Source organism: Micropterus salmoides, unplaced genomic scaffold (genome assembly GCF_014851395.1).
Source record: "Micropterus salmoides isolate LMB-PRFRI ecotype aquatic unplaced genomic scaffold, ASM1485139v1 Ms_hic_scaffold_21, whole genome shotgun sequence".
Lineage (NCBI taxonomy): Eukaryota > Metazoa > Chordata > Actinopteri > Centrarchiformes > Centrarchidae > Micropterus > Micropterus salmoides.
The window spans coordinates 22035243-22107331 of NW_024041262.1; the positions used below are offsets into that span (position 1 = coordinate 22035243).

Below are 72089 nucleotides of genomic sequence, written 5' to 3' on the forward strand. Positions count from 1 at the left end.
TGCATTAGGAATTATTTTTCAGTTGGCATGGCACGTGAGAGAGGCTGTTCTTCCTCGGAAGCCCGTTCCACACTCCAAACAAACCAGGGCTCCCTGGCGGTCTCCAGCCTCAGTGTAAGTCCTGTTTGTTTTAATGGTCGTGTGATGCCCAGCGTTCATAATGAGAATTAATGTCATTCATGTACAGTGAATGTCCTGTGATAGATGCTAGTTATATATATATATATTATTTGTTTGTTTGTTTGTTTTTTTGTTTTTAGGTATGCGGAAAGTTTTAGTAAGTTAGTACAGAATATAGTTTTAAATTAGCTGGTGAAGATAGTGGAGCATTTAGAAACTAAACATCTCAAGAATTGGCTATTTCATTTTGAAATATCTTAAAGAATGACACTTCAATCTCAGAACAATAAATAAATGCACGTAGGACTATATTTAAGGATTTTTGTGAGTGAACTTTTTAATGATTTAATGTGGAGATTAAAATTCTACTACTTGTGGATGAAGTAAATACACCAGAAAGAATGAACAAAGACAAATAAATAAAAATGTTTTTTGTAAGGAGGAATTTATATGTTAGCACACATGGATTGAGCACTTATGGCTTGGTTTTGGTTTTGGTATTGCTTAGCAAATCAGAGCAATGATTCTTATGGAAACCCATTACATTCCCAGTAGCGGCACACTATGGGCCGCTGCTTGTTGAAGATGGGCTAGTTTATGAAAGAAAGTGAGATATTATCATTGAAGTGGCAGGTAAACACAAACACAGACTTCAACCTTGGAGCCTGCCTACTATTTTGACAGAAAAGTAAAGATACATTAAATGTACATCATTCATATCAAAGGGAGCACTCTCAGACCGAGTGAGATAGCCGAACCTTTTTCACAGACTTTGATGAACATGTATTTTTTTTATTTATGCATGCTTATGGTTGGTCATCATGTAGTAAAGACACAACATGAACTCGTCCATGTTGGCTTAACTCAACTTTTAATAATAAAGAAGTCTTTAAAAGTGCTCATAAAAAAAGAAAATGTGAACATCTACAGTGAAAACTAGACACACTTCATGTGCTGATAAAGATCATGTGATATAATTGGAAGCTTGTTGTGTTTCCTGTTGATGGAACAAGAAAAAAAAAACCTTGGTGTGATTAGATGTTATGATCATGCATCATGCTTCCAGTAAGTCTCTGTGTGATGTCCCCGTTTTATCACAGATCTTCATTTGTTTATCAGTCACCATCAGCCTTATCAGGAGCAAGGGAGGTGTAGGAGGGAGGAGAGAGGAAGATGAAGCTCCACAAAGAGGAATGAGAGGAAAGATGGAGAAGTGTTGTCGACAAGCCTAAACAACATCATCCCCACAGATGCCTCAGCCTCTGGCTTCTGGCTTCTTCTCTCCACATCCTCTTTTTTTTCATTCTCTCCATTTCTTATGCTTTCATTCCATTCATGCTTTTTGTTTTCTCCATTGCTTTGCTTCTTTTAATCTCTCTCTTGAAAGAATTTCACTCTCTGAATATTTCTGTCTGTCTACCTAAATCTCAACACATCTCACTCTGTTTCTTAACAACTAGAACAGCTGAAGCTATAATAACATTTCACCCATCCATCAAGCACAGCCAGCTTTGATCAATAAGCACTTTGAGTCCACTCCACAGCACCGCACTGAACTTAAAATGTCTCCCCTCTGTCTCTGTCAGTACTTATCTCTCTGCTGACAAAGCTATATTAGACTCAGGGGTGGATGACTATTACAATAGATTTCACAATGCATTTCAGTACAGTGTAGTGTGTATGTGTGTGTGAATGTAAAGTTATCAATGGCAACTGCCTATGTTCTCTGCAGGCTGTAACAACATGACCGTCTCAGCACAATAGTAAATGTAGGCGTATTACCTTGTAAGTATTTAACATGGCTGTTTCTGCCCCATTCATTTTTTTTTTTAATTTAAAGATGTCAACCACATGTGAATTAAAAACACATGTGCTTTCCAAACACGTGCCACATTTCAAAAGTTTTTTTCCCACATTGTATTCTGTCTGAAATCACATGTGACAGTTACCTCTTTAGATGTAAAAAACATTTGCCTCACGGGTGGGAGGTGAGAGTGAGCCAAGGGAGAGGGTTTATTTAATTCATTTGAAATCATATCAATATTTGTCACATGTGAGAAGTTTATGTACGAAGAGAGAGAGAGAGATGATTTGCACAAAAAAAACCACCATTTTCAAATAGAAAGAGGGGGATTTCGTGTCCAAAAAGCTCACATGATGTCACATATCACATGCAACATTTTGCAAGTCCAGGAATTTACCAATAATGTGTGGTAACAGCTTATTAATGTTGAGTGCATGCTTTAATATCTGGGACAAAGGAGTTTGTGGAAATTAAATACAGGGGATTCCATCATTACCTTCAGCACAAAATCAGCACTTTCCATTTGTCTTCCAGTTTAAATGAGGTCTTAGAAGAGTAAACCTCAACCTTCACTGCTGTCCCCTCATCACAATATGCCTTTAGTGTGGACATAGTGTAAACCAAATAGTCATTTTTCTTTCTATACCTGTATCATTTGAAATATTTGAGAGGTCTAAAAAGCTAAACAATATCTAGTATGAGAAACAAGTGCTACAGCTACACCAGCAGCTCTGTGAGGCTGTTCTCAGCAAAGCAGAGCTTTGGGCTACTACTACGTTACTTTTTCTTCTCCATATGTATTCAACGTAGTGACGAAACATGCTCTGTACAGCCATTTGTCTCTTTGGGCAACTGTAGAAACATGGGGGTCCAACATGCCAACATCCATGTAAGGGGTATGTAGATAGAAATGGCTCATTCTATAAGGCAATAAAAACATAATGCTTCATTATGTAAGAATATAATGTTGCATTTCTGTTAATAGATCCTCCTAAATATTATACACTGAGCCTTTAAAAAATGGGAAATTTCATGTCCAGTGTTCATATGATGTGAAGTCATGGTGGCCATTGGTGAAAACAGAATAATGTTTAATTGTGCTGGGATTAAATGAGGTTACTGTGATGGATAACAGAAGAATTCAAGCATTAGCACAAACCCTTTCATTGGAAGTCCAGTTCAACTTTTCTAGCCTGTTACGTTATATCACAAGTTATTGCCTTAGTGTGGAGTTCAACCAAAAAGTGATTTTTCCACACTCTTATTGTTTCATTTGAAGGATTTTTAGAGGTCAAATATGCCTAGGGCAAACTATCCCCCCACAAAAGATAAGAAAAGTTTTGTGTGACCCAATTTTCTTTTCCCATCCTTTTTCCCTTGAATCCTCTTGTGAACCCTTTAGATTTATTGTGACTTTTGTAATTTCCTTGAGCTCTGTGGTAAAACTGCTCAGTGCTGGCTGTACAGAGAAGGGCTGATGTAATATTTATAGCCTATTGTGTACATCTAAACAGGCATCTAGGTATCATTAAGCAGGAAATAACATGTACAGTATCACTTGTTATGGAGATTACATTTGAGATATCAAATCAGGGGAGAGAGGAGGAAGAGGAGTGTACATGCTCAAATCCATTCAGAACTTTGTTTCCTGTCTCCTGGCGTCAGACTCCTCTTTATAAAAAATATGTTGTGGCTTTAGTTAGGCAGCGTAGTTTCAATAAGCAGCAGGGTAGCATTTCGCCATTCTGTTGGTTTTGGTCTTATGCACAAAGCTTTGTGGAGACCTTTAAATCCTGTGGTTTTCGTGCGGTGTAGATTTAAAACCACAAGAATGCATATTCATTTTACATCACTTTTAAGGTACAGGGCTCTTGCAGAGGTAGTGCCACTTTTCCCTGTCTTGTTGTGATCACTGCTTATCATAAGTAGAGGGGTAGAGACATAAAATGAGGTAAACAAAGTGAAGTTCTTTGAGTTTGTCCGGGCAGAAAAAGAAAAACATGTCAGGTCTTTCATGCCAGGACAAGTTTTTATGAATGGGAGTGTTTTTCTAACTTTCCCTCTCTCTTTTTGTGAATGAAAAACAACTGGAAAATCCAGTATAAAAGCCCGCAGTCTGCCGGCAGATGATTGGCTGTTTTGGCGCAAGCTCCGCCCACGGTTGCTAGGATCCCGACTGCTAGGCTTCTGATTGGCTCATAGAGAGAACCGAGACTTCATTCATAAGTCAGTGTATTCATACGGACAAAGGCAAGAAATTCGAGCCCTTGAAAGAGGAAATCCACCAATCAGGAACCTCGTCTGGCGCGAGCAAGAAAAGCAAGTCTCCCTATTCTGCCCAAATCATGTCTGTTACAGAAATGACAGCACAGCTGGCGCTCAAAAGTCACCCACTTCAATATAAAGCCATTAAAACTCACTCTAACTGCAGGTGTCTGTTATTTTTCGTCGAAATATGGGTTGGTTCTGTTGCTGTGACTCTGCTAAAACACAACATCTGTTTCCCGTCACAGTTTCAGCGCTGGACTGTTTCCTAAAGAAAGTGGAGCCTGGCAATCCGGGTAGACGTGGCAAAAAGCCCAAGAAACAGGCAACTAAATAACGCTCATAACTCATACAGGCTTTATGACCGGTCTGACATGTTTTTAGATCAGAGAGCACGACTTAACCTGCACCACAAATAAACCCAGCAAAACGACATTATTCTGCCAAAAACATTGGGAGAAATAGTTGCGTGAGGTGCATTAGTTTTACCTGAAACTTGTAGGTAGCCTAATGTGACAAGCTGTCTGTCACGCACGCATACACACACATGTAAAAAGAGAGATTTGTAAAGAGGGCAGCAGCCCGCTGGGTAATCACTCGCCATCACTTCCCCTCGGCATTTTTTGTGAATGGAGCTCATTATGCATGCAGCTTCCACGCAGCTCCATTCACAAGCAGCGCTCCCTCCTCTCCCTGCAGGCTGCGTGGATCTCACTCAACTCAGCCTAAATGACCACAAACGGTTAACGGATGGATTATAAGATGGATGGATATTTGGACCAGCAAGTGCCTTACACGTTAGCAAATGTACGTATGGATGAACTCTCCTGTTACTTCAATGCTTTTTGCCTGGTTTTTTAATGACTCGGCTACTGGGCTTTATCGCTCTCCGTCTCGCGTCTGCACGAGTTTTGGCCGAAGCAGCTGTGTGTTCGCGATAGAAAACTATTTCTCACCCCGCTTAAAACTTACACAAAAAAACCACAAACTAAAGCACAGCAAGTGCTGCATTTAATAATGTTTGTCAGCGGGTTTCTTCTGTGGGATACTTTGGTTGGAGAACGTGTCAATATGTGCCAAATGGTCACTTTCTTCAGACGCAAACAGCGCGTTTGTTTTTCCCCCGATTGCCTCCACAACTGAGAAATGTGTTGTTTTTGAGGAGCTTGATGTTCACCTATAGCAGCAGTATGCTATCATTTGTAGCGCATTACAAAACACTGCTATTATTATTATTATTATTATTATAACTTCTTGTTGTTGTTTTACCAAATATTTCCAAGTAGTGGCTTCACACACACATTAAACATGGCATTCGCTATTTTGAGACTGATGTGCTGGAAATGCCATGTTGGAGTCTGTTTCTCACGTCTCATCTGTTAACATCTATGGGTTTTGCAGAAGTCGCATGGTAATGGGCCCCTAAATAGACTGTTGATGGCAGCGAAAAGGAAATACATGGACACAGAATTACCCCCTCAGGAATCTGAAGGTAAAGTAGTTGAAGTTCACAATCTGGTCTCTTTACATGAGGCATGTTTACAACATGGTCTATACACCCCATAGGCAATGTCAGTCTGATGGTTACTGCATTTAAATGTCATGGGAATAAGGCACATATTAGTAACCAGTGGTCTAACATTCTGCAGTGTGCTCATTATACACTCTTTTTCTATTCAGACCTTTTCCAGGATTTAAGCCAACTCCAAGAGACATGGCTGACAGAAGGTGAGATTTGCCTGCAGGCTTTCCTCTTAATTTGTGCTTTACTGTGATGATTTCTCCATTATTGACAATCATGAAGCTTGGTGACGTGTTTGCCTGGAAAGATTGGTGAACACAGAAACCAAAATATACAACAAATACATTATATTATTTTCTATTTTATTCAGCTCTTGAAGTATTACATGCAAATACTGTTTGTGATTACCATGAATGCTCATTGCTTCTGTTTTTTCTGGGTCAGTCCAACAGCTTTACAACAAAATCTTAGTAATGCACTTTTATTTAAATGCTTTCATAGATCTTTGGTGTAAAGTTTCTTAGTTTTATTTGAATCTTAGTGGAGAGCCCAAACTTTCTGATGCAACACACATGCTCATAAACCATTCAAGACCAAAAAAAAGGACAGGGAGAACACAGACGGGACATTATTAGCTTTGAGCATGTCCTATTTTGGCCATGTTGGCATGTAGCATGCGTGCAAGCCAGCAGCCAATTCAAACAAGCAGGCTATTTGGCTTGTGTCACTCAAAGGCACATAGCGATGAAATGAGGCCCAGTCAGAGGCAATTGCAGCTAGTAGACTTAATAAGTGCAATGATGATGTGAGCCCTAATAGAGTAATTATACTGTATGTCAAGAGGCGAGGGAAACAACACCAGCGTGAGTCATTGTGCCTGTTATTGGTGGTAACCTGGAGCAAAACAGTGGCATGACAGTGGGTCGAAATGTGCTTAAAGCTGCAAGTAAAAATGAGAACTGCACCACGAGGTGTGAATTTTGTTGTGTCTGTTGCTTTGATGTGCTTTGATGTAGAGGTTTAAAGGGAAGTGCCACACATTTTTGACATTTAATGTGAACCACATCAACCTGATAGATCCTGTTAAAAGTCCTCCACTGAAAAACGTGATTTGCTGATTGTGACTTCACTTGTATGTTTGAGCTTCACCGTGCAGAATGATATGTGTGTAGAGTTTGACAGTTGAAGCCTGCTTTCACATTTATCTGGTGAAGGAGGAAAGTTGTTCTGTACTCACTTTTTTCTGATCTGAGTTTACAAGCGTTTTTGTGAAAAGTGCACATACACTTCAGTGAAGTGGTAGACATCTTGCGTCTTGTAGTTAAACTTTTGAAATGAACACTATTTGCGTATTCATTTTAGATTATTTTAATAAAGGCAAAGGTTACATAAGTAATTAAACTTTTTGTGGGAAAAGTATTTTTTATGTCTTAAAACATGTAAGTGAGTCTGGAAGTTATGGCAGAAGTGTCATTGTATATTCTATGTAAATGCTATTCTTATGAAGTGATTATCGTGCATGGGTGATGGTCTGTTTTTACGGGTAAAGCGGAATTTCCGAAGAAATTTCTCATACTCGCACAATATTATATCAACTTAACAGTACAAGTCCGAGTCATACACACTATCTAGCTGATCAGCAAACAAGGGAAGTGAGGAAATTACAATCTGTGGAAGCGGTTGTGTCTGCCTGAAGACCAGACATTTAAACAGAGCCCACTAACTGGCCAACACTGCTGTATGCATGTTGACTTACTCACCTTTTCTCATGCAGCGTCAAAAACCAGCAAGTTCACTTCACACCAGCATCTCACACAGACAAAGACAGGAGCCAATAAAACGGCAACAATGGGTGTTGCTTCAAAGTTAAAGCCTATTTGTATTTAGATTTCACTGTATTGCCCCCCCTTTAAAGGTCCAGTTCTCCCAAAAAACACTTTTCTCACTGAGCTCTAGTGATACAGTCTTAGAATTTTGCCCAGGCTGTGATATGAGCCTGTGAGATTTATGCCACCTACAATAGCTTTGAAATTGCATTACAATGTATGTCCTGGTCACTCCAGACGTTACTGTGGTCAGATTTCTATGGAATTACTTTCAACCAAAGAAATAGTCACCGTCTTATTTAAAGTAGCACGGTCACTGTTTCTGGAAAGAGACCTTACTGTTGATTTTTTCCCATATAATTATGAAATATTTCAAAGGTATCACAAACTACATTCCGGCGGCAGAAATCACAAAGACAGATAACTTAAAACCTGAGCAAATAACACCAAAACTATCTGCAAGGCCAGATACCAAAGTAAATGAGAAAGTATGTGTGTTTGTCATTTTGGTGAACTGACTAATTTAAAAGGAGACATTATTTTATATTCAGGATTTAGATATTGGGATGTAGCTTACTGTTAAGTCAGGCAAAAAAAGAAGCAGGACAGAAAGATGGAAGTGTAACTTTATCAAAGTGTTATTTAACCCTAAGTACTGGCTTGTTTTCAGCTTCCACAGCTAAGACCTCTCCTTTCCTGTTGCATTAATTAAAGACCTTATCATGACTGATTGCAGTTGTGAGGGATTCACCAAGATTGTAAAAGCTGGGTAGCTGGAGGGTTTTTTTTCTGCCAAAGGAGAGCGGAAGCAAGAGAGAGACAGAAAGGGCGACGTTCTGAATGGCAAGGGTTCAGGAGCTTGTCACATCTTGTCTCATTTTGGCCTTTAGGTTTATATGACTGAGGTTGCTTAGCTCCTCCCAGGATCTCCCACTGAGAGAAAAAAAAAAGTCATTCAAGGTGCCTGGAAGCATCGGGGAGAACATGCGTCTGCTCTCATATAAACACACTTTCCTACTTGTGCTGACTTGCATCTCAAAGCCCCTGACGAGGTGTTCCTGGAAACAAATCAGATACACATGCAAGCGCTCATGCACACACAGGAAAGTGCACAGACACAAACATCCACACCGGGGTTTGCGATTATGTCTGATGCTCATCATTCGCGTTTCTTTTCTGCTGCCTCTTTATGAGGTCCAGCATGTTCCGTTTTGGACATGTTGAAACTAGTGGAAATGATTGATTGTTGGATCTGCAGAACTAAATATTGGCCCCTGCTCTATCTCATACAACAGCTTTATTTCTCCCCCTGAGGGCAAAAGACTGAAAAGTTAAAAGGGAGTAATATTATTATGGTATAGTAAGCCACAGGACGCGCCGTTATGTAAGAAATCGATTTCATTTATCTGAATATGCTCCAAAACGCCTTCATCCGGTTTCCTCTGTACAGGAAGGAGGAGTGTGACGACAAGAAAGTGGATTTGAATTTCTTATTTCCTCTTTTTGTCCTCTTTGCTCTCTCTCTCTCTCTCTTGAGTTTTGGTTTCTGTGTTTTGTATCACTGACTGGAAACTGTAATGTAGATAAAATGAAAGAGAAGTGGCTGTTGAGGTTGAATGCTGGGTCAGATTTAGGTTCTTGGGTGAGGTTACAATCCTATCCTTTTGGTGCAGAGTCATGGCGGATGTTAGATTTTTAGTGCGAGAATGGAGTTTAAGTATCTGCACCATGGTGCCACTTTATTTTGTAGCCCATTATGCCCCTGATTGAGTTCATGGTATTTAATGATACCTATCAACTTTTCCCTACGATGACGTAAGTGTGAGTCCCAGGCAATGGAAACACTTTTAAAAAACCCAGAAACTTGTGGAGCTGGAGTGGTGCCAGATTAAAAGGCTGCAAGTCCTACTCTATGTTTAGGGTTAGGTAATTAATTCAAGGATAGACTAACAAAATGCCAGTGCGCTCTGTGGGTGAATTTGACCTTGTAGGGTGTTGGCAGTCAAATGACTTGGGATTTTCTAACCTGTTTGACTCAGTGTCCAAAGTTCCAAATGGACAATTGTGAATGGGTTTGGATTCCTAAAAAACAGAGCTGTACAATAGTATAGTGTCTGTCCAGCTCTGCTGCACCTGGTCTTGGTATCTGTGCTTTTCATTTAGATCCTAGATGAGTTTCATTGTGAGAGTGTCTAATCAGGGCCATTGAAATTGTACACCACTGCAAGTAATTCTAGATCAGATCAAGATATTACACACACCATATCACTATTGACTCATCTATTTTTACAAATCATTGTAAGCTGTATATTGTCTCTGACACTTACATTTATGCATCACTGAACTGTTCCTTAACAGGAAAAGTAGTGCGATCAAATCTTAGTGTAGCTGCAGAAAACACACTACAGATGGCATACAGAGGATCAAAGAAGTGCTTTAACCTTAACTTCACTCCCCCATTTCTCCTCTAGCTTTAAGTCTGGTTTCCTTGTTTTCTACCAGCTTCTAGTTTGACCATAAGAGTGATTACTCATCATCTAGATTGTTACCCAACACTTTGGGACAGAGAGGAGTTCATTCTGAATAGTCCGGTTCACACCATTTGACGGATTTCCTCACTTCTTTAGCTAGAACAGCCTGTTTTGTGTCTCTGGATTTCTAAGATGGAAATGGAAAATAACTGGTTAACAGTTGGTAGTACAAACTTGATCATTGGTGTACAGATGTCTGACTAGTTTCAATAGTCAAGAAAGTAGTTACATGTCTCGATTAGGATGTATTAATTCAGACCGAAGCAAAAACATTCTGTGATGAAAAAGGGTATTGTCATAGGGGAAAATGGGGTTGTGAAATATAAATAGACTTTGGAAAAAGGACATTTTGACTTACCTGCAATAAACTTTATGGTAAAAAGAAGCATTTCATTATAATGAGCAGAGCATTTAAAATACTTTGATTATTTCAGTTTCATGGTTATTATTTATGATTATTTACTACATATGGAACCCCCTTTGTCTCCATACAGAAGACACAAAAGTTTGATTTTATTTTAGTGGTTATAGTCAATATGTTGGTGTCTGAAATCTCTAGGCTTACGCTAAAGGTTGACACTACTGAGAAAAATTAAATGCTACACAAAATCAGGTTGGCAGGTTAACATCTGCTATGCCATTCAGGAGCTCCATGTTCTTGTGTATTGATTTGTGGATGAGCAAAGTGCCGGCATGCTGCAAAAATCATGAAGTGAAGGTCAACTGAGTGAAGCCCAGCCTGGCTCTCACTCAGATTTCAAAGAAGAGAAAAAGTAATACAGAATGAGGGAGGGGATGAGAGCCAGAGAAAGGTCAGATTTGTTCTAAATATAATAATAAAGTTAAAGTTGCTGTTTTTTTCCCTTCTAATTTCAGCTCAGGTTCCTGACAGCGACGAGCAATTTGTTCCTGATTTCCATTCTGAGAACTGTGAGTACTTTCAATTTCTGTGCCCTCTCAGTGCATCTGTGTAAATTTACTGCGTGTGTCTGTCACTAAGTGATGCGCAACAAATAAGATGTTCTAACCATATACTGCACAGATCAGGTATTGATCAATGCAACATACAGAGCCTCACCCATCTTTCAGATTTGGTCAGTTGACCTGCTCATGTAATTCCAGCTAATTTATGCATGTCATGAGAGAGTGAGGACTTAACCAGTGGTCAAATCTGAGCTGTGAAACCGCCAGAGGCTTAGATGGGGAACTGTAACTCGCTGATGTTACAGTAATCTCTTTGGCTGACAAAGCTATGCAGAAACAGAAGGCCTAATGAGCCAGTCATCATGAAGTGAATTTGGATGCCGGCGTTATGTGCTGCCGTCATCCATTTGCATGCCTTTGAAAAGCTGAATGGGTCCAGTGCAGGAAACCAGTAAAAAATTATTCAGGGCCCAGGTACAAAGATGGCCCTTTGTGTACATCGGAAGGTGTAAAATAGAAAAGCAAATTCCTGGGCTGCACAACTGAGAAGCTATTTGAATGAGTTTCCCTTTCTTGTTGTGTGTCTTAACAATGGCGATTCAGGATCTGGGTGGGAGTACGTGTCGCTCTACAAACAGTCCATTTAACACACGGCAGGGTTCTCCATCTTTAGCAATGACACTGAAATGGTTAGCAACTTAAAGAGACCCTGAAATACCTCAAGAATAATCTCATCCCCAAAGTAAAACTGACAGCTTTCAGTCCCAATCAAAGGCACTTCGCCCTCACTGAAACCCATGTGTCTTTTGTGTGTAAATAACATGTGATTTAACCGCCTCCAAGTCACAACTGGTCAGCCTCTCGGTGACACATGCCCTGCGCCACATTGTCGCTTTCTGTTGGCCAACAATGTGGAGGAGGAAGTGCAGATGAACCCCGGGGCAAGCGGAGGTCATGTCTACTTAACCCCCTGACCTGTCAACCAATCAGCTGTCAGGCCTCTGCTAACGGTTGACCGGGGTATGATTTGCAGGGTCACAGGGGCTTCAGTTTGACAGGCAGCTCACTTATACACGACAGAGACACTCCCGCGTTGAGAGACGATATCCCTGCTGGTCACAGTCAATAGCTACAGAGTCCAGTTAGAGCGTCTCTATTCAGCTTTGATTTATGGAAAATTTAAGCTGAAAGTGACTATAAATATTTTCATACTTGTGTTTGTTCTAGATCCTGAATGTGGTCTATTAAAAGCATACAAAGGCTTATCTTTTCCCATTCTGAGCTGAAGGCATTCTCCGTGTCTCCATACTTTTAAAAACAGGTGACTCACATGTTTTGGAAACTCTAGCAAGTAGAGAAAAAAAAAGCATAAAGCAAAGCCCTAATCCCAGGTGACCGGAATATAATTGAGGCTTGCATTGAAAAATTAAACATTGATGTTTACTGAGTCGGGTTGTTACCTGCATGGGTGTGGTGTTGACGGAGAGTGAAGAATAGGAAAGAGGGAGCCTGTGTACTAAAAGAAGAGACGCAAAAACAGTGGGACATGTTGGAATGCTAGATTAGGAAAGAGGAGGGGGCAAAAGAGGGATTGTGCAATACCTGCACATCTGGTAAATCTATCTCATCTGGTCCATTCTCCCTCAGTTCACAGCTAACAAGCATGCTCTGTCTGCAGGCTACCATTGAGGGAAGGTTATGCAAACATGCAACTTTTATGTACTTGCTGACCTGCCTGTGTGTGTTTAAGGGTAATTGAGCCATTGGTGATAACAGCGCACCATATTTTATTTTCCATTTAACTAATATAATTGGCTCTGCATGGAAGTTTTAAAAGAGGGGTGTGATTTTAATCTCATGCTTATCAATAGGAGAGGAGGATTAATGTTTGGTTTTCATAGCTGACAGCACCTTCAGGGGTTATGCCGTCTTGGCGCTAGGCTGTTGGACTGATTCCTTTGTCTGATATCTGCCTGCGGGAAAGAAACACATGGAGGTGTCAGTCAAATTTATGTTGCACATAGTTAATTAAAATAGTTTGAACAAGTCACTACTTTACTTTTTGTGTCAAAAACACCAAAAGGCCTCAGCTGGAGCGTTTACCGAGGCATTGCCTATGCTGAGAGCTCGTTCTTCTTTGTCCAAGTATGTTGTTTACACTTGGAGCAGCTCAAGAGATGTGACCCATTCATAAATTTTCTTCCCTGTGTGCGTAAGAGGAAGTGTGCCTCTCCCTCCCCCCTCTCTCAGTCCTCCGCTGCGCTCTCTCTCTTTCGGTCTTCATTCATAAAAAAGCCCTACAGTACTACAGATCCCCTCCTCTCTGACACCCCCCTCCTCTCCAAGTGGATACTCCAAACCCCTCCTTCCCTTCCTGTTTCTGTACAAGCTAAGTCGAATTTAAAAATCTGGACACCCCCCTCCCCTTTCCCTTTTTCTCTCTACCTCTCTCTGTCTCTCTATACACACACACACACACACACACACACACACACACACACACACACACACACACACACACACACACACACACACACACACACACACACACACACACACACACACACTGAGTGTTCCAATATGTGAACTAATCCAGCGATTTCTGAGCTGTGTGGGATGATTGTTTAGTTTTGTGCCTTGCAGTAATTATATAGGAAGTTGTGGCTATAGAATGCCATTACAGTGCTTTTCAGAGAGCAAGTTTAAGTTTAGCAAAGGAGAAAAAGCAAGCAAAAAGGGACGAGAATTGAGGAAAGGCGAGAAAGTAGAGAAGAAAAAGAGAAATATGAGGACTCTGCATCCTCTTTTCTTTTTTTTTTTTTTTTTTTTTATTCAACCTTTTTCAGACTTCTCAAAAATTCATTCAGCTGTAACATCGAATCATATAAATTCCATGTTTTATTATTGCACACTATGCAGTCAGGCAGCACAGTTTTGCATGAAAAAATACTTAAATGGTTAATCAGTAGTCAAAAAAGTTGAAAATTCATTGTGAAAGAACAATAAAGGAATAAGGAAAGACAGAAAGTAACAAGAGAAAGGAAAGGTTCCTGTAACCCAGCTCTAACAAAATCCTCCCAGCAGTATGTCTCTCTGGCTCTGTGTGTTCTGCTTTGTCATGAATTCACAGCCTTCCTCTTGTTTGGGTTGTTTTTCTGGATCAGAACTGGCCCAATCAGGCCCTATTTGGAATATGGGGCGATGGGTGAATTGAGCCCCTCCCTCTCCAGCTCCCCCTCTACCCAAAAAGAGAAACATGCAGCTCTGTGTTCTCCACTTTCCAAAATACAGCTGCTATGCAACAAAGTACGCAAAAACAGCCAGGTGTCTGCCAGATATGCATGGATACCGCTCTGAGGAGGCAAGGCTTGTGTTTGTTGCTGTGTTTTGTTTTGCTTACGAGTAAAATGGTTGAATTCTCTTACGTGAACAGATGAGTTCTTTTGACAGGCTCATTTGCGCACATAAACACACTTGGCCTGGTGACACACACACACACACACACACACACACACACACACACACACACACACACACACACACACACACACACGAACCTCAGCCCTGCAGTTTTATGAATGGGTTGGTTGTGAAAGACTGGCTGAGGCAGCACATTGAGTTAAGGGGAGTGAACCTTCATTCATGACATTCGAGGACGTTACTCCACCACTAACAACACCTATGAGAGGTGCAGACCTATTTTTCTGTCAGCCTTCATCTGACTGCAACATTTTTAAAGATCTAAGCTTTGCACTTACTTTCTTTGTTGCAATCACATCGCTGGTCACCCCACATTTTAGGACACATTTGAATTTGTTTATAGGATAAGATCCTAAAAAAGACTTTCAAAACTTTCAAAAGTTAATACTAGTTTACAATGTTATGTCATCAGTCAACTATATCCAATGAAAATGCATTTGTAAAGGCCAGGCATGTAGAGTAATAGGCATTTAACAGCTTCCAATGGGGAAGTAAAAGCTGTACTTCTGCGTGTTGATTCAGAACAGCCCTGTCAAAGCCAGGGGGCCACGGGGATTTGAGCCAGGCAGCACAGCCCAAGTGTCAGCAGCATAGCTTTGTGAATGGACGGCAGTGTGTGTTTTATTGCAGGAGAGTTGTGTGTAGAAGGAAAAGAGAGAGTGTGTGTGTGTGTGTGTTAGTACATCCCTATGATGCTTATATTCGTGCCTGTACATTTCTGTATCCATGTTGGTGCGTTTATTCCAGCAGGATGGCCTTGCTCTCTGCAGCTTGACTGTTTTCTCTTTCCAAAGCAAAACAGTCCAAAAACGGGAACAGATACTGTGGAAGAGAGGGGGCAAACAGTATTTGAAGAATGAGCAATCATTAATTAGAAAATGCTGGGGTGCATATATGACAGTGATGAAGTCAAGTTTGGAGATCTTGCTTGCTGACAAACAAATTAATGCAATATATTACAACATTGGACTTAGTCTAAATTTGGCCGTTGGAAATGAGATTGCACTCTGAAAGTTAGGTTGTGAGATCTGGGAATGCAGCGGCTTGGATAAAAAGAAGTCAGACAAAGCAAGAAAGGTCAAATCAATAAACCCCCAGGTTAGCCAAATATATTTGGAAAAGAAAAAAAAGGGTGAGTTATTACCCAAACTGACAGTTGGCAAACATTTTCACTTTTGGTTTTACCTACAAAAAATGGGGTTTAGATGGCAAAATTTTATCTAAAGAGGTCAGTCTACAATGCCTGAAACTTCCTTCTTCCCTTTCACTTTTGGCTTCAGTAGTTTCAACCCTGGCCTTAAACCTTTCTGATCATCACACTGCTCTGGTTTGTTGTCACCATGTTCCCAGATCTCAGCAATTACTTTTAGTGAGTCCAATGTTGTATAAACTGTTAAAAAGGATGGCCAAAACAATGAAAATAAATCCACTATCTATGCCACTATAGTTTTTGCTGTCCTTTTTTGGCTAAAATTCATACTCAGAGTTCACTCAATTTTCCACTTTTCACAGGCGCACACACACAGATATCAACACACAAACCACACACTGCAGGCGGGAGAGGGTGGCCCTATAGTAACCTGCTGACACAGACCAGTAGGTGTGTAGAGCGAGCTGAGAGCCAGCATACGGCTGTATCGATCCTCGCTGATTCAGGAGAGGAGAAGGAGGAGATGTAGAGGGTTGATAGATGACTTGATAAAGATAAAGCACAGATAAATCAACATGAAGGCAGATAGGGGAAGGAGAGGGGTAAGAGCGGGTCAAACGTGCCGTGAAGCATTACGAGCAAGATCCTGATCAAGAAACGGAGAGAGGGCGAGGGGGGTTGCGAGAAGAGCAGGAAGAACTGTGGATGTGGCATGTGCGCTGATAATTTCAAACAAGGTGTCCCGACCTTTTGGTTTATCTCCTTCTGATAAGGCAGATTTTGTCTAGAAACACAAACATGTACGCACATGTATTGCCACATAGCCGAACAAACAAAGGAAACACTGCACATACACACTCCTCCCTCACATCCATGATACCCTGGTGGGCAGTGCGAGTTCATTATATCATTTCAGTAACAGTGTGGGGATGGATCGATCGTTACATTAAACATTAAGAGGGGACAGCTATATTGGGGGCTGAGGGATTGAGAGTGAGGAGTCAATATTGTGCCAGATTAATTACATCCACCCCTCGCCTGTGACGGGCTGTCCCTCTCGCTGCACATGTCCCGGGACAGGGATGTATTGTATATGGTCCACTAAACGGCAATGGAGCAGAGAGATTTATGACTGGTCAATGGCCATTTATAAAAAGCCAACGCGGCACAATTGAAAGTGAATTGGACAATAGGGAAAACGTGAGATGTCAGAACAATTACTGATTAAAATTGTGATCCTTTGATGCTAACGGGGCAATGAAAATATGAAGTTTATTATATTTTGTGGGTTTTTTAATATTTTACAATGTCAGGGTTGTGTAATATACTGTAAACCCGCAACTGTACTTAATATTTCTGTTTCAATTCCCTCAAACACATTTTTTTTTTTAAAATATTCTCCTCAATCATATCCTTACTCAGGCTGAATATCATGGATAGCAAGAGTAAATTAGGATTTTATGTGGCTGATATCCCATGCCAGATGACTGATATCAAGTCATTCATTGAACATTTAAAGCTAGAAGTGCATTTTTAATTCTGAGAAAAGGCTGAGTGTACTTGTTCAGACAAGAACATTTCCATCACTTCAGACAAATAATGCAATCTATTTCCAGTTGATAAAAGGGAAGTGAAACTTTGATGTGTGCAGAAATTTACTGTGATACTGCCTTTCCCCATGATGGGTGTCATTCAGATCTATATCCTGTTAGCCAACACAACATGACACAAAAAACCCAACATTTTAACGGCCAACAAAAAGAGATTTCAATTTGTGAGAAAGTGCACAGTGCTGTCCCAGCCAATCATCTGTCTCTCTGATACCATTGTACTTTGCATCAATCTCGTTAGGCTTGTTTGGCAGGTATCTGACAACCATTCTTTAAATATTCAAGGAGCTTGAACCATTATCAGATGAGAGAGGACGACCTGTAAATCAGATAGAGCAGACACTAATGGATCCAACACTCCTGGGCTCCCTGAGCAGACAGATACTGAAGCCACTCATGGGCCTGTTGGCTCTCAGAGATGAGTTTGTCAGTGTTGGCCAGTCTACTTTTCTCTCTGTGTCTTCCTGATTGTGCGGTGACCCGAGAAGCGCACACACACACATGTCCAGCACATGTTTCCATGCACCAGCGGAATGACTGGATACACTCTGCAGTCTGGATCATATTGTATTGTCTCTTTTGCTTTCGTTCTCTTGCTCTGAATTTTTCCACTGAACAAAAACCGACAGAGCCAAAATACACCCTATGAAACATAGTTGTAGCATTGAAACGTATAATGGTGTTAGGAGTCAGTTTTTTTTTGTTTTTTTTTTTATAACTTGCACATACAAATATGTAATTCATGACTTTTAAGTGTGAAAGAAGTAGTCAGAGCATTTACTTAAGTAAAAGAAGCAATACCGCATTGTAGAAATACTCAGTTACAAGTTCTGCATTCAAAACTCAGTTGAAGTATTACCATTATAATAAACTTAAAGTACCAAAAACACTACTATAATACAAATTATTATCAATGCATTCATGTGGAAGTATCACTACTATTGCAGCTGGTGAAGGTAGTGCTAAATGTTACTACTTTATGTACTGCCAGGTCACTAAATCCATAAAAATTGGCTACATGTTAAATTTATTTATTTGATCACTTTTTATATTTTATATTAATAATATGACACTGCAAAGTAGCTAGTAACTAAAGCTGTCAAAATATATGTAGTGGAGTGAAAAGTACAATTTTTGTGTCCCCATTGGAGTGGAGTAGAAATATAGTAACAAAGTAAAATGGAAATACTCAAGTAAGTACCTCAAAACTGTAAACTACTTAAGTACAGTACTTGAGTAAACCACTACGAATGGGTAATTTGTGCTCTCAAATTACCGTCAAACTATTGTACTGAAGGTCTAGCTTTTTGTACCTTCTCTGGTAGATTAGCACCCTTCGGTTACAAATGCTGATTCCTTTTTGTCATATTAATATGGCTACTTTATCACATTCATTACATTTGTCCTAACCACTTGACACTTTTTTAAAATGTATACAGTGGTGGTGCTATATTTCATTTGTGTGCACAAACAAATTGTTAGAGAATATTTAGTCATTTAAGTACTTTTTATTATTTTCCCACTCACCTGTAGGGCTACATTAATGTCTCCAAAAATGCATGTAAAATTTGGGGTAACTATGAAACTATGCTATATATTTCTGCTAGTCTCTGGTCTCTAGAAAGCACCACCAGACTTAATGCACACCCTGTCATAGCAGGGCTGCCAACTTTTTAGATTTAGTTTGGAGTGAGATTCAGTATTTGAGGTCGGTTTATTTTAGGCCTTCTGTGTCATATTCCACCGCAGGGGTCGGGGTCATCACTATTTAATCTTACACATATATGTGTAGATGAAAAGGCAAGTCAATAATCATGCTCAGATCAGTGTGATCATGTTATTTGCCAACCTCCAGACATGATAGCCTTAATTTCGACCAACCTAACCATGTATTGGGGAGTCTTCCCCCCAGAATCTATGTATCAAAACCAGGGACTGTATTTCTTTTAATTCTAGAGAATGTATGGAATATTATAGGCTAGTTCATATAAGCAAGAGCGTAGGTTTCCTTTAGCAACGCAAATTTTTAGCATTAAACACTTAATTTGCTGCATTCTGGTGAAATTTTCTGCACCATTTCCTGCCTTTTCTGCATCAGTTCATGGTGGAAATGTGGAAATTAATTAATTTTAGTTCCATCAGAAACTCAAGGACTGAATGTTCAAAACCTTTTGCATCCAGCCCACATATCTGTGTAATCTGACATCTCCAGAAAGATTTTTTTTATGAGAATAACATCATCATTTAATCACAATTCATAATATTTTTCAAAATCTTCCCGCCTTATAATTTTCATTACTTGCTCTGCTGATGTAATTGATCATATCATAGAATCCCAGACAGACACAGAACCCATTTGGGACCTATCTAACTACAAAGACGCTTCAGATTATACATTTTTATATTGTTACCAGCTACGTTCACACAAACGTTAAACGACTAAATCAAAAGAACCATATCAGGTTAAAGCTAGCTTGTGAGAGAGCCAAGGATAGCCTTGGCTAAAAAGTAGTTGTTTCCTCTTTTAAAAAAGATACATTTTGATGAACCAACATCTTGATAATTAAGTTTTTTTTTTCCTCCAAGTAAAGAAGTCAGTGTCATGATGAAGGAACACTAACTTTTCCAGTCAAAAGGTAGCTAAGTAGCCTAGGTTAGCAGATGCTGCAATTTATTCTTCTGACTCTAATGTTACTCATGTTATTTTTTACATATTCAATGCTAAATGTATTAATTTGTTAATTTATTAGATTTACATTACAATGCCAATGAATTTTGGGAGTAAAATAACCAGCCTAAAAAGGTATAAAATAAGGCATTAAAACTGTTTCTTGGGGCAAAACCCTTTCAAATCTTTTTATCATCTTTATTTTGTAGTTGGTCATGCTTTTGGTGCATTGCTCAGAAATGATACTGTACTGTTTAGTGCCCATAAAAAACATAGCTAGAAACTTAGAAATAGCATCCAAACTTGGTCTGAGAAAGTTAAACATACCACTGTGTGCAGAATGTTAAAATTACCATTAAAGTATAGGTTATATCTAACTTATAATGCTTGTGTTGACAGTCAAATACTTTAAAATTACACTGTTGCTTTTGCCTATTACGCCTCCCTCTCACCACAGTGAAGCCATAATCAGCTAAGCAACTAATGTCATTTGCAACTCATGTGAATAAATGGCTTCCTTTTCAACCCTGAAAACCATTGTGGTTTTCAGGGTTGTTTTTGGCATCCTTGTTTTTATTGATCCGTTACCACATAAGAACGGGGAACTGAAGGGGGTAAAAGGTGTAGCCTATCATGCGTTTCCAGCTTGCTTTCAGTGTCTGTACAGCACACTGAGGCCTCGTGCCGCTTTTAGCGTCACATGTACAATACATATCATGTGAGATAAGAACCAGATCTCCAGATACCCCTGAGATGGTTCCTCTAAGAGCAAGACTTGAATCTTATTTGTATGATTGGACCCATTAAGTGTGTATTTACGTTAACGCTTGCATGTTCTTCGGTTTAGCAAGATCCAGTCACCCTGTTTGACACTGGGGCTGATGTCCAATGAGTTATTGTGAGCGAGGCTGTCATGTGCTGCAGACTTCCAGAGGCTTAAAACTTGGCCAAGTCGCACATAAACATCCAATGTAAGACTCTCCAGATCCACTGCTGTCTTCAGATTGGATTTCCCTACACTAGGGCCTTTAATGGTAGGAAATACTGTCTAAAATAAGATGGGGGGAGTTCATAGTGAGGTCTTGTCAACTGCCCGAAACAGCTCATTCACAAATGATATTAAAAAGTTGTGATTGCTATATGTGAAACTCTTTCAATCTCTCTGTCAGTGCTGATTGTGTTTGCAATCCAATAGTGTTTCCTGACAGGTTCAATCTACCTCTGTGTCTCAGCTGAGGGGCCCATTGTGTAGAGAAGAGTATGTGTTATTGTGTGTGTGTAGGGTGGTCGGGGGGGCATCTCTGCTCCTGCGATTTGTTTGTGGTGGGTGTCTGTTGAATGGGACCCCCCCTATGTAATGATCCCTCTACTTCCTAAAGCCCTCAACCATGACCATCACCTTTCACCCTGCATCCTCCTCCTCTAAGAGCCAACATTTACATATGTAAAAGTCCATCGCCACCCTGCCTTTAGCTGGGGGTCATCGCTATATGCAGCTCTCAGAATAGGGAGTGAAGGGAAACGGTAAAGAATACCACAAAATAAGGAAGGAGGAGATACGACAGGTTTGGAGTGAGGAAGAACCTTTGACCTTCTCAGTTTAGGATGTGCTGGGAATCTGCCACGTTCCGCCGAGTGCTGAAAGAGAGAGTGCATACTCATAACTGCTCACATATACATACACATACTTCTGCACTATCTCAAAATTGTCTGCTTTACTAGGCAACAGCTTTTGTGTACTGTATCTGTCTTTTTACTTCTAAACACCTTTCAGGTTCTTCAAATGCTGTGCTTCAGTTCATGAACCAACCCTTCCCCCTCGGTGTAGAAAAGAAACTATAAAATATGAGGATCTCTGCGAAAGGGTGATGTAACGTTTGACAAAGCAGTTAGAGGAGGTCATATTGCCCCAAATAAAAGCAGGAAGAGAAGGGAACCTGAAGAACATAACTCTCCCTCAATCCGTTTACAAGACTGCCACAACCTTATAAACTTTAGGAGCAAATTTGACATCATTTGGACAGGTAGATTTATTGTAATATGCCAGAGAGTTTGTAGTAGTTGCTGAGTTTGTTTTAATTTAAAGACTATTCTTGGAACTGGATGTTAGATTAATTCCCAAGTTATGTTTTTAGCCACACTAGTGACTTGAGAGATGTTTATATCAGCCCATTGCTTTTGTCCAACTGAATTGTCTCAACAACTATTGGATAGATGGACATGAATTTAGTACAGACATTTATGGTCCCCAGAGGATGAATCTGACCATTTACTGGATGGATTGGCCTCACATTTTTTTCACATTCATGGTTCCAAGATGATCTATCTTAATGACTTTTTTGATCACCTGACTTTTTGTGTAATGCCACGATGGTGTTTGGGGTTTTAGCTTTTGGATGGATTACCATGAAATATTGGTTCAGACATTCATGTCCCCCACAGGATGAACTGTAATAACTTTAGTGATCCCTTGAGTTTGCTCTAGCACCACTATCAGGTAAATTTGTTTTATTTGTAAAATACTTGCAAAATACTTCCCATCGTCCTCAGCAGTACTTTGTGGTTAGTGCAAATTATCAAATGTTAGCATAAACATGCTAAACTCAGATAGTGAACATGGTAAATATTATACTTTCAGCATTTTAGCATTGTCGGTGTGAGCAGGCTGATGTTAGCATTTAGCTCAAAGCAATGCTGTGCCTCACAGAGCTGCTAGCTCTGTTTAATTAATCAAAGTCACGAGGCAATTCAGAAACCAAAGATCTAAGGATTTTGAGTTTCTCAGTTTTCTCTTTGCTCTTTGATCCAAAGCTTTATAAACTCTATGTGTATCCTTGTTTGAGAATTTGTTCATCGGCGCATCAACCATCTCTTTTTAATTGGGAAACGCATGCAATGCAACACACAGCAATTACAATCACAGTCAACTACACAAACACAAAAAGCTGCCTGATGCTCATTTACCAGATTAATTAATATTCCAGAAAGGTCACACACAAATAGCTCAGTCACACACATGGGCAGACCCCTCCATCTACAGCTGACGCCATTCCCAGGCAGGACTGTTTGAAATGGAACATCCTCATAAACCAGAGAGCGAGCCACATCAAGGGCAATATTCCTGCCAATCGCATTAGTGGCTCTACTTGGCTGCACTGTGAGTGGGCTTGTGTACACTCTGAGGATTGTTTGCAGTTCATGACCATGGCAGAGAAAGGGGGGGAATGTCAATACACAAACACGCTAGTATTATTAGGGCGGCAGTCATGTGCCACCCTCTGTGTACTAGCAGACGAGCTGTCGGAGACTTAGAGGAGGCTGGAATCCCATTGCGTCTGTCTGGGAAATCTGGGTAAATGCTCTCTAATCCGGTTGATCCTCTGCTAAAGCCAACACTTCCTCACCTGCCCGCCTGCCATGGGAGAGTGAGTACAGACCAAAAATAGGATAGCTCTGATGATGAGCAGCGCTGTTTGATTGTTGGACTCTGTTTATCATTTTTAACATGTTCTCAGTCAAAAGTGAAATAAACATCTGAATAGCAACAGGAAAGAATTTCAACATTTTCAATGTAGAAATACCAAAAGCAGCCTTACATTTTAAAACCTTTTTTAGAATACAAGATTATGTACAGTTGTTGTTTTTTTCTTTAGCTGTTATTTTAAAAAAAAACTGTACTTAGGAAAAAGAAACTAGGACTGCAGCTAACAACTATTTTCTTTATCAATTTAAGTGTTGATTAACCCATTAAATGGTGAGTCGGATTGTCAGAAAATTCTATAAGTGGCCATTAAAATTTTCTAGAACCTAAAGTAGTTACTTGTTTGAGAATAATTTGATTTGAGTCCTCACATTTGCTTTTTATTTTAATGGCAGTTTTAACAGTTAATTTCAGCCAACTTCTTATTTTTTGAGAGCTGTGGGTAAATCCTGAGTTCCAGCGTTACTGCAGATCCTCAAGGCTGTTTGTGGTTTATGTCACTGTAATCTTTGCTCACTTTTTGTTCACTCTATTCTTCCTCTTTATTTTTTCACTTTCTATCTTGCCTCAGTGGAGCAGTCATCTTTGGCATTGTTCTGTCAGCCAGACATTTTTTCTCTTCCTTTTTTGTGAATGGACGACAGTATATAATTACCTGGGCTGAGCTTTCAGTGTGGCCTGCTCCGTCAGCTCCACACCCACTGCACACACACACACAAACTTACTTTTAAGCATACACACACATTCACAAGCGCACACATGGATACAGACTGGCCGAGATTACTAATACACACACACAAATGCGCACTCTCGCACTCATGCGCACACATAAATACAGGCCTCCCCAGCTGGAAGTGCACAGCTGCTGCTGTTTACCCTGTCGGGACCAGAAAAACATCCTGTACAGTTCTCCGGGTGAAAACCTCCCCTCACATAATAAACACAAGCCCTCGGCACAGTTTGAAGCTCCACTTTGGGTGGTTTCTGTGGCCATCAAGGCAAAGGTCCCCTCCAGCAGTCCTGCTTGATAGACGGTTATGTGTGCAGGAGATTGAGTGGATGACTTTTGGGAAACATGAAATGGCAAAAATGTTCTTTTTTTTTGGACTTTGAAGGCATATGTGACATTATCAGGTTATCACACTCTATCCTTTCTGTTAATGTTAACGTCTTTACTCAAAGGCGAAAAGCAAAGCTTACAAGTGGTAGCCAACATCTGGATACCAATAGGGGAAAAATGACACAATCAGTGTATATGCTGTTCTAACAGAGGTGTGACATTTGCTTTAATCAGTCCACAGACATTTCTCTGGCCCGTAGAGATGTTTAGCTTTAAGCTTGACTTTGACAGAGGAAGTTTTGGCTGCTGTTGTGTCTGGAAGAGTGGAGAAAGGTGGGTGAGGACAAGTTGGGCTTCCAAATGACGGCTGGAATGCATTCGTGTGTGAACGTGTGTGTTTTTGTGTTCCCATTCTCCTCAGTCTGTATGTAAGTGTGTGTTTATACGTGTCTGTCTGCTGCCCTGTGTTTCGCAGCTGACAGTCACTTAAGCATTTTGGCTGGCACGTAAAAGAGATTCCTGTGCAGACAGAAGTATTTGCTTTTGCCTTTGAGCCTAACGACAGTAGTATCTGGGCAGGGCTGAATGAGAAAAGAATATACAAAGCCCGCTGTCTGTGTGCCAACCCTCATCTCTGTTTTTGTTTACTGTCTCTTGTAGCAGTGGCATTTCACAGTCCTCCAGTCACTATCAAGAAGGAACCACAGAGCCCAGGCTCCGACCCCAGCCAGTCCTGTAGCCACAAGCAGAGCTTCAGCTACCCCAGTGGAGAGCAGTGCCTTTATGCCAGGTACCGCCAGGTTCTCATAATAGAAGTACTAAAGTATGTGTAGCGTGGTAGTATATTGTTGTTCTTTCAATGTGCCTCATAGTCCCAAAACTGTACATGTTTCAAGGGGCCAGTGTAAACAAATTACAAAATCAAAAACATATTTTCTTGCTTACCTCTAGTGGTGTCCAGTCATGCAGATGGTTTTTGTGTACTTGTTCAGGTTTTTAGAAAGCTGTTGCGTCCACCTGAATACAATGAATGTGAATTGAATATTGGTTGTGTTGCTCGCAGCACTGAAAGATCAAATCAAATTTTAAAAATTCAACATTGCTGTTACACTTAATAATCCACAGACATTGATACATGTCCAGAGTGACTTTCATGAGTGGAAAGTTGTTCCACTGAAAACTGTCCAAAGCAAGGTAATTTTACAACACTTTGAGCACCACAAACACAATTCTGTTCATCTCCTGTTCATTGCATTCATCCAGTGGCAGAAATCTCAGACAAAGATATCTCAAAACAAATGAAACCATAACTATATATAATATCACTAAAGGTAAGTGAGAAAGTGTGGTTTTTGGTCGTTTGGGTGGACAGACCCAGCACTACACCAGTGTATTATTGTCAACATCACAATATGATTTAATATGGTATAAATGCATCAGAATACTATGTTTTTATTCACGTACAGTTACTCATCTTTTCTCTCAGTTTTGGTTTCTAGATAAGAGCTAAGAAGAGGCTTGACATTTCCTCCTCTTAATTATTGTCTGTACCAGGCTTCCAGCTCTTTTTTAAATAATTTTATTAGGGCACTGATACAAAGGCAGATTTAATGTCTCTGAATATTTACTGACATCCTGTGTTACCAAGGGCAGAATAAAAGAGACAATAATTTTTTTTATTTTACCATTCTCAATGGCAACAGTTATCCTTGCCCAATGACCCAGAACTGGTCAGCTGTCATGCATTAGTCAGCACAGCTAAAAGACTTACCAGATGCTTTTACCACCCAACCCCCCTCCCAAATTAGTTCTGTTGTATCGACTGAAAACAAATAGTAAGACTAGCATCCCTCCCCAGCACCACCCTGTTTAACATATGCATTTATGCATAAATGCATGTTCTCATGAGTGTCTTCATGTTTTACAGTGCCTATGAGCAGAAGAGGGCTGCAGGAGGAGCCAAGAGCTCCTGCCCAGGAACCCCCATGTCTCCCATGCAGCAGCATTACTCCCCGAAACCTGCCACGGCCGGACGGCCTGATGCTGGCTACATGAACCCTGCTGCCACCTCCCAGCCACTGCCCAGCAACAGTTATCCCATCAATGCCAGGTGACAAACCACATAATGTGATTCACATGCGATTGACATTTTCCACATGCATGATATTTAACGATTACTCTTACAGAAATTATATTATCATCCAAAGCAGCAAATGGTTTCTAATCACTGAGCAGAGACATTTTAACTGTAGACATGGTGGTTATATGCTGATATTATTAAATGGTTTCTTACATAACTAAACTATAAACTAGCATGAAATGTGATCTATGAGTTGCATATATGTGAGATCCTGAAATGAGCTGCTATATCTCATTTCTCAGTTCCAGGTATCAGGGCCCCTCAGGAGACCCCATATGCCCCCAGTTTCCACCACCAGGACAGGCCTTTCAGCGCATGCCATCTGCCCCAGCAGGACATGGCAGTGGAGCTGGTGGAGGTGGAGGACCAGGGGGTGGAGGTGGTGGTGGAGGTTATCATCGTCAGCACTCTGACCCCTGCATGCCCTACCTGCAGCAGAGCTTTAAGCAAGAATACTTAGACCCGTTGTATGAGCGGGCGACCCACATGGCAGGGCCTGGGCATGGGAGCGGACCGGGACACGGGCACGGACCTCATCCTCACCCCCACCCACATCCACACCCACACTCGCACGCGCATCCACACAGGTTCCCACCAGCCCACATGATGGTTAAGCAGGAGCCCACAGACTACACCTACGAACCTGGTAAGTGATACAGACTGTCAGTGTATTTTAAAATGATGATGCAGGAGAAGTCTGTAGGGTTTTTTTGTACATCAAATTTAACATTAAAAAGAGCGACAAATAGTCTTTACGTGTGAACTGAAACTAGAATCTTCAGGAGATTATTTATATGGGTTATTTGGCATTGCAATCAGCCTCAAAAATCATTTTGAAGACAAACCCTCCCCACTGTGCACATCTAAAGTGCTCAAGAACAAAATGTCCAAAAGGCAAACAAACTTCTTCACTGTATCTAGACTCCTACCCACTCCCTGCCTGCCTCCAAGACTCCTCCTTTCAACTCTCTGACACTTTGCAAAGAAATGGAAAAAAAGTATTTTTTTTCTGCTACAGCTACACCCCCTTCCTTACCCACCTCTATCCCTCCCCCCACTGCAGAGGAATTTCATTGAGAAAATGGAGGGCACTGGAAAGACTAGAGTCCCTGGTGGAGTGCTCCAGGGTTTCAGGTTGCACCAGCGGCTTCCTTTTTCTGCAGGCAGATGAACTCATAATGGAAAAATGAGCGTGGCCGCAGTAACCCGAACCTCTCACTGGCTGGGCTTTGGGAGAGGGTGAGGGGAAGGAGTGGGGGGTGACGAGGGGTACGGGGTGGGGTAGCTAGCTAGCTCAGGCACTTTAACAACAAGCTCTACCACTGGAGACCACAGGAACCAGCTCTTCTGCTTGCCTCTCTGAATTTAAAACAAGGAGGGAGAAACATAACACTGCACATACGTTGTGTCCTCAGTCACCTGGATTTAAGCTGCTCTTGGACTTAAGGCAGAAAAGTTATTGTTCAGATTCCCACAGGTCCCACATGCACATTAGTGTATATCTACAAAGAATGCCTTCCAGTACTAAAACCAGCATACTTTATGCATAATAAAAACCCAAGGAAAAGCGACCTAATTCTTTTCACTCTCTGTTTTTATACGTGCATCTTAGGACTGGATAGCACTGACAAGGAATCGCACAACCTTGAAAAAGAAAGAGGGGAAAGTATAAAAAGGATGTTTTTCTGTGGATAACTGCTGGAAGAGGGGAATGTTAAATTTGGTGTTGTTTCCCTAGAAGTGCCTCTGATATGAGTTTGAACAACTGCAGAGGCCGATCAGACATAAAAGACTGGAGATTACCATTTTTTTGTAGACCGCACTTTTCATGAGATAACTCTCCTCCCTTGATGATAACCGCTAGATCTTCTTGAGCAGAGCTTCTCAGTAATCACCGTATGGACAATAACACAAGTATAAATGGGGAAACTTTAATCCCCCCCTTTTTAAATGGAGTAATGTATATTTAATTTGCAGACAGTTTCTTTCATTTGTGTTCTTGTTATAATGTTATAATTGTTATAATAAATGCACCCTGCAAACAAAAAATAGGCATAAATATAATTTATAAAGGCAATAATTGTTGTTTATATGCTGCTGATTTATAACTCTGTCCATTTATGGTCATTTAATTGAAAGAAATCATGTCCCAAATTCTAAGGTCATGTAATGGAAAAGGATAATGGAGCAGACAAAAGATGTGTGCTGAAGTAAATAGCGTGTAAGACAACAACACCTGTGTTTTCTTATGTCTACAATGTGAACAATGAAAGTCAAATGCCACTAGACTGCAGTCTTGTTTTAAAAGCAGGGTTGAGAATGAGACTCCTAGTTTCACATACAAATGGGCATTCCACTGCTTAATCACTGCTATTGTGTCGCATGAAAGACACAAAATGGTCATGTCACTCAGTACACAATTAACCCCGGTGCTCTCACACCTAATCTACCCATCACTCCCTAGTGGGAGCCAGCCATTGCTGGCAGACATATTATTTACAGTATGATGGAGTGCTGCTGTCCCAGAAAGGAGGGTTTGATTTTCCCCAGTGGCATCTTATCACAGTCACAGTACTGCAGCTGCATTCCCCAGGAGTGAGTCACGTCCAGAGCCAGAGGCAAAGAGCTGCACCTTTCCGTTTTTATGCTCTTGCTTGTCTCGTTCATTCGGTTGACAGACGGTATAAAAACAAACATATAGACCTACACACCTGTGTGTTATGCACCGACAGCCAAAGAAAAACATACAAACGCACACAAAGGTGAGCGGGGCAGTCACAGGATGTGGAGCACAAAACACTTAGCAACACTCCTCGGATTGCAAAAGTCATTATAACATAAATGTGCTTTACACGTGTTCCAACTTGAAGAGAATTTTGCTTGAGGGTTTATGAGGAGGAATATAAAATCTATTTTGGTGAATGTGAATGTCTATTTAAGTCAGTCAATGATGTGCTCAGATAAAGTGCAGACACTGTATACTGTACCGCTTTTCTGGTCTGGTGAAGGTGCTTGCTCATGGCCTAAAAATACCACCAGAGACAAGAGAAGTGATATGATGAATGCAGCGTTTGACCTTGCTCGGGGCGATCACACAAAATATCCATATAATACACCTATGTTCTCAAGCTGATAAGTGTCTATTAGCAGGTACATATAGGGTTTTTATTCACTTGAACTTGTGGTCAGATTCACTAAAAGTGATTATTCTTCAACAATTAACCCCTTGTGAGCAATTTCCACCCGACCACTTTATTGATGGTTGACAAAACACAATCACAAATCAAATTAGTGTTTCTGGGCAAAATGGGAAAGTTTTTTTCAGACAATGGATGGATGGACGTTTATCCTATCATTGCGCATTGTGTTTATCACTATCGTCAACTAAAAATCTGACCTACAGCTATTTGTGTTTCTGTTGTGTTCAGATGTGCCTGGATGTCCCTCTATGTACCACCACAGTGAGGGCTACCCAAACCCCCAGCATAGCAATGAAGGTAATGTTTATTTTCATTTATTGCAATAACCTTCATATTTTGCCCCTTTTAGAGGCCTATGCCAAATTATAGTTGATATTCAGCAGAAGGAATCGTAGTGATGTCAATATCAGAATTGCATGTGTCCAATCGCCTCCTCTCCAATGCTATATCTACATTGGGCTTCGCTGGTTAGAACTCTGCGGTCATTGGCTAACCGGCATAGAGTGTCCGTGTTTCCATTGGCTAACCAGCGGTGTGTCTATGTTTCCATTGGCAGAGGCTGTCGCCTCACCCCTGCCTCAAGAATCCCTGAGTAAACATAAATCCTGGAAAAAGCACACTGTTTCCCCAGCAAAAAGGAAAACAGTCCTTCCCTCCACTTTCATTGTTTGTTACACCATTTTGGGTAATTGAAATTCTTATACACCAATTATGTTCAGCTTGTAAGAACTTGAGTGACTCCAAAAGGCCCAAAAGATGTTACAATAAGATCACTGACCCTTTAAACTTGGTAGCAAAGATCCAAGTGTCTTTCAGATGTTTCCAATATGAAATCCTCTCCCTGTTACTGAAGTGCTCTACTTTTGTAAAAGTAGTACACGCTTATTGGCTTAACATTATTCAATGCATGAATAGATCCTTGTATTTTGTTAGGATGGTATTCAAAGCCTGGCACAGATCCCAAATGAACAACCTAGCTGGACTATGATCAAGGCTCCTTGAAACTAACACAATTCTCCCTTTGTCTCCCAGGCTATCTGTTTGAAAATGACTCCCGTGTAGTTCCAGAGAAGTTCGAAGGTGAGCCTGCTGTACCCATAATCCCTCTGCATTCACACAAAATTTTATTGGCACACCGCAATCCACTTTGCGAGGTGTTAGTTGGATGACAGCCGGTATAGAAGAGAAACACTAACCTACTGCAATCTCTATACCTGACGATCATATTATATTGACGTCAGGGATCCTGCTGTAAGAGGTGCATGGGTCTTTGTGTGCTCAGAAGCTTAGTTAGTGGGTTTGGTTTCTCCACACACACAATGTAGGGCTCTTCTGTCACGGTGAGAACACAGACAAGCAGTTTCCCATGGTGTTGTTGGTGTTGGTGATTGACGCTAAAGGAGATTTAGTGGAGAGCCTGAGGGTGTCAGCACTGGTTGAACCAGTGAAGTGTGCAAGTTCTCTGAGACAGCAGCATTAACTTCGCTGAGCTTCTCATGTTCCGACACTTGTGTACAACATATCGAGTAACCAATAAACAACTAAGAACCAAACACGAATCAGTGTCCATTTACCTACATGTTGTTTCCCCCAGTATTAGTAATCACTACTTGTTTTAATTTCAGTTACAAGTCGGATGCATCTTGTTCTTGATTTAAATATCTATGTGCTCTGTATTACCTTAAATCTTTACTTTGTGGCATAAAATGTCCCCTAAAAAGTCTTATTTCTGTCTCAACTAAACATACTGCTGTTATTTTAGAGAATTTTATTCAGTTTACATCAGACATCAAGATTAGATGCTCCACTAAAATTCTGATACTTCCCATTTTGTATTATATGTAGTAAAAACATTCTTTGTTTGTACATGTAATATAAGAACCATTTCACACCCTAATATAGTAATTGAATCTTAATGGTCTGATGTAGATTCATGTGCTGAAGATGTATCACATATCAAATTAACTTGGCTGTGGGTAAACCAAAGTGCAACTGAACCTATAAAATTGTTTGAATTGCATCATAAGCTGGTCAGATTCAGTAACTGCAGGTTATACAAAGAAAGCATCTGATGTATGTGATCATAGCCCATAAACATGCTGACACCTCTTGACATCTCTTTTCTCTTCCTTTTAGGTGAGGTGAAGCAGGAGGGGGGGGGTGTTTTTCGCGAGGGCACACCTTACCAGCGCCGAGGCTCTTTGCAGCTCTGGCAGTTCCTGGTGGCCCTGCTGGATGACCCGGGCAATGCCCACTTCATCGCGTGGACCGGCCGTGGCATGGAGTTCAAACTCATTGAACCCGAAGAGGTATATCTGAAACCATCTTTCCTTTTAAACGAAAAAGTGTATTTTCTTTCAGAAACAGGGACATTTTGTGTCCAAACGGCAGGAGTAGAGGGTGTCGTCTTACAGAGATTAATTGACAAAATGGGCTAAAGTATTTTGTTCTGCTTTTTTATAGCAGATCAGTCACTTTATTATGAGTAATGAGAAACAATTGAATTTGGGTTTACAGGTCGCACACATCTTAAAGGCTGTCTGTATGGTATTGAGGCCTTATTGAGGTTTTGTGGGGGAACATTTTTATGGAATTTAGATTTTGAGAAAGAAGCTGGGACCATTTGAATTGACTTCAATACACAACTTTTTTTGTAGCAAGCATCTAGCAGCCATTAATGGCCCAGCACCTTAACGCCCTTATGCAATTGGCCTAGGTGCCTCTTTCTATTAAAACTGTAAAAATATTAAAAACTTAAATGTTTAGCTTGAAGATATACCATTTAAAATTCACCAACAACACTATTTTTAGTTCATATTACTGTATAGCCTTATCCACAGATAGTGGAGGAGTGTTGATATGGGTCATGATGTTAATATAAATCTGATAAGGACAGCACAGGAGTTATTCTCGGAATGAATTTATTTTAGCAGGGTTTTAAAGCGCTACTTAGATTAGAGCGATTAGAAGTGAGATTTGGCCACTTTCCTCATAGGTCTATTCTCTGATCCATCTTCCATTAGTCCCCCATTCATTATTCAACACATGAAATGCTAGATTGATAAATGAAGGACAAGCGCTATCACAGAAACACCAAACACCCCCGTTCTCTCTCACCTCCTCACATTTCTTTAGTCGAGACATTTTTGTGATGTTTAAGTCTGCACTTTGATTGGACGTACCAGACGGAGTCCATTTAGGTGGGTCCTAATACGTATAGGTCTATACTGTGTTTTCCATTATCTTCTTACTGTACATTAAAAATGAATGGGGTAAGAGTTTTACAAGAGCAATTAGGGCTGAGAGTGCACTCAGAGATCAAACAGGGCTGCTGACTTGATGGCCACTGTGGGATACAACCTGTCTCTTCCTGAGTCATGATTCTCAGTGTCTCACTCCCCCTTCACCAGCATTACAGTTTCTTCTACCATCTCAGATGTTTGTCAACATAAAGACTGTTCGCTGTTGCGAAATTATGTGATTTACTTCCTCTTGCCTGTGTGGGTTTGTTGTGAGGCACAGGTTTTCTGTAAGTGGTCCCTTGTCAGCTGAGGGTTCAATTTTGGGTTGGGAGTGTATTTCATGGCCTGCCTCTGACAACCAGCCATGACTCCTATTTCACTGTGAACACTGTGGGACCCTGATTGCATTCAAGTGGTAATGGGTTACATAAAAAGGAAGTGAATCCACATGTGGGGACTCGCCCTGGTCTTGGCATGTGGCACTGTTGAGTTAAAGAGTAGAGAGGGTTTGACTTGAAACCGACGACCCCTAGTGGTCAAAGTGCATATATACACACACAACTGGGTCGAATTATGATCTGGGGAATTTGCGCTTCTGAAGGGGGGAAAAAATGCTGACACATACAATTCTCTTCTGTTGACGTGTCATTTGAAGAAGGATATATTCTTAAGCCCTTTAAAAAGCATTTAAATAACCAGTCAACTTCAAATGAACTTCACTAAAGCTTAACATGCCAGCAGTGTAACAACAGGAATCTCCTCATTCTCCTCTTCCTCAGGTTGCCAGGCTGTGGGGCATGCAGAAGAACCGTCCAGCCATGAACTACGACAAGCTCAGTCGCTCTCTGCGCTATTACTATGAGAAGGGAATCATGCAGAAGGTACAAAACACGCCCTTTTTCATATTGTAAGCTCAGAGAATCTGTCATTTAAAATGTGTCCTTATTGAGATATATAGTCTTCAAACTTAACCGGTATCGTCTCAAAAACTTTACTGAAGTGTCCTTCCTCATGTAATAATAGTAGAGTAATAGCAACATCTAAGGTACAACTTTCTTATAAGGCACCCCTTTATCAAGGGTTTATACATTGTAGTTAATGCCTTGTTAATCATTTACCAATGCTTAGATCAGCGCAATAGATTAGGTATAATCCATTAATAAGAACAATGCTTTGGGTTGCCAGGTTATAAATAATCCTTGTGGGTGGTGGTGTTTGCGCAACAATTCACAAAGTTTGCAGTTGTAAATATTAATAATCTGTTTATAAATAGTTTGCAGGTCTTTTACAGAAATGAAGTGGTCAAAAGATTAGTGGGAGAGGGTTTTCCTGATAAATTAAAGATCTTAGCTAAGACAGCTAAAAATGTATCTCTGGCATTGGGCGGAATGAAATAAGTGAAACTGGGTTGCAGTGGCCAGTATGTGAGTCAAATTAAATGCTAATTACTCCCATTAAATTACCAATGACAGCAGAGTAACTTGTCAGATGATAACTGCGTCACTGCATCCACTTCTTTTGTAATGCAGATCTGATCATTTACTGGATATTTAAACCACATACACTCTCTGTTGAATGAACAGATAAGACTTGGGCCAGTCATAGAGAATAATACTATACTTTTTTACGCACATATAACACTCAAATTATGTGTTTTATAAGCTTTAGTTTCTTCCTATACATTCCTGTATGACTCAAGCCATTCCCTCTCTCCCCAGGTGGCAGGGGAGCGCTATGTTTACAAGTTTGTGTGTGAGCCTGAGGCCCTCATCTCGCTGGCCTTCCCTGACAATCAGCGGCCCAGCCTGAAGGCCGAGTTTGAGCGTTACGTCAACGAGGAGGACACGGTGCCCCTTTCCCACCTGGACGAGGGAGTGCCCTACACCACAGAACAAGCCCCCCAAAACATGGGCCCCCAGCCCTATTCCAAAGGCTACATGTACTAAAGCCAGCTCCCTCTTTTCTCCCCCACCTTCAGAAATCTTCCTGTTGTAACAACCCATCATCATACACACCCTGAAACCCCATGCACCTCTTGCACATGCCCACCCCATCCACTTGTATATAAGGCTATGGTGTTTTTGTTTTAAATTAATCTCATTAGGGATTTTTGTTTTGTTTTTAAGAGCTGCATTCCTCTCACATTTGAGGCCTATTCAATCCATAAACATGACTGCGGTTGAAGAGATTGCTTAATAAATACCCATAATAATACCCAAACTGAAGTCCAGACTATTCTTTCCTGTGTTTTTGCTATGAGTCGTATGTGGGTATTCTTTAACTTGTCCCCATTTTCTTCCCTTCTATGAGTTAATATTTGTGTTTCAACTTCTGAGGCTGTTTTTAAAAGGAACTATTTATCATATTAGGAAAAACACTAATTATTTGCTTTCTTGCTGAGAGATAAAAATTGGTACCCCTCTCATGTCAGTACGGTAAATATGAAGGTACTGCCAACTGCAGGTTAGCTGGAAATTAAGAAACAGCTACCATGGCACATTTACACTTTGGTTTTTGTATGAATTGAACAAATAAGATAAAACATGTTAATTAATGAGCTTTAAAAGGTATAATAGGCAGATTTTGTTAACTTAAAAACCAGGCTAGCTGTTTCTCAGTTTCCAACAGGTTAAGCAAAGCAGCTGCTTCATATTTACTGTACAAACAAAAAAGCCAAGAAGAATATTTTCCAAAATGTCAAAACCAATACTTTAACAGCTTTTGAGCATAAGACTGGATAATTAAGAGGGCGCAGAAAATAAAAGTGCATCCAGTGTTTCTTAAATAATGAAAAGCAAACATCAAGATTGCAATTAAAAAAAACAAATTTTTCATAGAAAATACAATATAGGAATGTTGCCGTTGAGTGTTAACATCTGATTATGGTAATGAAACAACTAACAAGGCAAAACAAAGTATTACTGAAGTAAGTTTAGTTTAAATATTTTGAAAATACAGTTATTTAAGGTTTAATTAGCATTTGTCAGGTCGAAGGTTTGGATGTGACAAAGCAAAGTTAAAATATGAAACCAAAGCGTCTTTGTAAGTCATCAGCTACCTCAGTCCGTATGCGCTACACAGTTCCACGTGGTAGAAGCGTAAGGCACATGAGGCCTTCAGCGGCGTCTGAAGGCGCGGGATATTCTCCAAGCGTTGGGTTCCTCGTAACGGTTGTAGAGAGGTTCCAGTTTCTGCTGCCTCTTCTGCTTGCTAAGGCGTGTGGGGTCACCAACCCTGTAGAAAGCTGGTGCAAACTCCACCAGCCAGCGAGGGTCGATAGTGGTCACCTCCCTCATGTACTCCTTGGTGGTCAGCACCAATTCATGGTACACAAGCCTGAAGGAAGTATGACGAGGACAAAGTACAGTTAATAACGATTAGTGCAGATTTCATTAACAATAAATCTCACAAATAGCTGAAACGATTAGTCATTAAATCAATTATAAATTGACAGAAAATTAATTGGCAACATTTTTCAAGTAAAAATTACAAACATTGGCTAGTTATAGTATCTCAAATGTGAAGATTTGAAGCCTTTCCTTGCAAGTAATGTGAAGATGCCATCTTGGGTGTTAGGAAACTATAATGTACATTTTCCACATTTTCTTTTATAGAATAAACAATTGATTACAAACAAAATATTATTTATCAAGTCAATAATTAAAATAATCATTAGTTGCAGCCTTAGTCGCAAATATTTTTTCCAGGTTTATAAGACAATGTCAGATGAGATGTCAGTCCTGCAGTGTAAAACCAGGACGTACCATTCTGGCTGGCGGTTAAAGAGGGTGCTGGAGGGGTGAAGGTACACCACCTGCTGGTCAATCAGGGTACGGTACCCATCATGGGGGTGCTTCCTGGCAGCGTTCCTGAAGAAACCGCTGCAAATAGCTTTCTGGACCCGCATCGTAGCTGCTCCACAAGATACCACATCCAACTTGTGTCTGAGAAATATTAAGTGTTGTTTAATATTTGCATAGTACACTCAAAATGGATTATCTGCATTCAAATTGTAGTTTTATTAAAGGAAACCATGTCAAGAGTATATTTGAATAATTTGAAATACTTTTGTCCAAGTATGGCATGCATTTAAATACATTGCTGCTTAGTCCGCTATTTATTATGTTAAAATTTGGTCTATGAAAATGATCGGTGTTACTCGGTGGAATACAGTTCCATTGCCATTTCCCCCCCCATTCTTAAAAAATACAACAAACATTGAAATACGCAGAGATAAATCAAACACATGGTTGAATTCATACCTGTCCATGATGCTCAGCATCTGCTTGCGTATGTCCTGAGCTCTCTTTAAGGAGCGGGCTTGGATGAAGTTCTCGAAACACCAGGGGTTGGAGAACTTGTTGTTCTTCCAGGAGTTGTAGACAGCCAGCAGCGTAAGGTGGTCTCCCTCAAGCTGGAAGAACTTCGTCTTTTTCTGATCTGCAAGGGCCTGTTTGTCCTGAAAAAGGGAGAACTAGATTTTGTTTGTGTCTTTTGATGAAGCATTGAGTCCAATACGTGTTTTTTCCACATAGGTTTTATATGCTTCACACTGTTGCCTTGAAAAAAATTATGTTTCTCATCAAAGATTTGGAGAGAAAGCTTGATAGTCTGGCCAGGAATCAGTAATTTTGCCACATACCTTAGGTCTGTAAAAGATGTTCTGAACAGACAACATGGAGACAATAGTGAGCATCTCTTCACTGCAGCCAAGATGGACGGACATGATCAACATCTTACACAGCATTGGCTCCAGAGGGAACTCAGCCATCTGAACCACAGAGACAGGTGTATATCAAATACAGAGAGTATACATAATGTACAGTATAGGGACCTCTGGAAGATCAAACCAAAATGCAGACTTAATGGATCACAGTGGACAAACCTATTCTAGTACTACTTCTTTAAGACTGCACAGATTATATGAGTAAACGAAATAATAAAAAAATATAATAAATGCTATTTGAAGGTCATAATGCAACAATCTGACTGAGAACATATATTTTCCTATTCTCCTCACCCTTCTACCCAGCCGTGTGAGTAAACCTTCGTCATCCAGAGCTCCCAGAGTGTAGAGCTGCTCCATGGCTGTGATCAGAGTCTCCATGGGGGGAGCGTCCATGAAGTCAAAAGCCAGGAGGTCATTGATGCCCATGGCCTGGATAGCATAGGGGGAAAGGAAAAACACGATTCACAATAATGCTAATGCCTGATGAAAAATAATAACTGGGCAACAAAGTCATGAATAATGTTCAGATCAAAATTTCTAATGACCTTCATCAAAAGACAAGTGTTTTATATGAGTAATATATGCACTGAATAACATTCAAAAAAACAATAGAAGCAATACAAACCAAAGTAATCAGTTAAGACAGAATAAAATAGATAAAATTCAATAAAATACAAATAGACAAAAATAATAATAGACCAGAAATACCGTTAGAGTGCAGTAACAAGAAAGAAATTTTGCAAAAAACTGCAGTAGAGAAACCAATCAATCAAAGGCACATGAGTTATTCATTTAGATTTGAAAGTGTCTGAAGTTGAGTTGCATTTCAGATTATTAGGAAGTTTGTTCCATCTGTGTGCAGCAGCTAAAAGCAGCTTCACCTTGTTTGATTGTGACTCGAGGTTCTACCAATTGACTGCTTCCTAAAGACCTATAGGCGCTGTTTATATTCTTATCCGAGATCAAAAATATATTTTGGCCAGAACTGCTGAGGGATTTATAGACCAGCAGCAGCACTTCTATAAGTAACAGGAAGCCAGTGTAAAGATTTAAGAGAAGGTGTAATGTTCTCAGTTCTCTTGGTTCTCGTTTGAACTCTGGCAGCAGCAGCATTCCTAATGGGCATCGTCTAACAAGTAGTCTTTTGGGGAAGACCAGACAAGAGGCTGTTAGAATGGTCCACCATGCTGGAAATGAAGGCACGAAGGAGTTTCTCTAAATCTTGCCTACACAGGAGACCTCTAATCCTTGCCATTTCTTTGAGATGATAAAATGCTGATTTAGTTATTGCCTTGTTGTTGCTGCTGAAGCTCACACAAAAAAGTCCACAAAAAAAGTAATTTTAGTAAATTTTCATTCTTTCGTCTTTGTTGCCACATACACTGACTCCGATCGTGTCGTTAAAGGAAATGTAATTGCATCCAGCTAGTAGCTCTAAGCATTGACAGAGTGTCGTCTATGATAAGCAATGTTATTGTCAAGTACGACTTGAGTGAGGGAGCAGCCCTAGAATCGAACCCTGGGGGACTCCACATCATGTTGATCCGCGCAGATTTATAATCACCAATGGTAACAAGCTAGCCCTGCCTCGAGATATGATCTGAACCAACTGAGGACCGTGTGAGATAATCCCACCAGACTGTAAATACAAAGCCTCTCTAAAAGATGTCGCAGGGAATCTGAAGATGACTTTTTCCTCCACTTGTGCTCAGTTGTTTTGCAGACTTGTGACAGCTAAGGTGTTTCTCCACTGCACTTTTTGCTTGCCAAAGGTGGTCTTTTCGAGTCAATAACTTTCAGAGTTTTACAGTTGAAATTATCAAACAGTGAATCAACAGTCTGACGTACGATCTATGACATGGGCATAGCTTTCATAAAAAGACAACTAGTATGCTTATTTATATATCTTTTTTTTTTGTGGTTTGGGTGTCAGGAGAAACCGACACATCAAAAAAAACAAAAGAATCGTCAGTTTACTTCCAAGTGCTAGAAATGTCAACACCCTTGCTTAGTTTTAGCAAAAAACTCAAAGCAGCTGAGACACATGGAAACTAATTCATGGAAATGTTAGAAAAAGTCAGTACATTACCTTCAGAGAGAGCACAGTGCTGGCCAAGTTGGTTCTCTGGATCTCTGGCACGTTGGTTGTTAACATCTCGTCTCTGTAGGCTCTCTCTGTGTAGAGCCTGTAACACTTCCCTGGGCCTGTTCTGCCGGCTCGCCCTGCCCTCTGCTTGGCCTGGGCCTGAAAACAGATCAGGGAGTATTTCAAGGATCTTTTAAATCATTACCAGATGTTCAGTTTTTCAACATAGGATAAAAATCACTGAAAGTAGGATGTATGTTTACTTCCAAATTATAAGGACTGTGTTAAAATGGATGACCTGTGATATGGGCGTCACCACAAGCTGGTCGATGCCCGTCTTGGAATTATACACAATCTGTTTAACAAAGCCAGGGTCCACCACGTAGTAGATTCCATCAATAGTCAGAGACGTCTCAGCAATGTTTGTGGCAATGATGACCTGGTGGTATCAAAAACCAAAATAAGAAATGAATTACTCTATAAGGCGTATGTTTTGTTCTGTGCCCGAACTTTAGATGCAAATATAAACTGAAAGACACCAAAAGGTACATATATTCAAATTCTATCAAAGAAAGACAGTGGCACGAAAATGAAAAGGCTTTTATCCCATAATAAAATGTACTTCATTTCAGCAAAGACAACTGGAACTTGAATACTATCAGGGGTTAAAGGACTGGGTTCACTCTATAAAAATCCCCAACAACAGCTTTAATCTTATCTGGTGCATTTTATTACCTTTCTGCTGCCTGGGGGTGCAGGGTCAAATATTCTTGTCTGCATCTCACTGGGAAGGGCAGAATAAACTGGAAGAATAATCAGTTCAGGAACATTAGGACCAAGAGACTTCATTCTCTCATACAGGATCTCACAGGCGGTGTCGATTTCTTCTTGTCCAGTCAGAAACACCAGGACATCACCTGGACAAAGCACACGGAGAAAAGTTTTTTTTTTTTTTTTTTACATGAAAGCAAACTCTAACTCCTTTTGTCCTATAGATGCATGACTCTGACATAACCGTACCTGGGGGCTCGGTTAGATGGATCTGCATGACAGTGATGAGACTGGAATCCAGGTAGTCTGTCTCAGGTTCTTTGGTGTAGAGGATCTCCACTGGGAAAGTTCTTCCTGGGATGGTGAAGATGGGAGCTTCAAAGAAATACTGGGAGAATTTGACAGCATCCAGTGTAGCAGAGGACACTATCAGCTTCATGTCTTTGCGTTTCTGGATCGTCTAAAAGAGATGAGAGAAAGTTATTGTATATGTAATAGCATTATTGGTATTTACCATTCTTTAAAAATACTGTGTAGTTTGTAGAATGTAAGGTACCTTCTTGAGAAGGCCAAATAGCACATCAGTGTGGATTGTTCTCTCATGGGCCTCATCTAGCATAATGAGGGAATACTGACTCATGTCTGGGTCCAACAGACACTCCCTTTGCAGCATACCATGGGTCATGTACTTGATTACTGTCTCTGTACTGGTGCAGTCCTCAAAACGAATGGTGTAACCCACCTAAAATTAAGGTTAAAAAAAGCAAACAAGCGGGGAAGGTGAAGGACATCTTACAAAAACTGAAACTAATCTGAAATGGATAAATGCTACAGGAGAGAGAAAAGGCTCTTACTAAAAATTCTACTACAGATTAAGAAGATCACTTACCTCTTGGCCTAGACGGCAACCATACTCCTCAGAGACTCTCTTGGCCACTGACATGGCAGCTACGCGACGGGGCTGCGTACAGCCAATCTTCCCCCGGGAGGTGTAGCCCGCCTCCGCCAGGTACTGAGTGATCTGCGTGGTCTTACCAGACCCAGTTTCTCCAACTACAATCAAGATCTGATTATCGTGGACAGCCTGTCAAGAGAAAGAATGAATTGGTAATGTATTCACATGATGCCTCTGTGGGTAGACATGTTGTAGGTAGTATTGTGGGTTCAGCTCTTGTTCAACACCTTTAAGACATCTTTAAAAAAATCACCTTAATTAACCTGAAATGCACTCATACCTGAACAAGCTGTTCTTTAAGCTTGAAAATAGGCAGACTCTCTCTCTGCTGCAGGATGGAAAGTTCTGTCTTCTTGCCATACGATATCTGATTTCCTCCGAAGGCATATCTTTTCCACTCTGGAAGATCAACAGGCATAGCGCCGATGCCTCTCATATTTGCAGCAATCTGCCTTCCTTCATCTGCACAGGAGAGAAACAGTGACTTAGAACCATTGGGAAGTTCCGGCAAGATCCACCTCCTAGAATCTACTGCTTTATTTAATCAAGATGAACTTCAATGATAATGAACTTCCCAACACGCTCTTTTTGTATTAAACTATGAGTCAGAGGTAGTAACCAGGACTGGAAGGAACTCTGATAGTTCCTTCCAGTAGCCTTCAGGCTATGGAAGACAGAGTCACAGTGCATTATGACTCTGTGTGCCAGTGAAAACTCATAGGGAAGCTAGATAGTCATCTCCAGCCATGCCATGGTAACAATGTAACAGTGTAATAGGCCTGGCACAAGACATATGGTTACATTTTATTTTCTAAATTTAAAATCTCTGACAACAGAGATTTATTTTGTCCTTTAATTAGTTTCCGGTTGGAAGTACTATTTGTTTGTTCCACTGATGCTCGGAAATTAAAGCAAGAAATCACACTCTCGGGGTTGCACTTATTTTCAGCCTCAGTGGGGCATTCAAAATGCGCAGTTCAGGTTCTTACAATCAGGCATTGGGTCAGTCCAGTGCTTGTTGAGACCGGTAGGGATGCAGTCCATCTCTGCTGCACGAGCCGCCTGCTTCAGCTCTCTCTCTCCTTAGCAAGAGCACTCTGCATCATGGCCGCTTGGGAAAGGGAGCCATCTGGATTCTAATGGACAACATAAAACACAGTTGTTGGCATAAAACATTTTGTCAGACTGCATCAGTATGTACGGCGCGAACACATAATATAGTGTATTTCCAGGTATCTATTGTACTTTATTATAAAAAATGAAGAAGATTAGTAAGTACACAGTATCACTGATGCAAAGCACCCTCAAACAGACCCAGAACATGATCTCCATAAACAGATATCGACATATGAACACAGAATTTGCAGGCGAGGGAATAGATTTTAGTATCATAAGCCGTTTGTAGTCTGAGTAGTATTGACCAATCATGTTAGACTGGGCTTTGGTTGCTGTGCGGAAAGCAAAAGAGGGGGAACGCACTGGCTGAAATGCAATCTCAGAACACATTGGCTATCACCTGACGACAACTGAGCTTTTTATTAACCTCACAACCCCGGAGATTAGCTTTTTAAAATGTGTCTGCATTCAATTCTCGTCAGCCGTTATCCAGATATCCAGGCCGAGACTTCCTCTGGCTACACCGGAAGCCCCAAAACATCAGCCGTTCCGAGCCTGCCCAGACCACAAACAACTTTCTGGAGTCTGGATAAATACCTTTACTATTTTGACTGGACTCATGCTCATGCTCCATTTAGTCTGTCCCCTCAGGAATGGTGGTTCCTCTTCGACCAGGTCAATCTCCATTTCTTCATCTGTGGAGGATTTAGTTATGGAAGAGACATTACCATGCAGTATTACTTCCATTTAGCTAAAAAGTTAAGAATAAAGTGTAGAGTTTTACCTTCATCATCATCTATTTTGGGAAGGATTCCCGTCTCCTCATCAAATTCTGGGAACTCTTCTTTAGGAAGTACATTGGCTGCAATCATCTGAATGGAAGAAAATATACCACTACTGGGTGGTTGAAAAAAAAAACAGCCGCGGAAGAAATAACCCCTGAGGAAGCATTTAACACTTTAAGAATCCGTTTTACATCTCTGTGTGAATGTCTTTGATATATACCTGTTTAATCTCCCACTTTTCAAGGTCAGTTATCTTGGCGAGCCGTTTGCGTTCTGTTGGGTTTTCCTCTACTTCCAGCACGCTGGCTTCAACAGGGCGGTCAGGGTTCCTCATGGCTTCGTCTCCAGCTCCAGGGTCCAGGTTCCGTCTCCGGTTGGGGTTCAGGTCCTCCCCTGTCTCCTGGTCCACATCCTGGCAGCATTTGAGAAACCAGTTATTTTACTGAACGTAAGTGATATGCATGCATTAGTTTAACACGTTAAACAAATATATTTGTAATGCACTGTAACCAGCAGGTTGCTGTTTTCACTATGCTACATTTAGTTTCCTTCCTTTTTATTTTTTAAGTGCACAAGCTTTGTTGCTTGCTCTCGCCCACTGCTTGCATTCTTTTGCTAATATTCTTGTTTTTTGTTTCTGCTAGCAGCTTAATGACTTTACTGAACTACTATCTTTAATCTGATGTTGAATGTGTGGTTGTTGTTGGTGATGTTACCTTCCATGTTGGCAACCCACAGAAAAAAAGAGACTAAAGAACTGTGCTGAGTTCTTGATTATTATGGACTGACTCAGCATGTGACAGAGCCCACACACAATAAGGAGCACACTCTGGACTTAAACATCTCTCAGGATCTGAATATTTCCAAGGTTATGGTGACTGACGTTGCTCCCGCTGATCATTCCTGTGTTTTCTTTGAAAGTGCTATCTCCGTGCACATGAACGTTCAAACAGAGGTATTCACAAAACGCCGTATCACTGAAAACACAAGTGAAATATTTATTTAGGCTTTCTCTTCCACACCTGCCCTCTCGTGGGACTCAGTCAATGAGCTTGTAGATCATTTCAATTCAAAGATTACAAAAGGTCACTGATGCCATTGCACCCTCTAAGGTGAAGGCGATCTCTGGTAAGAGAAGATCTCCATGGAGAGATGCCACACTGGGAAGAATTAAAAAAGAAAGTGTTGAAAAACTGAAGGCTGGTGGTGGAAAAACATATCTCCAGGTTCATAAGGACATCTATAATTCGCATTTATGATTTAGAACTGAGAAATCTGACATCATTGCCAAAAACAACTATCCTAACTGTTCTAACAATCCTCCTGTGTCAGTAGCTTCTAAACCTCCTAAATTCCTCCTTCTTCACTGAAAACATTTTAAAAATTAGACAGGCAGTCACTACCTCCAAATCAGGTACAGGATATGCGTTATCCTTGTGTCCACAAATCAATTCAAAAAGCATGACACAATTTGATCCCATCAGTCAAAAAAAACCTTATACAACATCTGAAATCCTCCTGCTGCTGCCTTCAACTTCTGCCAAGGCTTTTTCAAAAATACTTCTAATTTCATGGCCTCAGATTTTCTACAAATTTTAAACACTTCTCTTCTCTCGGGTTTCTTCTCACATGCCCTGAAAACTGCAGTCATCAAACCACTCTTAAAAAAGAACAATCTAGACAAGTCACTAATTAGCAATTATAGACCCATATCAAACCTCCTGTTTTTAAGTAACAATAATTAGAAAATCTATTCTGCTGAGCAACTTATTGGCACTAAACAACTGTTTTGATGTCTTCCAGTAAGGATTTCAATCACACCACAGCACTGAGACTGCTCTTATTAAGGTCTTCAGTGATATCCATTTAAACAGAGAGTGGCAGATTTTCAGTCATGGTATTACTGGATCTCAGTGCTGCATTTGAAACAGTCTACCACATCATATTACTAGACTTACTGGAAAACTGGTTGGGACTTTCTGGCACAGTACAAATTTACATAACCATTTGGAGCCATGGAAGAACGATTAAACGTCAGCAATCTTAAAAACCACAAACCAAGACAGAAATGTTGGTGCAGTCATGGACTGACATGAATTTCAACAGCCACATTAAGATAATTACAAAGTCAGCCTACTATCACCAGAATGGTATATCAAGAATTAAAAAGTCCTGGCCTGTCTCAGCAGGATTTAGAAAAACTTGTCAATGCATTTTTCTTTTGCTGCTGCTTTTTATTAAGACAAATTTGAAGTTAAGATCTTACTTAAACTTTATATTCTATTTAACTCCTTTTTTTACATCTATCACAGCAAATGGATTTCTCTCGCTTCCTTACGGTGTTGTGTTCAACCCAACTTTTCTTCCACCACTTTATACATGACTCACCTTCATGCTAAGGCTGGCTTTGGTTCCAGTGAATGACAGCACTTTGATCTTCACCTTTTGGCCTTTGGTCACCACATCAGCCACATTGGCTATACGTCCTTCTTTGCGCAACTCTGAGATGTGCACCAGGCCTTCCCAGCGTTTTCTGCAGACAATGACAGTTATACACTACAGGTCAGTATTAGGGTGCAAACCCCAAAAGAACATTATAGGCAGACACTCGCCAAAACCAATCTGAATGCAACATAACATGCGAGGAAAAACAAAAACACGATCTGAATTAATCTAAATTTATTAGAAACACTAAAATCTACATTATAAGAAGTAGGCTACAAGACAAACAAGCACACTGAAATCCTAAAAAACTAAATATTAAAATAGATTTTGTCTTACTGTATTGCTGTGCAGGACAGTAAAGATGCCATTTATCTTACTAACCTGAGGCCCTCTAGTTGCACAAAACAGCCAAACTGCATAATACTGCTGATTTTGCCATTGTAGATGTCGCCCACAACAGGCTCTTCTGGCGGAGGCCGATCCACAAGTCTATCATTCCAGCGATTAGAGTCTTTGTCATCCTTGTTGTTGTTGTTGTTGTCATCGTCTCTGTGTGGGCTCGGTGGACGGTCACTCCAGCGAGACACCCGTTTCCTTCTGCGCTTGGGGTTCGTTTGTCCGTCACGATCTCTTGATCTGGAGCGAGAACGACTTCGCTTACGTCCGCCTTCTCTGTCTGTGTCTCGACCTCCTTCTCTGTGCAAAGGCTCGGCTGACCTGAGAAAAACAGAAGTCCAATTTTTACTCCCAGTGAGAGCCGCTTCTTTTCCAGGCAGGTATCCACTTTTAGGACAAAACCCTTTTTTAAATTACCCATTATCAGAGCTTTTCCCACAGAAGTTAGGCATGAGCATCTCCAGCTCCTTCATGGCTGCTGCAGCGACTTGCTCATCATCTTTATCTGTGTGGCATGGTGGAATCTGAAGGAGAGGTAAAAATTTGTGACAATATATCCACAACCTCATGAAGTTTACAAACTGCAGTAGCTCCTGAAATGTGCTATTCTTGCCATTGCTGATTTTCCCACTGACAAAGAGACTTTAGAGGCTTCCCGGAAGTTACAAAAGGTTTAAATAAAAAAGAAAGAAGAAGAAACTGTCATTAAATGAGCCTTACCATCCACACAGAAGCATCTGGTTTACATAAGGCAGGGTATTTCTTTTTCATCTTGTCCTTCTCACTCTTTGTCTTGGCCTCTGGCTGATGAGCTGTCATACACAATAGAGAACAGATTATTTGACAATAGTCCTGTAAACCTAAGGTATTAAAATATATTAAAAGGTCCCTGTACCTTCACTTGTTGACGGTATGGCTCGCATCCTCTGAATGAGTCTAAGCAAATTACCAATGAGGGTATCCTGAAAAAATAAATGGGTTTAGTGAGAAAACACAATGCAGCAGCAGCAGCAGCAACAAAGAAAATGTGTTTGTTTAGTTGCAGGCTTACTGTAAAATCTGCTCCATTTTCAGACAGAACTGCTTTGAATTCCTCAAATGTTGGGTGTTTTTCTGCCAGACTGATTATGAATTCAGCTGCAAAACAGCAACTGGTGTTTAACGTTAACCATCCACGCACTTTGAGACACTGGTACAGTCAACATTATATCATGCCTGTTTCTTATCAACGTGAATGAGAAAACAATGCTGCCATGCAACGTAACGTTACCCAGATCTTTCTCGCTTATTCCCAGATGATTCTCCAGCTCCGTGCACACCTTTGACACCAAAGATAAATATTCAAGACGTTTAATTTCGTCTGAAGTAGCCATTTCTCTTGTTTATTTTGACCTGACCAGGAAGCGGTTGTACTTCTTTAGTTTGAGCTCCAGCGACGTGTTTCAGCGCTGCTGCCCCCTAACGGCCAACACGCAGATACAACTGTTCACACATTAAAACCACTCAAGTTCGTCCAAAGACACTAATATTGTACTCCACGACATGCATTTCATGGCTACAGTAACTTTTACATACAAAACATTTATTCTCCTTCAAACAGCTGCAACATTAATATGATGCTTATGCATGAATGAATCAGCATAAACAATTTAAACAGGGAGATATTTCCATATAGTAAGGGCTTTTAGTTTTGACATGTTGAGTATTTTGTGTCACATTACTATTTTTATTTAAGCAAGGTTTCTGCATTCTTCCTCAAATTATATATATTGTGGCTAGATTTGAACAGAGTACAAGCTCAAATGGACATGCGCGCCATAAAGTTGCTCACTTTTGGATTGGATTTCATCAGTTTGGGCACTTGCATTGCAATCTGTTTTTTGGGGGGTCTGGTCCATTTTTCATCTGTTTGGAGCAGGTACCGGAGACATTGGTTTATTGGTACTATTTTTATGTGAACCAGACAAGCAACCATAACACAATGCTATGACTGCAGTAGGCAGTTATACTAGTTTCATATTTTACTATATCCATAGACAATCTTACGATTTAACATATTATATAAACATTCAAACCTATTGGTCTGGTTTAAAAGTATTTTAGAAATGTTCCCATTCAAATGTATGTATGTATGTGTGTGTGTGCGAGCTACATCACCACAATCTCTCTCTCAGAACAATAAAGTATAGTAGCCTCTGTATCTACTAAAAGTTCACAACAAAATCACAGGCTTAAGAAAATTTAGCATTTAATGAAGACACATTTTCATAGTTCCACTAGCAAGTATAGCAAAGCAACAGTCTCAAATACAGACACATACAGTCCCAGTTATAGTACAAACTCTAACATACGTTATATGCTGTTCCATTCTTATGGTCTGACACCATAGTATGAACGACTGAAACATACAGGCCCATTTCGATTCAATCAAGTCCTTATTTGGCATAACATTATGCTATTGTAATTTACAGAGTCAAAATAAATAGTCCACTGTGCTGCAGAATCTCCTCAAAGATCTTCTTTAAAACTACAGTCTCGAGGGACAGATATGGAAGTTTGCTTTTTGTTTTTGTATTAGTGAATGAAAAGTAATGCTCCAGGTTTTCTAAAATAATGACACTAAAATTTCCACCTAAACTCAAACAGACGAATTTAGGATCAGCTGTGGGGAAATGTATAAATGTTTACATGTTTCAAAAGGAGTGATGATAAAACCTTTAACCACCAGAATGTGATCACATGTCCAGTGCTGATACAGGACAATGCATTCAACTTCATCACTGTCAAAGCCTTTCCGTTTTGCATTTGTGACGTCACACATATCAACGCCGTCTGAAGGCACGAGAGATTCTCCATGCGTTGGGTTCCTCGTAACGGTTGTACAGAGGCTCGAGGCGCTGTTGTTTCTTCTGCTTGCTGAGGCGTGTGGGGTCGGACACTTTGAAGAAAGCAGGTGAAAACTCCACCAGCCATCGAGGGTCGATGGTAGTCACCTCCCGCATGTACTCCTTGGTAGTCAGCACCAATTCGTGGTAAACAACCCTGTGGATAAGAGAAATGAATTATTATAAAAAAGGGCCTTTATTTCTTCTTTGAATGCTAAAAAGGTTGAGCTGAGGTGCTGTCGTACCACTCAGGCTGGCGATTGAAGAGAGCACTGGAGGGGTGGATGTATACAACTTGCTGGTCTATAAGGGTGCGGTAGCCCTCTTGAGGATCCTTTTTGGCAGCATTACGAAAGAAGCCACTGCAGATTGCTTTCTGGACCCGTACTGTGGCTTTGCCACAAGACACCACATCCAGTTTATGCCTGAAGAGAAGCAAGCATGTTGAAGGTTCATGAGAAACCGGAAAGATATGATCATTATTTCATGCGTTGTGATTCTGCTTTGTCATCTTGACAATTATACCTGTCCATGATCCCCAGCATCTGTTTGCGGATGTCTTGGGCTCTGCGCAGGGAGCGAGCCTGAATGAAGTTCTCATAACACCAGGGGTTGGAGAACTTGTTGTTCTTCCAGGAGTTGTAGACAGCCAGCAGCGTAAGGTGATCACCCTCTGGTTGGTGAAACTTTGCCTTCTTCTGGTCAGCCAAAGCCTGCTTGTCCTTTAACACAAGAAAAAGAAATATACAAATGGGAAAATGAAGAACAATCAAGGCACCGTATGGATCTTTACACAGGGGAATTAAGATCAGCAGATGAGTGGACAAACTGTCACGAGTTGATGAATAAACTCAAGTAGAATTCTAAGAAGCAAAGAAAGGGATTATTTATTTAAATTTTTGTTAAAATGTTTGTTCCGCAAACAAATATATATGCTAACCCATCTGTATTTTCTTTTATAATAAACCATAAGTTATTTTTACATTATGTATACACAGAGCAAAACTCATTCATGTAAATATCTCTTTATTATTAGTTCCCATGGACTGTGACAAGCACTGCAATGTTGTATCCCTAATCCACAAAAATGAAAACAGTCCACTCACAAATACATACTTTAATTCATACTGAACATAAAGTGTAGTGGTGGGCATACCTTAGGTCTGTAGAAGACGTTCTGCACAGACAGCATTGACACGATGGTGAGCATCTCTTCACTGCAGCCCAGATGGACAGACATGATCAACATCTTACACAGCATTGGCTCCAGAGGAAACTCAGCCATCTACAAGACAGATAATTGTAGAGATACTTAAAAAAAAGACGACAAGGGGGAAGTGAAAGGCATTATAAAAAAAACAAAGTAACCACACAGTGACACATCATTAAATGTGATCTGATTTATTCTCTTCCTCTTTACAGATGAGGAAAACCACCAAGTAAAAGCACTCCTCACCCTTCTACCCAGCCGTGTGAGTAAACCTTCATCATCCAGAGCTCCCAGAGTGTAGAGCTGCTCCATGGCTGTGATCAGAGTCTCCATGGGAGGAGCGTCCATGAAGTCAAAAGACAGGAGGTCATTGATGCCCATTGCCTAGTGACGAAACATAAATTAGGGAAAAAGTGACACCAATGTAGTATGTTTTTTTTTTTTATGAAAACCTAAACTGAAGACCGCAAAAGTTTAGCTGCAACTTTTTTTGTTTTACTATACTCAAATGTTGCTGCATTGCAAACTTTTATACAAGAGATTAATCTTAAAACTGTAATTGCTTATTTTATCTAAATGATAAGTGGCATTATACTAGAACCTTATTTTGAAAACAAATTCCTGTATACACATTGTCTGTGACTTCACTTAAGTACACTCCATGTCTCACGCGGCCATAAAATCTACTGTGAATACATACCCGCTCCATTCCTTTGATATCTAAGCTGCGTTTGTACCTGCTGCTCACCTCAATAGCAAAAGATGACATGTACAATAGTAACATGTTGGCTGCTAAGTGGCTGTTTACCTTCAGAGAGAGCACAGTGCTGGCCAAGTTGGTTCTCTGGATCTCTGGCACGTTGGTTGTCAACATCTCGTCTCTGTAGGCTCTTTCTGTGTAGAGCCTGTAACACTTCCCTGGGCCTGTTCTGCCGGCTCGCCCTGCCCTCTGCTTGGCCTGGGCCTGAAATTGAAAACAGACATTTTAAAACAATTCAGTAAGCTGGCCAATTTCTTCCAATTAAACATGCTAAATATAAAAGGTAACATTTGGTATTCTTCTTCTGCAATATCAAGCACATCATAACAATATTATACCTGTGAGATGGGAGTCACCACCAGCTGGTCGATGCCAGTCTTAGAGTTGTAGACTTTTTGCTTGACAAAACCAGGGTCCACTACGTAATAGATTCCATCAATGGTCAGAGATGTCTCTGCAATATTTGTGGCAATGACCACCTAGGGGGAAAATAAAAATATTTCACATTTGCACCAAACATATATAAATTAAGATTGTTTTTGTGCCATGATCACTGCCTATTAAACTCAGCCTGGGCCTACTCTTGTTAATTTTACCACCATACACAGAGACTGAATAGTTTGCAGGACATTTCATACAAAAAAAAGGAGACCATTTATATCAGTAATGCAGAAAGATAGCCAAGATAGCAATGAAATCATTTCCAGAACTAGCATATTTTTTGGACTACCATGCATTAAACATAGACCATAAACACATACAGGCCATTTTACAATGCAATGGAATAGATACGTCTATTTTCCAATATGTTTGGGAGATGTTAAATGTAGGGACCTTTCTGCTTCCTGGGGGTGCAGGGTCAAAGATCCTGGTCTGCATCTCACTGGGCAGAGCAGAATAAACTGGCAGAATAATCAGTTCAGGAACATCAGGCCCCAGTGACTTCATTCTCTCATACAGGATCTCGCAGGCGGTGTCGATCTCTTCCTGTCCAGTTAGAAACACCAGGACGTCCCCTGGACAGAGATTTGGAAAGAGAGTTTAACATGGACTGATGTTAGAGTCTACTGGTGAAAAGAACACCTGTGTGTTTAAGATTTTAAAAATCATACCTGGAGGTTCAGTCAGATGAATCTGCATGACTGTGATGAGACTGGCATCCAGGTAGTCTGTCTCAGGTTCTTTGGTGTAGAGAACCTCAACCGGATAAGTTCTTCCAGGGATGGTGAAGATGGGCGCTTCATAGAAATACTGAGAGAACTTCACAGCATCCAGTGTAGCTGATGTTACAATCAGCTTCATGTCTGTGCGTTTCTGCACAGTCTGAGACAGACAAAAAAAAATACTCAGCGTTTCCTTTTTTTAAATTAAATTTTTTTTCCCCAAAACATATGAATACACAGCTCTCTGCTCTTCTTGCTTACCTTCTTGAGCAAACCAAAGAGAACATCAGTGTGTATGGTCCTCTCGTGAGCTTCATCCAACATGATAATGGCGTACTGGCCCAATTCAGAGTCGATCAGGCACTCTCTCAACAGCATACCGTCTGTCATGTACTTGATCACCGTCTCTGGGCTGGTGCAGTCCTCGAAACGGATGGTGTAACCCACCTGGACAAAAAAAATATATTAGCCCTCTAGAGATTAAACTAAGCTATAATAATCTTGATCTATAATCTTACTAATACCATCAGATGGGAACACAGTAAAGGACAAATCACTCACCTCTTGTCCTAGACAGCAACCATACTCCTCAGACACTCTCTTGGCCACTGACATGGCGGCCACACGACGGGGCTGCGTACAGCCAATTTCCCCCTGGTGGTGTAGCCTGCCTCCGCCAGGTACTGAGTGATCTGCGTGGTCTTACCAGACCCTGTCTCTCCGATCACAATCAGGATCTGGTTGTCATGTACAGCCTGTGACAGATTAACAGAGAGAAAATATATAAGCTGGCCCTTGAATGGAAGCTATTCCCCATTTTGCATTTAATCATAGTTTAATGGAATACAGCTACAAAAAGGTAAAGTAAATATCAACGTAAGAATGATGCTGCAGATGCGACCATCTGTGTTGTGGCAATGGTACTGAATTTCTCTTTAGCGACATTTCTGTAGGGGTTGTTTGATATTCGACTTTGTCAGCATTAGAAGAAAAAAAATCTGCTCATTTACATTTGGCAGATGTTTCCATTTAGTGGCTCTCAAAGCATAAATGTACCAAAGCATCAACATCTGCTTATTAAAGCTTATTTAATCACATTTTCAATAACACCTAATCAGAATCAAAAATAAACTCCATTGATGCTTTGCATCCAACTAAATTTCTGAATCTCTTTGGGTTTTGTTTTTAACTGACAAACCTGAATGAGCTGCTCCTTCAGCTTGTAGATGGGCAGGCTCTCCCTCTGTTCCAAGATGGAGAGCTGGGTCTTCTTTCCATAGGAAGCCTTGTTGCCTCCAAAAGCATGCTTCTTCCACTCTGGGATGTCATTGGGCATCATGCCAATGCCTCTCATGTTGGCAGCAATCTGCCTACCATCAGCTGTGAAAGAGCAGTAGAAGTGTGCTTGATAATGAAGAAAAATGCATCTTTTCTTAACACTTTAACTAAAAACTCATCGCATCAATGGGTCACTGTCACATCTGCCAATTAAGGGGGTGATAATGCCCAATGGGGAAACTCTCTAGACCATGAAGCACACTTAACCATGGCAAGACTATTCCATCTGGCCAGATATCGGGCAGCAGGAAGACAGATAACCATCTCCAGTACTGGAAAACCGGAGGAGTGCTGTCTGCCGTCATGAAGCTAGTCTCATGTCTGACTCAGACTGGGCTGTGGTTTTAATAAAAAATGCCCATCACACAGATAAAATGGATTCTGATATTTCAAGCTTAAGCACCAAAAGCAAATATTAAAAACTCAACTAATATTTATATAAAACCTGAACAGAGATGGTTAATATGATCAATGTGCTCATTTTATTGCTCCACACTGATTCAACCATACTTCAACATCTGTGACTTAGTAATTACTTAATATGCACATCTAATATATTTCTAACCGTCTGGCAGCGGGTCGACCCAGTGTTTATTCAGCCCCATGGGGATGGAGTCCATCTCTGCCTCTCGTGCAGCCTGCTTAAGCTCTCGTCTCTCCTTAGCCAGGGCGCTCTGCATCATGGCCGCTTGAGACAGAGAGCCATCTGGATTCTATGTACAGAGGGAAACACAGGATTATGTCCCTTAAAATGTAAATTTTTCTTCAAGCTATAGAGGCTGTTTATAATTACATTCACTGAAAATGTGTGTTAAACATCAATTAAACATATATAGTAATAACATCTTCTCTAAGAATAATTTTTCTACTAAACATTTCAAATTGTTCACTAAGTGTCAAAATTCTAAACTACACAGACTATTTCAAGTGAGTTCTCATGTTGTCTTAGCATGATACCGTACCTTGACAATCTTGACAGGGCTCATGTCCATGCTTTGTTTGGTGTGTCCCCTCAGGAACGGGGGTTCTTCTTCAACCAGCTCAATTTCCAAATCTTCATCTGAATAGCAGTGAACAAGAGCAGTGAACAAGATCAATGGGAGTAAGCAGTTCCCTCTAATTCACATTTCATAAAAATGTAGGACTAGGAGTCTACAGCCATGCATGGTGCTTTGAGCTAAAAGCTAATCTTTAGCCGGTATAACGTTCACTGGCTCCACTTAGTGTAAGAATGTTAACATTTGCTAATTAGCATGGAACACAAAGTACAGCTAAAGCGTGATTTATACTCCTGCGTCGGTCTAGATGCGTAGCCTATGGCGTACTACGCACATAGCCATGCATTTATACTACTATATTAAAAGTTAAGGGTTCACTAAAGTTATTACAGTTCACCCTCTGTAACATCAATGTCTGTACCAAAGTTTTTGGAAATCAATATAAATATACTTTGTATAGACACACAAAAAAAAAAAAACCCCACTGTTTTTACTGAAGAAACACACTAGTAAAAACGCATTGTGTTTCATGAACTGGTTCTGTGATGGGTTGAAACGAAGGTTACGATATGGTAACCCTAGTTCTATAAGCACAGGCGGAGCCCTCTACTGGACTCTAGGTCACACTTGCGAGCTGGATCCCGAGAAGGAGCATATCCAATAGATAGAAACGCACAAATGGGCACAGTAAGGGCCAAGATGCCATTGTATAGATCTCTTCCACACACACCCAGCTGAAAAAGGGTCGTAGACACTTCCAAGTGGAATGTGCACGCACTGCTAAGGGTGGGTCTGTTCCCGCCCGTGTACAGTTTTGGGAGATTCACTCACAAAGCCAGCAGGCCAGGCTCTTCTTGGACAGGGTTTTACTGACTGCACCATCACTGAAACAAACAGCTGACCAGTGCATCAAATGGGGGCTGTGTGCTCTACATAGGACGTTAGCCTAGTACACATGGACACAACAGATGCACTCTCACCTTCTTGCACCCTAAGTGGGGTAGGGGGTTAGAAAGCATCCAGATTTATTGTCCTGGACCTGAACATGCTCCGTATGTTCTTAAGAACAAAAGGAGGTGTGTTGTCTCAATCCAGCTGCACTGTGGACACCAAAAACCAGCATGCAGCTGGGGTGAACAGACAGGCACACAGCTGTCGCAGGGCTGTTCAAGAAATAGCATTTTCAATGAGGACAGCTCCAGGGGCTCATAAGGTGCAGATATTAGAGCCACCAACACAAGCAGCAAGTCCAATGGAGGCGCAGAGAGACACGACACCGGTTGCTGTCTTCTCACACCCTGCAGAAAGCGCATCACAAGGGAGTGGGTGAAGACTGTTCTGTCACCAAACCCCCCGTGACAGGAGAGATAGCTGCAGTGAGCAGTTCACCCTTTGCTGAAGAAAAAAGGATGCTGAGGCAGTAGGGACACTGCTATTTATACGTCACGCACGTATTGCTAGCGGTGTCCTATTGGTCGGCTACGTGCACGATAAAATTTCAGTCGGCAAGTGCGTGCGTGTGATTGGAGGAGGTAGTACCCATAGAGTCCAGTAGAGGGCGGAGCCTGTGAGAGAGAACAATTCATTTCTTACCCTCTTCATCATCAACTTTAGGAAGGATCCCAGTCTCATCATCAAAATCTGGGAACTCTTCTTTCGACAAGACATTGGCAGCAATCATCTGGGGGCAGACAAAGAGCATGAGTATTTGCATGTGATAAAATACACCTTCACAAAAGGGATTTAGTGTTTTCCTCAAAGATTTAAGCAGTTTTTGTTACCTCGAATGTGTGCACGAATACATACTGTATAGACCCACCTGTTTGATCTCCCACTTCTCTGGGTCAGAAATTTTGGTGAGCCTCTTGCGCTCCAGGGTGTCGTCTTGCTCCAGCTCAGGGGCGTGGCCAAGGTTCAGGTTGCTCGGCCGGTCGGGGTTCCTCATGGAGATCTCCTCCCCTCCGTCTGGGCCCGCATTTCCTCCTGTTGGGGTTGAGGTCTTCTCCCGTCTCTTGGTCCACATCCTGGTATAGAAAGGAGGAGAAAATTAGGCCATTTACGTACTGACAGGGGATAACAGTCTTCCCTGAGAAAAGGTCCCATAATGATATACTATCCAAATTTTGCTCATGGGAAAGTCAGAGGCTTAAACGCTAATTTAGTTGATAATGACTCATTGGCTCAAACCACTATCTGCTCTGCTATAAAGGGAACACCTGCTGCTATCAAGATCTCCATTTTCCAACCTCAGTCACACAAAGAATTCTGAAAATCTTCCTTCTAAATTCTGCGCACACGCCAATTAATTTATTCTATTCAGTGCAACTTCACAGATATGTGTTCAATAAATTGTTATCTTCTTACCTTCATACTGAGGCTGGTCTTCGAGCCAGTGAATGAGAGCACCTTGACTTTGACTCTTGGCCTTTGCTTACAACATCAGCCACGTTGGCCACGCGGCCCTCTCTACGCAGTTCAGAAATGTGGACCAAACCCTCCCATCGTTTCCTACATACAAAAGAACACAACATGATTAACTTTACTAGCAGAATAACAGACAATGCAGTTCATTACTGGTAACTTATGTTCCATGTATGCACCATAGGAATCCATACGCAACCTGAGCGCAGACCTGAACCGTTGTATCCAATTTATAGATATATAACTGATGTTTTTGATTGGGACAAAAATATAACATTTATAATTCTTCATTGGTAAGCAGTAGGCTAAGCTGCCACCCTAACGTTAGGTTAATGTTGTGTTAATATCACTTTACTGACCTTAATCCCTCCAGCTGAACAAAGCATCCAAACTGCATGATACTGGTGACTTTGCCGTTGTAGATGTCTCCAACAGAAGGCTCCTCTGGTGGAGGGCGGTCCACATGTTTGTCCTTCCAGCGGTCAGAGTCTCTGTCTTGGTCTTTTTTGGGGCTCGGTGAGCGCTCAGTCCAACGGGAAGATTTGTCTCTTCTTTTGCCGCGATCTCTGTCTCTCTCTCTATCTCTGTGCCGATCACGGTCCCTGGAGCGAGACCTGGACCGGGAGTGAGAACGATGCCGTCTCTTCCTGTCCTTCTCCCGATCTCTATCTCGGTCCCGGTCTCTGTGTCTGTCTTTTTCTCTGCTTCTGCTGCGACTTCGGCTGTGGCGTCTGCTCTTTTCTGACCTACAAGTGGGAAAAGTAACCGTCAAAAGCCACCAACATGTAGCTATGACAACTTGTTGGTAGTGATATTTTTGTTTCCTATATGAAACAAAGCAAACATCACTCACATGTAAAATGTCTATTTCATGAAGGCATGCAGAAATGTGACCCGTGTCCTTAGCCAGCTTACCTGCTCTTGCTGCTTTTAGAGTCTGACCCACTGACACTGGGCATAAACATCTCCAGCTCTTTCATGGCATCAGCTGCTACCTTCACATCATCTTCATCTAGCAGCTTCTGAGAAAGTCCATCATACAAACAAATTAGCAGCATAATACAGTTTATTTCAAGGGTTAACACCTTTGATTAGTTTCCAATCAAATTATTTTTGATAGTATTCACAAAGGCAAATTTCAAGAATAAATTGAACTAAAGGCAGATGCGTTCATGAGTTTTGTAAACATGGCAACTCAGAGGCGAACGCTGCAAGTATACAGTCTATTTCTAACTTTGAAGATGCGCACGCACACGCACACACACACAGCGAGGTGCGGACTTGTGTGAGCTTCAATGCTACTTAGGGATGCACGTTAATATCAGCACGTAATCAGCCAATAAAGGCTTTAAAATGATCCATCAAAATTAAAAACATGTCTGACAACTCTTCTCCAGAACACCAAGCTTGCCTCTTGTTTTCATGCAATTAAGGCACACTGCGCAAAGTATAGTCAAATGCAGTGGTGGTGCAATCTTTTCGTGTTCAAAGGCAGGCACCCCACCTGACTTGTTAGGGATCACATATTGATTTTCAATGGGTGTGTTCAACCTGGCAATCAAATCACAAGTCATACAATCCCATTTAAGCACAGCATTCTCCTAGTAAGGATGCACTGACAGATTGATTACGAAGAGGAGAGTCAAGACCAGCTTCTCCTATGACAAAATTATTCAAATGTGCAGATTCACAGCTGCTCAAAAATGAATAAACGGCACCACATATATGTAAAGTGTACACATCTTTTTAGCTGTAGATCTGTGATATTAGGGTTAATATGAAAAGCCTAACAAAAACAATCTATCCATCTGTAAAGACCTTGTTTTGCATTAAAAGGCGAGGCAAGTCATTCTAATCTAATACATGTCTTTCTCAAATTCAGTGAATATCTCCTCACGGTCCGACAGCTGTCTGTTCTGTGTGCGCTGAAGAAAAACAAAAAAAACTGGTGTTTGTACTCAGCCCTGGCTCTGTAAATGGGAAACAGACAAAGTGGATCATTCCCCGATACAACACATTATTCCAGCCACGATTTGTGTGTCTGGTAAGGTTAAATCATTTGCCCAAGGACATTCAACTTTCTAGTTCTCCAAGACATGCTGTTGTTGTGATGTCAGTTATAGTAGCAGGAGAGTTGTGAGTATCGCTGTTTGGAACTGTGGGACATTCTCATCCTCTCTGCATGTTAGCTTTGCTGCAGCAGCAACTGTTGGGCAGTTTTCTAACCCACAATTTAGCTAATGTTAGTTGCTATACTTGCTGTGTTGTTGGGTTTTTAAAAAAATTGAGAATCACTTGACCTTTAATGGTAATGGTGGCATTACAAGTCAAACAGACACTACCTACAAATAATAAATTAAAGCCATGTACCTTTGGTGCTGGATCATTTGGTCTACAAAGTGCTGGAAACAGCTCCTTCAACTTCTCCTTTTCTGACTTCGGCTTGACCAAAGGCTCAGAGGCTGAAAATGGACAGTTATTCATAATTATAGTTTTCTTTATTCCCAAAGTAGACATGTATGAGGACACAGCGCGCATATGCATATATATATATATATGACAGCATCCTCTTGTACGACATGTACAGAGATGTAGCAGTTAACCAGTACAATTTTTTTTTTTTTACATACAAGTAATTATTACACAGAATGTTTGGGCAAAGTGTCTCATAATAAAATATGATTATGCAGCTGTCATTTAACAAAACTCCCAGTTGAAATCTGTTTAACTAAAGTAAATGAATGCTCTGGCAGCTCAGAAGTTACATTAACCTACCTTTACTCGTAGATGCTTTGGATGGAGGTCGCATAGTCTGAATAAGCCTGAGCAAATTACCGATGAGAGAATCCTACAATGAACACAACAAAAAAAAAATACAATACGGATTAAGGTTAGCTAGCAGTTAACGTTAGAGTTAACAAATTTACGTTTAGCTTATTTCACCATTAACTTACTGTTGATGCGCGTTTAGCGTTGAACTTACTGTGAATTCGGCTCCATTTTGGAGCAAAAGAGCTTTGAATCCGTCAAAGGTTGGTTGTTTTTCGGCGAGGTCGATGACAAATTCAGCTGCGAAGCAAAGAAAAAAAACAAATTGAGCAAAACAACAGTTAAGTTAGGCAGCTAACGTAATGCTAACTCGCACTGTTTAACATTGATGAAGCGTTAAAAAAAATCGGTATTCAAGTTACATCAAGACCGCAAATCTATTTAATAGGTGGCAACAGTCCTAAAAGTACTCAATCTTTTGGAAATACACACCAGTTCACAGCGTTACCACATGAAACTGCAGGTAGCTAACAACAGCTAGTTAGCATAAGCTAGCAAGTTAGCTAGGACTTTCCGTTTAGCGCGGCTGTTCTCGACCACAGAATACACACCTAAATCTTTGTCACTTATTCCCAGATGGTTGTCAAGCTCCGTGCAGACCTTAGACACCAAAGACAAATATTCTAGCTGCGATAGCTCGTCAACTCCGCCGTCTGACATTCTCCACGAGTCTTGTTTTGTTCAGGGAAAGTAAACGCTAGCAGCAGACGTATTGAATGTGGCAAACTTCCGCCTTTATTTCGTACGTGCTTCGCTATTGGTCCGTTTTGGCACCATGACGAAAACACGCAGGGGTTGCCAGTCTTGAGGGACTTCCTCCTACTTGCCGCACGATGGCGCCAAAATTCCTAACAATAAATTAACAACATCGCCACCAGTGATGTGATGACTCCACACTTGACATATCAGTTTGTCATTTAGGTTTTGGCATCAGGCTGAATTTTACAACAGCATTTCTGAGGTATATCAGTTTAACATAAAGTGAAATAAAGAAATAGCCTACATATTTGTCTCATTATTAGGCTCCTGGTCTTTGTTTTATGAATAGTATAGCTCATGTAAATGTTTAATGCACATTTTAGTAACATCCTACAAAATTGTGCACAACATAAATAATTTAATGGTTTGTTTTATGTTCTGTAGGCCTACAGATGTAGCTATGGTCCTTGGGATGTACAGCAAGAGCTAAATTATGTCTAACGTAGCCTTGTTACCCAAATAATTTGTTACAGTGCAATAAAGAATGCATGAAAATTTTTATTTTAGATGTAAAAAAGGCATGTTGTTCATTCCAAGTCCTCACAATAGGGCTTTTGATCTTGTGTTGATTTTCACAGTTTGGGCTAGGTTCATTAAGTGAAATCTTAATGCTACAGCATACAGTGATAATTTAGACAACAGTCTAACATGTTAACAGCATTTTTATGTAAGTATCCCCATGTACTGCTAAAAATCTGGAATTGATTTAGGTGCTTTTGGGTACAGTCATTTTTTCAGTTTTTCCTCGATTGCTTGCACATTTCTTGAAATGAGGCCTCTTTATATCAAAACTCTAAACACAAATCCACAACTTCTCCACAAATTCCCCAAACATCCCATTTTCAGGTCAAAATGAAGCTCTCCACTCAAAACCTTTCAATCTTGCTGAAAAAACAAACTTTGCCCTCAGAAATAATACACAAGCCCTCAACAACACACACACTACAACAGTCTTACACACTGGTGAGATAAATTCAAAACAATACTACAAAAACTGGTTATTGTTTATGTTGCTTGTGGTTTTCCCCCTCAAAATCTTTTTCACATGATGAACACAAAAGAAATAACAAATGTAAACATTTGCACATATTTTTTATTCGTTAGTGTACTGTACAGTACAACACACCAACAACAAATTTTCTTCCCCAGCGTCCCTTCTTTGGTCTGGGACAGGCCAGAGATTCTTGTTCTCCACCTCCTTCTGCACCTACTCCTCCTCCCTCTACCTCCTCCACCTCCTTCTTCACCTCCACACCCGCCGTACTCCTGCTCCGCCTCCTCCTATTCATCCTATCCCATCTTCTCCTCCAACTCCTACTGTTCCTCTTCCTTCACCAGGGACGTGCACAGACATTTTGGTGGCATTTTGGCATTTTTTTTAAACAAGACAAATATATTAACTCATTTTTAACTCACATTTTTACTCTTCTACAAAATAATCAGTTCACACAGAGACCACAGTCTTCTTTAGTATTCACTAGGTTTATCACAGGACCAGGCGACACATAGCAGACTATGCTCCAGTGTGCATGTTTTCTATGCTACTGGTTTCAATATATTTATGACATAGTTTCATTAATAATTTATTTATTTTTCACAAAGCAGTAAATCGTTTCAGTTCTTTTGGTGTTATTGGAATACATAATACTTCACATAAATCTTCACACTAAACTCTGGCATTGGGCTGCAGGCATAATTAAAATAAATGTTATTTAAATACTTTTACTTTTTGTTTCACAAGCAAGATGCCAAATGAGCAAAGATAACCTTCAGCTTCACACAGCCAAGCAACAGAATACTGAATTGCCTGAATACATTAATGTATTGATCAAATACTTTATTATTGTTTCTATTATATTACATTTACCATACACACACACACACACACACACACACACAATTACTGATGGTGACATGGACTTAGTTTCACATTTGAGGGAGGGCTGTCTGTATTATGTAAGGATCTATCAGCATACAACAAACTAATAGAATGAAGAGTTATTAGATGAGGAGCTGACCATCAAAACTATGAAGCTACTCTTTAAGTCACTTTTTTCAGGGAGTGGTCAATTTTGAGACATTGATCTATTTTGCTTCCATGTTTTCTTTTACTCTAATGGAAATAAAACTTCAAGAATACACCTTTAGATGTTGTTTATTTTAAGCCTAATATCCTCAGTCTATTTGCATCTGTAGATTTATTCTATATTACCCAAAACAAGCTGATCTGCATATTTACAAAGCGCATTTCAGAGGAAAAAAGCCAACTCTTGACGTAAGTCATTAACTGGGGAAGTTCTGTGGTGATATGCTTTAGTTATTTTCTTTATCCCATTCATCTGCAGTGACTCTATTTATTTAGCACATAATTTGCACATCAATGTGGCGATTGTGATGACATCATTAGACACAAATGTTACTGTGTTCACCTGTAGTGTCTCCATCAGTACATTAGGTTGTATGGCCATGAGATATTGCCTTAGATAAACATCAGCTAACTTATTACATTAGCTCAGCTCATGAGTCATGCGCTCAGGACATAGGCCTATATTGTCTATTGTCTTTTGTTTAATTAGCGGTAAAATCGAGGCATTGGTAGTTTAGTCTTTTGTTAATCACCACTCACCTCCACACAAGCCAAGAAAAACCCTGCTGGGAGAGAAGCTGGAGGGGCTGCTGTCTGTCTGTGCGCTGCGCTCTCGTTGCGCAGTGAGATGCGGAGCGAGCGAGAGAGAGAGAGAGAGCATAAATATACTGTATATTCTTTTATTTAAAAATTTTTTTAAAAAGGCATCCCAGAAAAAAAAGGGCACTTTCTCTTGACGAAGAAAAAGGGCAGGTGCTGAAGCCCCTTTTGATGTCTATGAGTGCCTGTGCCTGTCCTTCACCTCTTACTCCTCTCCATACTGTGTTTCTCCTCTTCTTCCTCCTCCTCCTCTTCTGCCCTTTTATCTATCTATTGAAGCTTCTGATTGGTATGCTATCAATTATGATTCTTTGTGTTTCCACTTGGGTAGATGTCTGCAAATTGAGCTCACCCTGTGCTGATTAAGAGAACAATTTTGAATGCGATGTGGATTGAATTGGATGTGGACTCTTCCAGATATCTGGCGTGCTAGGTATCTGGCAGACGTCGGAGTTCACTTAAGGACTGGCGACAGCAGATCGACCGCTGATTTACCCCCAATCACAGCCTGACGGTCGCCGAGCTTGCTGAGCGGCAATTCGGGGTACCCCTACCCCGGTAGTGGGATAGGTTGTAACAAAGGAACACCATGTATTTGACATCGACTCACGTGGTCTGTGATATTCTTGTAGAGGATTGAATGAGTGCCATTTGTAGTAAACAAACGTGGGTACATTGTATAAAAGTTTGAGAACTCTAGCTAAAAAATTAAGCGAGTTAAAGTTCCTGAAGCAATAAGTGTTACAACCATAGCTGTCCTCCCCAAACTTTGAGTTAACTGATACCCCAAATTTATGCAATCCTTTTACAACAGTGTGCTTTAAACTTTGAGGCAACTTTTTGCAGAATGCTCCCATGCACAAAACACATTAGGAAACCCTGACCTGTGGTTCCTAACTGATGCTCTCATGTGAGCAAATCTTTACAACTAGGTCCCAAAATCTTGCGTGGATGCTGCAATGACAACATACCATATTAATGCCTATGGTTTTGGAATGAGATGTTAAACAAATCCCACGTGTATTCATTTCAGAAGTCCACATACTCTTAGGCATGTAGCGTATATCACATTCTTACTCGGAGTCACAAGAAGAGAAAGAGTTGAGCCAAAACAGAATTGCATAAAAAATGCATAAGACATATTAACTTTGGCTTCTACTGTGCACAGTTTATAGTAATGAATCACACCATTTAATCTTTAGAATTTTGCTCATGCTTCTACTGTGACTTTATCTCTGTTCTTATCCTGGCCAGCACACAAAGTGTCACTATATACAGTCATGATTCATGGTAATGTACTCACTAACAGGTTTTTTGACTCATGGAGATTTGGAAATGTTTTGCTGAGGGAGAAGTGTGGACCAGTAAATTAAGACTGCATATTGTATCAGTTTGTATGTGCTGTCAGGGTCATAATAATGTATTGTATAAGATGTATGGTGTTTATGTTGGGAGTACATGCTGGTATGCAGGACATGAGGGGCCTCCTTCCTCCCCTAGTCCTGGGATAACCCTCCATATACCTTGAGGACATCCTCAACTCCTTGACCTAATCTTATGGACCTCCCGCCACCCCCACCCCCAAACTTTTCACAATCCTCTACATTTTTCCCTCCATCGCGTTCTAGTTGGCTCTCTTCTCAGACCCCCTACTTCTAATCTCCTTATTAAATTGAATCCTCATTACCCATCCATAAACATACCACTTATTTAACAGACGACTGCTTAATTCCTGATTGACAGAAATTCTTGCAAGATTCTCATGTTCACACAACCTTTGATAATTCATTATTTTAAGGAGTTAACCTTTGAGATTATGTCTGTGTATGTCTGGATACAGTATGGTACACAGGATGAGCACTAAACCTCTGTAATCTTGGGTAATCATTTTTTGCTTCACTTGTTATTTCTCACATCCCCACTCTCGCTTCTTCAAAAGCATACATTTTATATTTTTATGTCTTTCTATGTTGGCTTTGGCAGTAATGGATTCTCTTGGAGAAGCTTCCACCCCAGGAGGTTGCTTTCCTCAGAAGTCCCACATGATCTTCCAAATAAATGCATTTTTCTCCAAGTATCCCCCTTGTACTACAATCTGGAATTGATTTAGCTGCTTTATTTTTTTTTCTATAATTCATGAAGTACCTCTTAATTGACACCCCATATGTATGCAATCCTTTTACAGCTCAATATAAAATTACTGCCAAAAGTTCAGAGCATATACACTACATAGCCAAAAGTATGTAGACACTTAAATATTACACCCATATATGATTGTTGAACATCTCATTGAGAGACTATGGGCATTCATCTGCTGCTCCACTCTTGTGGGAAGACTTTCCACCAGATTGTGGAACCTGGCTGCAGGAATTGGCTTTAGTGAGGCACAGCACTGATATGGTCTGGCTCAAAGTCGGTGTTCCAGTTCATCCCAAAGGTGTTCAATGGGGTTCAGGTCAGGGCTCTGTGCAGACCAGTCAAGACCTTCCACACCAAACTGAAAAGAAATCCATCCATCCATCGTCAACCGCTTATCCACAGGGTCTGAAAAGAAATGTTATGAAATGTTAAATAACCTGAATATAACTCTAGTTCTTAATGTGTCACTCTGTATCACAAATTAACTGAAACAATGTAAACACAGTTAACTGTAGGTGATATAATTAAAGCCTGATATGGCCTGATCATGTACATTACATGTGTCTAGTGTTGTAGTGATAACAATGGGTGAAATCCGATGTTTAACTATAAATTCTTGCATTGACTATAAATCCAGCTTTGGAGGTGGTAGTACAGGGGTGTCCACATACTTTTGGCCATATGGTGTATTTGGAAGTAGACAAAATGTCAATAGAAAATAACACTGTGTAATCAACACCAGCAGAAACATGATGTTGAAACAGATGGCACCATGCCGCTACTTTAGATTCATACATATAGTCTCTCTTCGTCCATTTACGCACATTGCCACAGCTAATGTTTTTGTTTTTTCCTTTTGCCTCTCCTGTGTGGTGTAGGCTTCCAATATCACATGTGTATTTTCAATGCCGTCCTCGCCTGACCGTAGCAGTTCTCTCACTCTGCCGTCCTCATCTGACCTGATTTAAGAGGAAGCCGGGAAATGTATGGGCAATGGGAAGGGAAGGGGGGTGGGCTCACACTTACATAAGAAGCCTCTAATGTATACAGAAGACATGCTACATGTACATAGCTGCCCTTGATCTTTTCAAGAGTTTATGAGTGTGTTTGATGACACAAACTAGGGGGGGGGGAGACATTAGACAGACTGAGAGATAAAGATGAGAAGAGAAAAAGAGAGCTACAGTTGTAGTTATTGGGAAGGTGTGGGGGGGGGGGCTTCTGCCTCCCTTGGGCCCCAATTCTTGGATTTGCATTATTCTGCTCCACTGTCCTGGTAAACACACATGTTCGCCTGAGGTTTTTTATAGCCATGTTTACAAGGAATAGAGTACAAACAAGGATGAAAATTAAGAGTTCTGCAGCTGGCTGACATGCCTGGCCATGTACGTACATCATATCCTTAGTATAGCTGCATGCATTAAAAGAAAAATGGTGTCTGCAAACAATCTTTGAGGTTCGACCATACAGTATATTGCAATTGACAGTGCAGCTGGCTGCAATGTTCTCCTGTTACTGAGTGGAAAATTCCTACTATGACGGAGCATGAAGTGTGTGTATGTGAGAGAGAGAGAGTTAGATGTTTGTGTGTGCATGAGACAGGCATGAGAGAGAGAGAGAGGGAGGGAGGGAGAAAGAGAGAGAGAGAGAGAGAGAGAACGAGGAAAGGAGGAGGCCTATCCAAGGGGGCTGGGCTATCATCCAAACAGCTAGCGAGGGATTGGTTGGCGGAAAAGCTGCCTTTGTGAGATCACAGCCCCCACAACAGCTTCCACCCACATGGTGGACTTCATGTGGAAAGATCCACCCTACCTATCCCAAATTCATAAAAAAAAGTTCTTCAGGAATGTAACCTTTAAGTGATTCAAATGACCATACACACTAATAGACTCAATAACACACTTCCCTAGATGAATCAGAATGGATCTTTTCACTAGTGAGTCTTTAAATGTCAATGAAGAATTTCTGTTACCATCTTTAAAGTTGCACCGATAAATTTTTTAATATCAACCTTTAACGGACCCTGTGGAGCTTTTCAGTGTGTTTTAGCTCATTGTTTTCTGTTTTATAGCTAATGATTTACTCTCCGGGTTGTCATCAAACTTGTTTCCAGAGGCAGCACACAGCCGTTTTCATAAACCAAACCATCTTTACACTATAGGTACGCCTCGTCTTGTTTTTCGGCATCTGGTACCAACACATGTGGCACCATTTTGTGTCATAGTTCATCGCACTGAAGCCCTTTAGCCCCATTGTTCAATGCTAAAAGTTACATAAGTAGCATTACTAAATTTACATAATTTAAATCACGTAAATGAACCACAATCTTTTCCTAAACCTAACCACGTAGTTTTGGAGCCTCCACGACACATTGTTTAATACTGCTTTAAAAAGAAGGTATAAATAGTTTTATTCTGCTATATAAATACTTTTGCAAGAAAATGTTTTGGTGGATGTTCTATAGCTTTAAATAAAATGGGTTAGTAGAATTCCTCCTGTTCCCCTACTGTAGTACATGAACATGCCATGCACCATGTATCCTCCCCAATAAGCTGGGGACAGGTCATCTGAATTTAACTTGTTTTTGTATTTACTTCATCTACAATTGTCATGTATGTTTGCCATGTATTTAGTAAATTTATTTTGCTGCAAGTTGACATTTTGACAATAAATGTTTTTCACAGGATGGATACCATATTATCTTTATCATTTGACCACCAGATGGTGATACACTGCCAGACTGGACGTGTCACCCTTAAGTGACCCTTTACAACCTGGCCTTTCACTGCAGACCTTAACTCCACATTATCATTTATGTTTTCTTCTGCCACAGGTCAGAATCCAACCTGGATCCTTTTACACAGTACTTTTTTTTTTTACTGTATGAGTTTAAGGTGTCACAAGGGAGCTGATGACAGGCTTTCCACAATTTGCTGATCTGCTGGGCTGCTAAACCTAATCCAAATCACCCCAACTTGCAGCAAAAGCATGGATCATTAACCCCTGACATGTGGATTTACAAGGCAGGTGTAACAAAAGACTTTTTTTCAGTAAAACAGAATACACTGGAGCTCATTGAGAAAGCATGCATCCCAACATCCTTCCCATCTGTGAAGACAAATCATTCTGGGTTGCAGAATTAGCACTCACAGCCTTGTGACTTGCTGTCTCTCACTGGGAAACCTCACAGCACTCTGAGAGATCTGATTTGATCTGTCAATAAGTCGGGAAGGATGTGCTATGACATGTGCTGATGAACTGAGCAGTGCTGCCAGCGCCTGTGTTTTCACACAGACGCTGATTTGACCAGACAAACCTTGTTTACTCCTCATTTAGCCATTATTTCAGCCCACCGAGTTTACATCCTTTTGCTGCATCCAACTGTAAAGAGCATTGTTTTTCAATTATGCAAATATTTTTCATCAAAGTGAGGTACATGCATACCGCTGGCAAACATAGCTGTCCTCAATCTAAGTAGGATTAAGTGCTCATCTGGGATTATGGTACATGGGGACATTTACATTTTCATCTATTATCACTGAAAGCTGTGTTAGAACTGCAGAGCATGTTTGAGTGAGGTTTTAAAGTGTTGTTGCAGTGATAATGTTGTTTTTATCTTTTATATTGGCCAAAGGATCAATTCAGAGTCACATACAGTTACAGATTAACATCACTATGATGCCTGGAATTTGGATTAGATATTACAATTAGATAATAAAAAAAAAACAACCTCTATATACAACCACAACAGAGACAATGAGGTGATAACAAGAAAAGGTTTTTATGGATTTAATTTATTAGTCCATTAATGAAAACCCTCCAACACATGACGTAACCAGCTGGAGAACTGAGAGCCAATAACAGCCCAAAGAGCCAATGAGATGTAAATTTAGTCACATATTTATTACATAAATATAATAAAATAGACCAGCAACAATTACCAGAAAAATATCTTCCTTTAAAACCCTGACCATAAACAAAGATTTGAAAATCACACATTGACATTTACAAACACGCTGATTGTCTGGACCTGTCATAAGCAGCCCACTACAAAAACCTGACATCACACCACCCACTGGACTCATGTTGGGAGGAGGAGGAGGAGGAGGAGGTAAAAAAGGAGGTGGCGGGTGCTCAGGAACAGCAGGGTATTGGGTAATCACAGGTAGGACAGGTCCAGGTGAGAATTGGTTTGGTGTGATAGAGGTGTGGGTGGTGTGAGAGGAGATCACAGTAGATATTCAGAGGTTTCCTGTGCATGTGTGTGATTGTGTTTATTTGAAAGACAAGACAGTGTGTATTTATTCAGCCCAGAGCGTTGCGTTGCTTGACTGTATGTCCTTGCATGATTGCTCCCCCCTGTGCTTCGTGGATGAATGAATCATAAATATTGTTGCTTTGCTTGGCATGCCTTTTATAGTGACGTCATCTGAGAATTAAACAAACAGAGAAACAGAGGTGAAAAGAAAACAAAATCTGTGTCTAATAATATTGTCAGATTTTTTTAATTTTTTTTTTTACAGTTTTTCTCAGTTGCTTAACCAGGCTTTTGAACTAAAATTTCAAAACCATAACTTCCTTTTTTTTTAAAAAGCACACCCACTTCCCTAAACTCTTCACACAAATCCCTTCATTGCTCATTGCCTACACTGTGTGGTCGTTGAGAAAACACATTAAATATTGTTCACTCAAGTCGGCACAGGGTGAGCTCAATTAGCACAGAACTACCCATGTGGAAACGCAAACAGTCAAAATTGATAACACACCAATCAGAACCTTCCACAGATAGATAAAAGGGCCAGAGTTGGTTTGTTCAGTTTTGGAACAATGGATCCAGAGAAATCCAGAGGAAGAGGTAAAGGACACCAGAGAGGAGAAGGAGGAGGAGGAAGAGCAGTAAGAGGTGAAGGAAGAGGAACAGTGGTAGGTGGAGGAGGAGATGGGATAGGAGGAAGATGAGGAGTAGTAGGACACAGAGCAGGAGTGGGGCGAAGGAAGGAGGAGGAGAAGGTGGAGAAGAAGGTGGAAAACAAGAATCTCTGGCCTGTCTCAGACCAAAGACAAGATGCTGGGGCAGAATAATTTGTTGTTTGGTGTATGTTGTACTGTACAGTACACTAAGGAATGAAAAATGTGCAAATATTTAAAATTTGTTATTCCTTTTGTTGTGTTCATCATGTGAAAAGGTTTTTGAGGGGGAGAATCACAAGCAACATGTCTAATAACCACTTTTGGTGGTACTGTTTTGAAATTATCTCACCAGTGTGTAAGACTGTGTTGTAGTGTGTGTTTTTGAGGGCTTGTGTGTTATGTCTGAGGGCAAAGTTTGTTTTTTCAGCAAGATTGAATGGCTTTGAGTGGAGAGCTTAATTTCAAGAAAAGTGTTTAAGCACTCGAGAAAAACTGTAACGTCTGATTCAACCTGCACCAGCTACCAGGCTGGGTTTATGTAGTATTGGCAATTTACATAGTATCCTGTACGTTGTCAGTCACGGAAAAGTAAACTGAATAAACTTTTAAATACTTTCTGCTACACCTTGTATTACCCTGAAAATATATGACTGTCTGGCACCTCTAGACAGACAGAGCGAGCTGTACTCTTAGTACAGTGAATGGCCATGTGTTTCCCTGCATACTGTGTCCTCAATCCACTTAGTCCAGCCCAAAGGTGTACCTGTAAACTCTGTTTATGCTGCATCGAAATGTTTTATTTGGCTACAGAGTCCTTTCTGGATTTTATTCCTTTTGGCTTCTTATTCTCTTTTTAGCAAGTGACAGCCTAGCCCTGATCTACGAGAGTGATAACGTATAAACCTTGATATTTTAGTGTCTCACCATCTCAAAAATTCATTTACAGGAAGGATGTTGAAAATGCAAACTCTCTGGATGGAAGGCAGTCTTCTTAGTGACTTATAAGGTTGTAAAAAAAAATGGTGTTAGGCGAGTGTAAAATAATCTTTTTTTTTTTACTCTGACTGAGAAAGACCTCTAGACCTCTGGTGGTCAGAAGAAATATTTAAACAATACGACTGAATAAAACAGTTCCTTTACATATGTTCTGCCACTCGAGTTGGTGAAAGAAAGAAATCCACATATTTTCCTTCAACATTCTTCCCGTAACAAATTTTATGTGCTGCTGAATGGCTGAAATGTCCGGGTTTCAAAACACGCCCATCCAGGACCGCGATACGTACAATGATACTTGTTTCAGTCTCTTGCACTCTGTTGTTCCAAGTCGTCTCCAGAGATAATGTGACCTGCCTGTATTATAGTTTGCATGGAGAGCTGTGAAAACAGGTTGACATGCTTTCAACGTAACAAAAACACCTCACATCCTGTCTTTGGCACCTCCCAAATAACCCCTGAGTGTCTGCAGAACACATCATAGTTTTCCCAGCAGCCTCTGCAGTCACAGTGAAGCAAGGAACTCTTTAAGGAGTAATACAAAAGTAAGAAAAGTAGTATTAACGGTTGTAGTGAAGGTTTTTATAGCTCATTTTCATGTTTATTTTTTGTATGTTTTGTAAAACTAACTCTGCTGCTGGTTTGAAGTCATGAAGTGTGTTTCCATAGTCACAAATATACTGAGCAGGCT

General features: G+C 40.6%; 3 protein-coding genes across 3 annotated transcripts; 1 reads left to right on the plus strand and 2 right to left on the minus strand.

The window, feature by feature from the left end:
• The first annotated feature begins 4939 nt into the window (after nucleotides 1–4939).
• etv4 (ETS variant transcription factor 4) lies at nucleotides 4940–35243 on the plus strand. Its single transcript, XM_038735007.1, has 12 exons — nucleotides 4940–4996; nucleotides 5591–5681; nucleotides 5870–5917; nucleotides 10945–10998; nucleotides 25102–25231; nucleotides 26369–26551; nucleotides 26824–27227; nucleotides 30010–30078; nucleotides 30814–30861; nucleotides 31918–32090; nucleotides 33803–33904; nucleotides 34742–35243. Exons 1-12 carry the CDS (start codon nucleotides 4940–4942, stop codon nucleotides 34967–34969), a joined length of 1587 nt encoding a protein of 528 aa, XP_038590935.1. The 3' UTR covers nucleotides 34970–35243.
• A 465-nt stretch (nucleotides 35244–35708) lies between these two features.
• LOC119915470 (ATP-dependent RNA helicase DHX8-like) lies at nucleotides 35709–47732 on the minus strand. Its single transcript, XM_038735006.1, is given in 24 exon segments — nucleotides 35709–36359; nucleotides 36788–36967; nucleotides 37286–37482; nucleotides 37666–37794; nucleotides 38044–38181; nucleotides 39842–39997; nucleotides 40137–40277; nucleotides 40574–40755; nucleotides 40859–41069; nucleotides 41166–41351; nucleotides 41499–41693; nucleotides 41845–42026; nucleotides 42554–42643; nucleotides 42646–42700; nucleotides 43278–43375; nucleotides 43465–43552; nucleotides 43686–43877; nucleotides 45854–45998; nucleotides 46292–46627; nucleotides 46724–46830; nucleotides 47027–47118; nucleotides 47202–47268; nucleotides 47358–47443; nucleotides 47577–47732. Coding segments are annotated over 24 exon segments (3576 nt in total). The 5' UTR covers nucleotides 47680–47732; the 3' UTR covers nucleotides 35709–36139.
• An 805-nt stretch (nucleotides 47733–48537) lies between these two features.
• Nucleotides 48538–60570, minus strand: LOC119915469 (ATP-dependent RNA helicase DHX8-like). Its single transcript, XM_038735004.1, is given in 26 exon segments — nucleotides 48538–49348; nucleotides 49437–49616; nucleotides 49717–49913; nucleotides 50348–50476; nucleotides 50648–50785; nucleotides 51210–51365; nucleotides 51500–51640; nucleotides 51996–52177; nucleotides 52274–52484; nucleotides 52586–52771; nucleotides 52886–52971; nucleotides 52974–53079; nucleotides 53523–53704; nucleotides 54228–54375; nucleotides 54625–54722; nucleotides 56254–56341; nucleotides 56480–56639; nucleotides 56641–56684; nucleotides 57025–57083; nucleotides 57086–57168; nucleotides 57441–57827; nucleotides 57997–58103; nucleotides 59452–59543; nucleotides 59857–59929; nucleotides 60065–60150; nucleotides 60462–60570. Coding segments are annotated over 26 exon segments (3648 nt in total). The 3' UTR covers nucleotides 48538–49128.
• Between the last annotated feature and the right edge of the window lie 11519 nt (nucleotides 60571–72089).

Excerpts from the sequence above, each read along its gene's own strand:
- etv4 (XM_038735007.1), top strand. The coding sequence starts at position 4,940 with ATGGATTATAAGATGGATGGATATTTGGACCAGCAAGTGCCTTACACG. Across the intron at positions 10,999-25,101 it reads TGATTTCCATTCTGAGAACT|CAGTGGCATTTCACAGTCCT; the intron begins GTGAGTACTTTC and ends TGTCTCTTGTAG. Across the intron at positions 30,079-30,813 it reads CCCCCAGCATAGCAATGAAG|GCTATCTGTTTGAAAATGAC; the intron begins GTAATGTTTATT and ends TTTGTCTCCCAG.